The following is a 72,089-nucleotide window of genomic DNA, read 5'->3' as shown; positions in this document are numbered from 1 at the left end:
TCACAACAAACTTTGGAAAATTCTTCAAGAGATGGGAATACCAGACCACCTGATCTGCCTCCTGAGAAATGTGTATGCAGGTTAAGAAGCAACAGTTAGAACTGGACGTGGAACAGACTGGTTCCAAATCAGGAAAGGAGTACGTCAAGGCTGTGTATTGTCACCCTGCTTATTTAACTTATACCCAGAGTACACCATGGGAAATGCCGGGAAGGATGAAGCACAAGCTAGAATCAAGATTGCCAGGAGAAATATCAATAACCTCAGATATGCAGATGACACCACCCTTACGGCAGCAAGCGAAGAAGAACTAAAGAACCTCTTGATGAAAGTGAAAGAAGAGAGTGAAAAAATTGGCTTAAAGCTCAGCATTCAGAAAACTAAGATCATGGCATCCAGCCCCATCACTTCATGGCAAATAGATGGGGAAACAATGGAAACAGTCACAGACTTTATTTTCTTGGTGTCCAAAATCACTGCAGATGGTGACTTGCAGCCATGAAATTAAAAGACGCTTGCTCGTTGGAAGAAAAGTTATGACCAACTTTAGACAGCACATTAAAAAGCAGAGACATCACTTTGCTGACAAAGGTCTGTGTAGTCAAAGCTATGGTTTTTCCAGTAATCATGTATGGATGTGAAAGTTGGACTATAAAGAAAGCTGAGCCCCAAAGAATTAATGCTTTTGAACAGTGGTGTTAGAGAAGACTCTTGAGAGTCTCTTGGACTGGAAGGAGATCCAACCATTCCATCCAAAAGGAAATCAGTCCTGAATATTCACTGGAAGGACTGATACTAAAGCTGAAACTCCAATATTTTGACCACCTGATGCGCAGAACTGACTCATTGGAAAAGACGCTGATGCTTGGAAAGATTGAAGGCAGGAGGAGAAGGGGATGACAGAGGATGAGATGGTTGGATGGCATCACCGACTCAATGGACATGAGTTTGAGTAAGCTCTGGGAGTTGGTGATGGACAGGGAGGCCTGGCGTGCTACAGTCCATGGGGTTGCAAAGAGTCGGACATGACTGAGCTACTGGACTGAACTGAACTGAGGTCAGAGTTCCCAATCATCTTGAGTTTTTAGGACATGGTTCTTTAATACCAGAATTCTGTATGATGAGAACATTAGCAAACACAGGATAGAAAATTCGGGTAAAACTCCCTGATCATCTGTCAAAGTGCAGACAACATAACACACATGCTTAATTTCTCCTACTGCTAAGTCACTTCAGTCCTGTCCAACTCTGTGCAACCCCAGAGACGGCAGCCCACCAGGCTTCCCCATCCCTGGGATTCTCCAGGCAAGAACACTGGAGTGGGTTGCCATTTCCTTCTCCAGTGCGTGAAAGTGAAAAGTGAAAGTGAAATTGCTCAGTTGTGTCCTCCTCTTCGTGACCTCATGGACTACAGCCCACTAGGCTCCTCCATCCATGGGATTTTCCAGGCAAGAGTACTGGAGTGGGGTGCCATTGCCTTCTCCATAATTTCTCCTAAATCCCTTTTATAACTCAGGGAATGTGCACACGAGGCCAATTATCTCTGTCTGATTTATTTGGCCCATGCTTTACTGAGTGGTAAGCACAAGGCATTAGGGGATATTGGAGTTATTAAAAATGTAAAAAAATAGGAAATCAATAATTACAAATTTCAAAATGCAACTAAAGAATGAGGTGTAACATAGTAGTGTTTAAAAGGTCACAACTGTAATTTCCCAGATGCACCCACATTTCATTTTATTACCAAAAATAGAATAAAGTAAAAAGGATTATATTTAAGGCTTGATTTATTACAGCAGTGGTGACTAAGTGTCTGCCAAAAGTTTAGAACACACCGAAAATATGGCAGACTTAAATTTTCAGCATAATTAGATCCTTTTGGATCTCTCAGAAATAGCTTACACAAGAAGCACTTAGTTTTTTTGGAAGGCCAGGGACTAAAAACATGTATTAGTAATTAAGAGTTACTGGCAGAAGAAAGAGATGGGGTGTGTAGAGGAAGCATTTGTGGCTTTGTATTTTACACCAAGCCAGGAAAGAAAACCCTCTCTTTTAACCTCAAATACAAGTTTGCTTTTTAATTAACATAAATGATGTTATCTAAATTAGCTTCATATTAACACGCACAAACTCTGCAAAATTCCCAGGAACCTGATGACCTTCCCCATGACTTGAAGTGCTTTTTTGCCTCATTCAGAGAACTGGGATCTTCCACAGTACACTAATAGCCTAAGCAGATTTCTCAGTAGAGAGCACATTTCCAGGAAACAGTCAAACTTGGGTCCATGTTCCTGGAGTGGATATATATATTTATATACTCAATGAGTTTCAGAAACGCCAGGTTTCAGGCAGCAAAAGATATCTACTTTGTATTCAGAGAAAGGGAAGGATGTTTAAAAGAAAATCGATTTAGGAACTAATGTGATGCAAAATGTTATCGTGTGCAGACTTTGTTATAATCCAGGTCCCCACTTTATGGTGTGGGAACCATGGTCTGTATGTCTATAGACAGAGAGTCTATAAGATTGTGTAAGATCACTGTCTTACAGATTCAATGTCAGGACTTAATTAAAGAAGGGTGAACGTTAAAGGTTGAGAAGTTTAAATTCCCTGAAAATAGAAATGCTTTTTTACTGCTTCTCTGAACCCATGAAGAGTTTCACATAAGAACGTTTAACATTTTAAGAAAACTTACACATTGCATGCGTGCCTGTGTGCTCAGTCATGTCTCAGTGACTCCAGGGACTGTAGCCCACCAGGTTCCTCTGTCCATGGGATTTTCCAGGCAAGAATACTGGAGTGGGTTGCCATTTCTTACTCCAGGGGATCTTGCCAACCCAGGGATCGAACCTGTGTCTCCTACATTGGCAGGTGGATTCTTTACCACTAGAGCCACCTGGGAAGCCCAACTTATGCATTACTTGTTTTCTTGAAAGCTTCTAGATGCTAAGTTAACACCACCCCATTCATTTTAAGAATACTGTATATTAACGCATATGTGTGGCATCTGAAAAAAATTGGTATGGACGATCTTATTTGCAAAGCAGAAGTTGAGAGGCAGATGTGGAGAACGAACAATAAGCAAATGGACACCAAGGTGGGGGGGGAGTGGTGAGTGGGATGAATTGGGAGACTGGGACCGACATATGTATACATATATACACTATTGATAGTATGAATCAAATAGACAACTAACGAGAACCTGCTGTACAGCCAGGGAGCTCTCCTCAGCGCTCTGTGGTGACCTAAATGGGACGGAAATCCAAAACAGAGGCAGTACATGTGTATGTATAGCTGATTTACTTGGCTGTACGAGCAGAAACCACACATCACTGTAAAGCAATTATACTCTAATAATTTTTTTAAAGAGTATTTAGAAAAATATTAGACCAGGAGCAGCATATGGTTAAGTCGAAATTGTGGAGCAAAGCAAAGAACCCGATCAGTCTTAGCAAAGTGCTATGTCACCCCCAGGGGCATCGTCTTCACGAAGTTGTTCAAGGGAGCTGGAACCCTGGTGAGAAAATTGTTTGCAAGGCAACAGGAAGCGAAACGTGCAGGAGACCGCAAGGCAAATGCGCTGGCTTCTGGAGTCTTGTCAACATCCAGGAAAACCTATTCACTGGGTAAAGGCTGTGTCAAGATGTGCTGCCTGCAGTAGAAAGTGCCAACTCCCTGGCACGTGACGCTCAAGGCAGTTCAGAACCATCTCCCAAAGCTAACTGCAGAGTCTCAGTTCCCGCCTCCTCTCTGTAGAGGCACCGACTACCCAGTGCGGGTGTGGTGGGTACACAGGTCAGTTCGTACACCTGTGAGCCTGGCCCCAAGCTCCAGCTCTTCCTGAAACATCCTCTGGTGTTCCCGACAACTGCTCGTCACCCTTCCAGGCCCGGATCAAACTTCACCACCTTGATGGCACATCCCCTGAGATTTAGGCAACGCGAGTCACTTAGTTCTTTGTGCGTGATGTACTGTTCACTCTGCTTATATCTCCTCCTGACCTCTCACCAGACAGTGCAGAGGGCAAGGAAATTATAGTACTCATCTGTGAATGCTCCAAATTTAGCATAGTATTTATCAAAGTGCTCTTTAGGGTATCATTAGGTTATATATTAAAAAAAAACTCAAAATATGCTTGAAAAAATACTCCATTAAGCAAAATTAAGCAGGTTTATTTCCTACAGGACTTCTCAGAATTCCCAGTATGCTAATTTACACTGGTTTATATCTGATATTGCTAGGGAGCACGGGTGCACACTCGGCTTGCTGTCGTGTCCGGCTCTGTGCGGCCCCGTGGACTGTAGCCTACTGGGCTCCTCCGTCCATGGGATTTCCCAGACAAGCATAATTAACTGGGTTGCCACTTCCTCCGCAAGGTGGTTTTCCTGACCCAGGGATCGAACCCCCATCCCCTGAATTGGCAGGTGGATTCTCTACCACTGTGCCTCCTGGGAAGAGGAGGTTGTCACCACCTATCTATGATTTCTATTAATAAAAATACATGTAAGTAGGAAGATAGAATATTAATGATTACTCTTAGCATAATATCCTGGATTTTAGTCCTTGGGTTACAGAATCCTATTTAGAAGAAATCTTCCCTATAGAATATACTTTGCCAGTTGCCTTCTTAAGCATATATTAGATACTTTGAAAAGGTTTGTTAAATAAATAAGGAAATGGTTATTTTTTATACTGTAAACTATTTACTTTATCATAGAGTTTGGATTTCTCTGTGGAAATCCTGCTCAGTGGTTGACCTACTCACTTGGAAAATGACTATTTCTGCGTTTCCTGGGCAATGGAGTTTATGGCAAGTCATACAACTTGTCTGCGTCTCTATTTTCCTAGGTTTGGAGCAGGTAATAATCACCTCCATGGCCCCTGAGCATAGTTTTGAAGTGCTCTGTCCTGTTGAAGTGCAACTTGCAGTGAAGACATGTGATTATTGACTGAAGCCATTATATAAAAAAAAATAATAACCGCTTGCTCTGGTCTGGATAAAAAGACCTGGTCTGTGTCATTTTGCCTGAGATATAATCACTATTTTTGGCCATTGTGAATAAGCCTTTCATTTTGGTTTAGTGGGAGTTCTTACTGTGAGCAAACCATTTCCTTAAAAAAAATTAATAAATAAATAGTAAGTCTCCTTACCCTAAACTGTCTACCATAACTAATTCTTTCTAAGTCACTGGGAAAAAAATAGACATATTTTCTGACTTTGGTGTCTGGCTCAAGATCTTTCTAAGTTCCCTGAATATATTTAATTAAAACCCTCATATAAAAATCACATGAAACAGATTTTTGAAGCCCTATAATCTAGGCTATTTGTAAGAGCCATCACCTTACTATAGACAGACTTGGTGGAAAAATACTCTTAACCAACTGCCAACGAAGTGTCGCTTAGAAGCGTGTTGGGTTCAGTTTCTCCAGGCCTGGTTTTTCATTGCTTCTTATTTCACTGCGGGTATTTCTTAGGCTTTTAAGCTAGCCATTAACCCCATAATTAAAAGATCTTACGAATAAAGAAAAACAAACCATTTTATTGCATACTTTTCTATTTTTCACTCTACTACAAATTAAATGCACATTTCTTTCTGTTGTTAGTAAAAAATAAATAAATAAATAATAGTTCAGTTAGTTCTTCAGCGCATATTTCTAAGTAGATTGATTAGACCAGGTAGGGCCATTTCACACTAAGGGGGCTTGTTGGCAAGAATATCTGGTCCTGAGATATTTCAATTCCCCACCTGGAGGCTGAACTTCTAAACTGTTTATCTGCTGTCTTTGTTCTTTGTATTTCCTGGCAAGTGGTATCCATGGAGAATAATTACTGCAGTAAAACAATCAAATTCCATTGTAGTTGGTCAACTTTAAGGGAGGGCATGTGAAAAACCAACATAATTTCATTCATACTCGCTAAATGAAAATTATTAAGTTTGGATTCCATGACTCATCTGGTATTAACATTCACTGCAAACCTGCTGTGTGCCAGGCAGTGATCTAGGCACTAAAGACACAGCAATGAACTGAACTGACAATCTCTTCCCTAATCACACTTGCTCTTGCTCTGCAGCTCAGCAAAATATGCTTTTTCTTCTGTTTCTCTTGCTCTGGAATGAGAAAACTGATCATGTTAAGCTCCACAAAACTGAGCAGAGACTCAGGTTATAATTTATGGGGGAAAATGAAGTGATTTCACTCCAATTACAGTGGCTTGAAGTTCATTGGTACACCAAGTTAGCTCATCTACCTGACCATGCTCACTGAGTTAAACAGACTTTACACTAGTTTCCCAGCCACCCAGGCAGTTCTTCAGTAAAAGATGACCCTGTGCGACATTTTCACTCAACACTGTTTCTGATCCTTGCTCTGGTTACTCACGTATAAATATACACAATGTGTAAATCCCAATCTTCCAGTTTACTGACTTATATATACTGCTGCACATCAAATAAAAACTAATAAGAACCTACTGCACAGCACAGGGAACTCTACTCAGTATTCTTCAATGGCTGTATAGGAAAAGAATCTAAAAAAGAATGGATATGTCCGTGCACATATGGATATGGATATGGATATACACACAGTCACTCTTTTATACATATGTGTATATATACACATATACATCCATTCTTTTTAGATTCTTTTCCCATGTAGCCATTGCAGAGAATAGGTAGATAGATAGGTAATGGATTCACTTTGCTATACACCTGAAACTAACACAACATTGTAAATCGACTACACCCCCCCAAAAATTTTTATTTAAATACACAGGAGACTGGGGATTCGTAGAGTGTAATTTTGCCCCAAATAATTCCTCTAGAATTAGTCTGAACCTTGCTCCCTCATGATACATGCTGTATTAAGGGAGACCTTAAAATCTCATAGACCGATACTATGCAAAAACAGATAACTAATGAGAAAACCTTCTGTGTAGCACAGGGAACTCTGCTTAATGCTCTGTAATGACTGGAGTTGGAAGGAAGTCCAAAAGGGAGGGGATATATGTATATGAACAGCCGATTCATTCTGCTGAACAGTAGAAACTAACACAACATTCTAAGGCAACTGTTCTCCAGGAAAATACAACTTTAAAAGCCTCTGTATTTAGATCCAGCATCTCAGAGCCGCAGGTCTTGTCTCCTTTCTCAGTTCTTTGTCCACATGCCCAAGCTGCATGCTCTTTATTCCCAAGAGTCCTTCATCGACGGGGAGAACACTCAGCAGATATCCACGGCAGACTATCATTATGACAAACCACTAAATCACTTACGTTTGTAAAACTAGTGGTTTAAATGTATTTTTTTTTTTGTTTTTTAAAAAGTGAAAGTTTAATTCCACAGAAAGATAAAAAAGTTTCTTTTCCCCACCTCTGACAGCACTGGCTTCAATCCACTAAATAAGCTGTTCAGTTATTTAGAAATACATCTTCAGATGGATCTGAAGCCTCCGCTTTTCCCCTCTCCTTTAGTAACCTCTCTCTGTTCCTCCATGCTCTTCACCTGCTCAACTGGAAGGTCTAATTTGCCTTCTTTCGAAGTCTATTTCCCTATACTCCTCTCCTGCCCCAGAGAGTTGTCTAAGCAATTACGCCACTTCTCAGCTACTTGACAGTTATAAATAAACGCTTTAATCTATCTGCCTTTGTGTTTGCTAGGAAATGGATCACACTTCCTTCAGAAAGTATAATTAAAGTCTTGTTCTAGTCAAAATAAAATATTACATAAGAGTCAGGGAAACGAATGTACTGAACTTCCACAAGTGGTGGCCAGTAACAGAAGTGTGTGTGTGTGTGTGTGTGAGAATTTTAACACCCTAAGAGTCACTTGAACATTCTATTGGGATTGGCTGGAAAGCCAAATGGGTTTTGGAAGTCTTTAAATGGGCCACTTATTTCACTGATGACACTGCAAGTCATCTAAGGCTCATTACGAAGTACACAAAAGAAGCTGTGACAGAAGTTCCTGAATTTTGTGTTTTTAAACTTTTTGTTAAAATGTAGTTCATTTACAATGCTGTGTTAGTTTCAACTGTATACATGTATATATGTGCTTAGTCACTCAGTCGTGTCCAACTCTTTGCAACCCCATGGACTGCAGCCCACCAGGCTCCTCTGTCCACGGGAATTCTCCAGGCAAGAGTACTGGAGTGGGTTGCCATGACCTCCTCCAGGGGATCTTTCCAAACCAGGGATCAAACCCAGGTCTCCCATATTGCAGCCACCAGGGAAGCCCATAGCAAAGTGATTCCGACATATATGCACGTGTGTGTGTGTGTATGTATATATATATATTCTTTTTTAGATTCTTTTCCGTTGTAGGTTATTACAAGATACTGAGTATAGCTCTCTGTGCTATACCTTAGGTCCTTATTGGTTATCTATTTTACATAGAGTAGTGTGTGTATGTTAATCCCAAATGCCTAATTTATCCCTTCCCTTCTTTCCTCTTTAGGAACCATAAGTTTGTTTTCTAAGTCTGCGAGTTTATTTCTGTTTTGTAAATAGGTTCATTTGTATCATTTTTTTTTATTCCGTGTGTAAGTGGTATCATGTGACATTGTCTTCAACTTACTTCACTTAGAATGAGAATTTCTAGGTCCATCCATGGTGCTGCAGATGGCATTATTTCATTCCTTTTATGGCTGGGTAGTAACCTTAACTTGTGTTTCATGATTATGCTTCGGAATCCTCACTCACATCTTGTAGATGATTGAGTCTGATATTCGTTTGTCTCCACCAGCAAATCACCCAAAGAGGGGTCGTTAGGAGCTCAGGTTCTTGCATGCCCTGAGTACTCAGCTCATAGGCACATAGCTTTCCTTGTCACAGAAAGGATCAAATATTTTTAGGCTTTCTATTTTATATTGGGGTATTCCCTGGTGGCTCAGCTGGTTAATAATCTGCCTACAATGTGGGAGACCTGGATTCGATCCCTGGATTGGGAAGACCCCTTGAAGAAAGGAAAGGCTACCCATTCCAGTATTCTGGCCTGGAGAATTCCATGGACTGTGGAGTCTGTGGGGTTGCAAAGAGTCAGAACGACCAAGCGACTTTCACTGTAGCGGATTAACAATGTTATGATAGTTTCAGGTGGGCCGCAGAGCAACTCAGTCATACATTTACATGTATCCCTCCCCCCTCAACTGGCACTCCCATCCAGGCTGCCACATAACACTGAGCAGAGTTCCCTGCACTTTCGCTAGGTCTGTGTTGGTGACCCATTTTAAATAAAGTAGTCTGTACATGTCCATCCCAAGCTCCCTAACTATCCCTTCCCCCATCCTTCCCTCCTGGCAACCGTGAGTTCATTCTCTAAGTGTGAGATCAAATATATTCTAAATAACAGTAAATCAACTTGGGAACATAGGCCTTGTAAGAATAGCACCCCTCCATGATCTTTATTTTTTAAAATAAAAAGCCTTGCATTAACTTGTTATCTGTTTATTAGGGTCAAATATATCCTGATTCCAGCTTCATACCTGGACAGTGGATTGACTTCTATTGATTGTGTTTTTACGAACTCAAAGATTAAAATCTCATTGTACCAACAATGAGGCAAGGATATAAACAGGTGAAAAATTCACTAAATGAACAGCAACAAAAATAGCATTAAGGATCTAGAACATTCACCGTGTCCAGATATGGGTAAGATCAACATAGAGGCAGACAGAGAGAGAGTAAGATGGAGAGAGAGAGTGAAAAGGAGATAAATCATTGGAATAAACCGATCAGAACATTTTAAGAATTTAAAGGTGCAGATAAAATTTTGGTAGGTAAAGAGGGACGGCTAAAAAGGTAAACTGAGGCCCAAATCTGGAGGCTCTTCAATATGAGGTTTAAGAGCTTTGGATTTTATTCGATAAACTAGGAGACATTAAATGAGTCTAAGTAGGACTGCAATTATCAAAGTGATATAGTAGGAATGTTAGTTTGGTGACCATGTGGAGGATTGCTGAAAATGAGAGAAACAGGAAATTTAAGGCGGAGTGGAAGTGCCAGCCCGAGAGTAGCAAGTGATGGACGCACAGCTCCCTAAGGCGAGAACGGGGGGAAAGATACAGGCTTGCGAGTCTCATGGGTCCACCAACTTCTCTGAACATTAATCTTGTAAATGTGAATTACCGTTGCCTTAGATTAGCAAGGACAACCGGCAACATCTGGAGAGCCCTGGGGTTAGTTTCATCTGGGGCCAGTAGAGGCCAACTGGTGGGCAGAGACCAGTGCATAGCACCGCGTCTCCCAGCCCCCAGCAGAGAAGTCTCGGTCAAAATGTCAGCAGAGCAGAAGTGAAGACACTGCCTTAGAGTGAGATGGTCCGCATTGCTTCCTGTATTTCCTAGCTACATTTGTTTTGTTTTGTTTTCCCCAAGATGCTCATATTTCAGTAGAAGCATAAATCATCTTGCTAAATTGGTGGGTAAATATCTCATAATAAAGTCTAAAAGGAGGAGAGTGCCTTTAAAACCCTACTTATAGGGAATTACTGGGAGAGATGCAAGAAAACAATTTTTCTAGTCCTCATGCTTAGAATGGTCACTATATTAAAATATCTCAATGACACTACATGAGAAAAATGTATAAAAAGATAAATCTTGACTATGTCTGTTCTATGGGAACTGATTCATCCTCTTTTTTTACATAGCAAATCAGACGTCCGTCATATAGCTCCAACCTTGAGGTAACCCAAAAGTCATGACAGACAAGGAGAGGATAATGAGTGGCATTGCAGATTCTCTGGTCCTCCTGAGGCAAAACGATATCCGGACTAAAGGTTTGTTTCTTTTCTCAAGGTCAACCCGCATCATGGATGTCTCTTTTATCCTGTTATCTGCCCCCCAGCCCTCCTATAAAGATTACCCAGATAAAGTACAGAAAAGAAATCGACGAAGATCTGGAGCAGTAAAGGTGATGTTTCTCACATTTCAAGAAGGTGCTGGGTCATTTCCGTCTTCTGAAACCTCAGCTTCATTAATAAAACAAAATAAATAAAATAAAATAGGCAGTATTACCAAAAGAAACTGTGTTTTACTGTAATAATTTATAAAATTACTACTTTTGTCCAAATAATACAAATAATATTGTTCACAGAGATATTAGATTTATAAAACTATCAATTTATAGTCTATATCAGAGAGTATGCTTTTAAACTGTGATGTTGGAGAGACTCTGATGCTAAAACTGAAGCTCCAATACTTTGGCCACCAGATGCAAAGAGTCAACTCATTGGAAAAGACCCTGATGCTGGGAAAGATTGAGGGTAGGAGGAGAAGGGGGAGACAGAGAATAAGATGGTTGCATGGCATCACTGACTCAATGGACATGAGTTTGAGCAAGCTCAGGGAGATGGTGAAGGATAGGGAAGTCTGGTGTGCTATACTTCATGGAGTCGCAAAGAATTGGACACGACTGAGGAATTGAACTGGAGAAGGCAATGGCACCCCACTCCAGTACTGTTGCCTGGAAAATCCCATGGATGGAGGAGCCTGGTAGGCTGCAGTCCATGGGGTCGCTAAGAGTCAGACACGACTGAGCGACTTCACTTTCACTTTTCACTTTCATGCATTGGAGAAGGAAGTAGCAACCCACTCCAGTGTTCTTGCCTGGAGAATCCCAGGGACGGTGGAGCCTGATGGGTTGCCGTCTACGGGGCTGCACAGAGTCGGACACGACTGAAGCGACTTAGCAGCAGCAGCAGAGGAACTGAACACCTACAACAGAGTGTGATATGATAATGAGATGATGGGACCAGGTTTAAATTTGCATGATAAAAAAAAAAATGTCTTCTTTCAAACCTGAGTTCATCTCCAGAATGTATCTTGATCATCTCAAGATAGTATCGAAATATCTACACTTGTTAATTGAGTTAGTTATTAGTGAAAATGGAGACATTCCCTCCCACCTGAACCCTCCTCGGCTCTGAAGGAAGCAGGAAAGATGGAGAAGAGCACTTAGAAAGTGCTCTTTGCACGGGGGCAAAGGAGACCCCATGGTCCTCCTCCAGACTCACAGTGTGTGGTGTACACACAAGGCTGTGTTGAAAAGGGTGGCTGTCAAACACCACTGAAATCGATGCGGATGGTTTGTGTATGGAGGGGGGAACACCCGAAACTGGAAAAAAAATCTATTTGAAAATTAAAATAACACTTTTATTAACTTAAACATTTTAATTTTCTAAATTATTGCTTTAATTTTCTTGATTACTATGAACAGTGACTTCAGTACTATTAGAGATGTGTGAGCTTTCACAATTTCACTGTGTTTTTCTAGTTCTGGGAAGACCAACTCCCCACCCTAGGCCTCAAGATATGAGGTCTTTCATCCCGGGACACCCATGGCTGATGGAGGCTTCTCTTCAGAACACTCTCTCTTAGAAGCCCGGCTTCCCAGTCCTTCAGATGTAATCAGCGCTGATGTAAAAAGCTCTCAGTTCAGTTCAGTCGCTCAGTCGTGTCCGACTCTTTGCGACCCCATGAATCACAGCAAGTCCTCCTGCCCCCAGTCCATCCCAGCATCAGAGTCTTTTCCAATGAGTCAACTCTTCGCATGAGGTGGCCAAAGTACTGGAGTTTCAGCTTCAGCATCATTCCCTCCAAAGAAATCCCAGGGCTGATCTCCTTCAGAATGGACTGGTTGGATCTCCTTGCAGTCCAAGGGACTCTCAAGAGTCTTCTCCAAAAAGCTCTAGGTCCACCAAAAAGAGCTCCTGGGAAAACCCACAGAGCCTCTGCTATTGCTCTTGCCCAAGTTTTCAATAATTGATCGATCAATCGATCAACTGATTCATTCATTCACTTCTGAAGCAAGCATTCATCAAGTGCCAAATGTATGTGTCAAGCAATAAACTAATACAGCACACAAAGATAAATAAGTTACAAAAATAACGTATCAAAATATTTTCCTTTTTGAGTGCTGGCCTGAGTTATCACTAGTAATTATCAGGGTCCCAAGTCACCATCTTTGATCTAAGTAATTTATAAACTTCCAATGGACACAGTGAAAACTAGTGAGGTTTTCATAAGGTTTTAAATATATTAAATTTAAAAGATGACTTTTTGCTCTGAGAATATGTCCACTATTTCTCTTTGGGGATATTAAATTTATTTCTTCTTTTAGTAAATAATGATAACCAGAGAGGGTAGTACTTTTTCTTTGATTTCTTTGCTTTTTACAATTACCTATGGCTGATTCGTGTTGAGGTTTGACAGAAAACAACAAAATTCTGTAAAACAATTATCCTTCAAAAAAAGAAAAGAAAAAAATTTGTTATTGACAAAATAGAAGTTGACACTTTCAGTTGCACAGTTCTTCTTGTTTTTCAATCATGTGAACCATGGAATCTCAAAGTATGAGAATCACTGGTTTATACCTGAGGTCAGGCTTTAAGCTTCTGTAAATTCTGGGAAGTTGCCCCTTCGGTCCTGTTGGCACAGTGGACATTTAATATCCCCAGGCACTGCACACCGCATCCAGTCAGCAGGCATAATCACTCCTTTTGATTCTAAGTTTACAGAATGTAAGCACATATTTTTGTCTTTGCAATTTACATCTTATGGGTTTATGTCCAATTCTTGCAGCCAAGGACTATGATTAGAGTATATTTAGCCAACATTTTAATTAGGAAAATGGCTCACGAGATTTATTATGAGGTAAAGTATAATACAGGTTTCCCGGATGGCTCAGCAGTAAAAGAATGCCTGCCAATGCAGGAGACACAAGAGACGCAGGTTTGATCCCTGGGTTGGGAAGATCCCCTGGAGGAGGCAATGGCACCCCACTCCAGTATTCTTGCTGGGACAATCCTGTGGACAGAGGAGCCTGCTGGGCTACAGTCCGTGGGGTCGCAAAGAGTTGGACACGACTGAACAACTAACGCACACAAAGGAATGACCAGCATCCGTGGGTGGACCATGTCCGTTTAGAAAAGAACAGAAAGCTCCTCTTCAGCCTCTGAAACCCAGCATGTGGCCGGTTGTACACCTGCTGAGACTGGGGACAGCAGCTTGGAAATTCCACCATTCAGCTGGAGAACCTGCCCACCACACAGGGATCTGGGGTTGATTCCATCTGACATCTCTGTACCTGAGCAGCGAGCATCAAGGATCACATTTTCGATTGCTAGGGGTTCTGAGCACAGCTTATCTGGTTTTTCACTTAACAAATAAAGCCAACAGGATCCAGAGGGATGAAGGGACTGCCCCAAGGTCACACAGCTAAGAGGAACAGACAGGAGAGATCTGGAAGACCAACGTGCGGATGTTCTCTACAAGCATATTTAACAGGACACTCTGCTGAAACAGAAAATAAATGACCACCAGCTTGTCTTGCATCACACAGAACACAAACGTCTTTTAAAGTTTTGATTATGATTTCAATAATTAAAAATTTAAAGCAGTAAAAATGTCAATGAAGATCAAAGACTGTAACACTAAAAAAGATTCATTAAATACATTTGGGAAACTTGAGATTGTAACCTGAAGAGGAAGCATAGGACATGTACTGGACAAGAACAGGAAACCTCTGCCTGGTGACAAATGCCTCTCCTCCATCCTCCAGGGCGACAGCATCAGTGAGGACCCTGGTCGATGGCCGAGACCTCACGTGGCCTCTGAGCCCTTCTTAACGTTGTCCTTCAGGGCTCCACCAAGAAGTGAAGTGACGTGGCGTGCAAGATGCAATCTCTCTTTATCCTTGAAGTACCAGCGAGAGAAAATGGGCCAAAGAGACATCCACAGGGGACTGCATGGGCCGTTCGAGGAGAGTGAGGTGACCAGGGTTCCTGCATGCAGCTTCCAGACAGCAGTGTGCGAATGAGCTCGAGGAAGGCGCTGACCCAAAGCTCAGATGAACCCAAAGCTTAGATGAACCTCATTCTTTGTCACCTTCCAAGTCATCAGAATCTCATAAGACAGTTTTGAGAAACGTTTGAATTCCTAGACCATTGCCCCCTTGCCCCTAGGTGAAGACATGGCTTCCTCTTTCCCTCCCATGCTTTGAATGGGGCAGTTTGAAGGATTTGAACATGTGCTGAGTGATCAAGTGGCTCCTGGAACCACTTACAAATCGAGGCACTTGGATAATCTACATCAATCTATTCCTGTGTCCGCACATGCCCAGATGTCTGAACAAGTAAAGGGCTTTTTTTTTTTTTAAGAGCATTTTCACCAGCTTCAAATGTATATACATTATATATTACTGAAACCCTAATAACTTACAAATTGAAGCACTCTGGAAAATTTGAAGAGCTTGAATAATTTTAAATTGCTCTGTACATGGCTCAGAGCTTATATACTTCACCAGTTGGAGAACCCTCTCAATTTCGAAGCATTTTAATAATTCTGAATCAAAGGATGTGCCCCTAGGCATAATTTTGTATTTGAATTTTGACTTGTAGTCACCTAAAAAGTTGGCTTAAAGCTCAACATTCAGATAACTAAGATCATGGCATCTGGCCCCATCACTTCATGGGAAATTGACAGGGAAACAGTGGAAACAGTGTCAGACTTTATTTTGGGGGGCTCCAAAATCACTGCAGATGGTGATTGCAGCCATGAAATTAAAAGACGCTTACTCCTTGGAAGGAAAGTTATGACCAACCTAGATAGCATATTCAAAAACAGAGACATTACTTTGCCAACAAAGGTCCGTCTAGTCAAGTCTATACTTTTTCCAGTAGTCATGTATGGATGTGAGAATTAGACTGTGAAGAAAGCTGAGAGCCTAAGAATTGATGCTTTTGAACTGTGGTGTTGGAGAAGACTCTTGAGAGTCCCTTGGACTGCAAGGAGATCCAATCAGTCCATCCTAAAGGAGATCAGTCCTGGGTGTTCTTTGGAAGGACTGATGCTAAAGCTGAAGCTCCAATACTTTGGCCACCTCATGCGAAGAGTTGACTCATTGGAAAAGACTCTGATGCTGGGAGGGATTGGGGGCAGGAGGAGAAAGGGACAACAGAAGATGAGATGGCTGGATGGCATCACTGACTCGATGGACGTGAGTTTGAATGAACTCCGGGAGTTGGTGATGGACAGGGAGGCCTGGCGTGCTGCGATTCATGGGGTCGCAGAGAATCAGACACGACTGAGCAACTGAACTGACTGACTGACACTGGCCAACTGGGAAACAGAGGCAGCCTTCGTTCTGAGACATTTTTCATCATTCACTTTCATCTTCAAGCTTTAGTTAGGTTTCTCTCTTCTGTTTGTGATTAAATCAACATGGCCAAACTATCTCAGGCTGAAGAGGTATGTTTGCTCCACAAACAACTTAACCTTGACTGTGTCTGCTACACTTGAACTGGAACGTGTCAGTACAACAATGTGCTTTGCTCAGAAAATTAAAGCCATGCTCCACTAAGGCTGACATTTGGCTGCTGCACTAAATATCACAATTGTCGAGATTTGACAGCTGCAATAAAACTTTCTTAAGCTGAACTAGTGATGATCACGGCAGATGGGGAAGAGGGGAATTCAGGCACCAAAGAGTTTTTATTTTTAAAGGTACATGATCGAATTTAGGGTCAAAAGAAGCCCCTGAGGTTATGTATCAAGTCTACAGAGTTATACCACATGCCTAAATGAGAGAATAAAAGCTCTGTACATTATAATTTGGGATGCATTGGATTAGCTAAACTCCCCCACCCCCGATTCCCCTAAAAAGGAAAGATGTATAGTAGAAGAGTCTGCCGTTGAGTCTCACAGAGTAACTCCACAGGGATTCTCCCCATGAGCGATAACAGGATATGACCAGGACAATACATCACCCTGCTGCTGCTGCTGCTGCTAAGTCGCTTCAGTCGTGTCCAACTCTGTGCGACCCCATAGACGGTGGCCCACCAGGCTCCGCTGTCCCCGGGATTCTCCAGGCCAGAACACTGGAGTGGGTGCCATTTCCTTCTCCAATACATGAAAGTGGAAAGTGAAAATTGAAAGTGGAGTTGCTCAGTTGTGTCTGACTCTTAGTGACCCCATGGACTGCAGCCCACCAGGCTCCTCTGTCCATGGGATTTTCCAGGTAAGAGTACTGGAGTGGGTGCCATTTCTTCTCCAATGCATGAAAGTGAAGAGTGAAAGTGAAGTTGCTCAGTTGTGTCCGACTCTTAGCGACCCCATGGACTGCAGCCTACCAGTCTCCTCCGTCCATGGGATTTTCCAGGCAAGAGTACTGGAGTGGGGTGCTATTGCCTTCTCCAATATATCACCCTACACAGTCATAAATTAAATTTACTGTAACAAACATACAAACAGAGAAAAAGGAACCACGGAGTCACATAATCAAAGCAAGGGTAAAATTGAGGGTATTGATCACTTCCTCTGAAGCACGAGCACACCACCATAAAGTGACCAATAGTATTACTATTAGCTGAGTTCACCCAGCCTCCTATGCGCCCAGCAAAAAACTGGCAGTGCTTTCAAGGTTCCACCAACTGTCTTCCAACTGTCTTCCACCAACTGTCTTTTTAATATGTCTTCCAAACGTTTTGTCTCATCAGAAATCAATTTTAATTCAATCTAAGGATTTGAGAGTTTAAGTTTCATGTTCAGTGGCGAGAAAGCCCACACTTGATCTAATTCTGGACTTTTGGGGGGAGGGTTGCTTTCTTCCTATATGGAATTCGTAGACAGCATAGTGGAGTTTTGTTTTTGTTTTCATTTTCCTAAGTAAACATGAGTAAATCAAACCCAGACTCCATTCCCCAAAGTGAGAAGACTGGAAAGTGTCCTTTCCCACCCCAAGTTCTCAGATGAATAGCCATGGGTACGCCTTAGCAGCTGGGACAAGGGGGAAAAAAGATACATGGAAAGTATACCTCTGTTTTTAAATAAAAGTAAAGACTTGATTTTAAGTAGAGGTGAGGGTCAGGCCAGGTCAGACATTCGATTCCCGGGTCAGACCTCTTCAGCCTGTGACCCACCAGGACAGGCATCATGTTCTCACTCTTCTCTGACAAAAGCAGCGAAAACAAAGCATTTTAATACAATCTGAACTAATTAGGCTTCCAAGTTAGAATAAAGGGATGCTTGGGGGAAAAAAAGGCATGGAGCTTTTCTTATTTTATGGCAATTAAAAGTGCCCTGTGATCAAAGAATGGCCTCTGCGGAAAGTGGCGTGAAGCAAATTGTCCTGTTTTCCAAATTTCAGGAAAATCATTTTCCCAAACTAATAGGATTACCCATCACAAAGAATGTTTGAAACTCTGCTGTTTTATATGCCAACAAATCCAACCATGGAAAAAAGGAAACAGAATGAACAGTCTGAAGAAGACGCAAGTGGAAGAGGCTCATGGGGGGCTGTATTTGGCCCATTATTTACAAGCGAAAAATTCCTTTGTTAGCTGTATGTCTTGAGCAGACTTTATGGCAAAACCTGACAGACCGGTCTCTGACCGAACAAAACCCCTCGTATTTGCAGGAATTTGACTGGTGTACACTTAAGAGGTCTTAGTCTCAGGTCCCATTATTCACAGGAAAAGAGTTCTTGTGTATATTATAAATAAAAATTATGCATACTTGATTCCATAATGAACATTCCAGCATTAAATGCATGCCACCTCTTTGTGAAATCTGAGACTTTTCTGCCACAGGATTTCTGTTGTGCCTTTGAGGTGTATTTAATACTTTCGAGGTTCAAAAACTGTTTTGTCTCTTTACTCTGAAATTCCTATTATGCTAACTTTAATTTTCTGTAAATGAAGTTAGTCATATTAATCATCCAGTAAAATAATATTGAGCAAATAAACACTTTAGAAAATACTGAAAATAAAAATGTTGAAGGAATAACTTACATCCTATTACCATAGGCAACTTTGTAAATAATGACGCTGTAGATATTTTCAAGAACAGACGGAAAAATTTTAAAGTTTCTTTTTCTGATTTCATTATTTCTTTTCATGTCCAAGCTCTGGGTACATAATTAAAATAAACTGTCTATTTTATTTCTCTATTTGCCTGAGCTGAACAATAATTTTAGTCAAACCTCCCCAAACAATAAAATCTCACTAACTATGTGATCATCTCCAACAAACTAGCTGGAGAGGGGCGGGGGGAGAGAGTAGCTATCATGTTCCCTCATCACACGGTTCAGTTAACAATACAGAAAGAATTCACAACTCGATGAGCTGACATAGACTCTGATTTTTCACGCATTTCAGAGTTGTTTGTAAATACACTTGACACAGTAGAATGCAGACAGTGGTAGTAATGACTCCCCTTTCTGTAAAACGCACACTGGTTCTTATATTTATGTGCTAGGCATAGATAAGGACAGTGTAAGTGACCCTAAGGAGGGAAAACGAAGGCTAAAGGACCATTTGGAAGGCAAAAATACAGGTCTCTGTGATGGAGTGAACACCCACAAGAAATAAATGGAGAAATCAACATTTAATCAAAAAACTTTGGGAAAAGAATATTTTAAAAAGAATGTATAGCTAACTGAATCCCTTTGCTGTATGGCAGACATCAACACAACACTGTAAGTCAACTGCACTCCAATAAAAGAAGTAACAGAAGTGGAAAAAAATATCACGGCTGGAAGGTTGATGTTAAAACAAAGGAATGAACTACAAGTGTAGCCTGAGGAAGAAGCAGCATCTGTGAAATGTTCCGGATGTGTGTGCACTTCTATTTCACTTCCTTCTCAGGCGGAGAGTCTAAGATGCATTTGAAAACCAAGACACAAGTCCGTGGAGAGACAGAAGGGGCACCGTAAGACCAGCCAGAAAACCAGAGAGCATTTCTTGGATGTTCACAAATCACAGTGGTTACACCACAAGCCCAGAGAAAGAGTTTTTGGAACAGGCAGCATGCAGACCTCTACTTCCCTTTTAGTTGCTGAGCCAAAGAGTTTCCAAGAACAGGTGGGAGAATTAGCACCTTTTTGGAGATTCTGAAACTCCTTGGATTGTCCATGGGACCTAATATTTGTGAGACACAAATTACTCAGCTTATGTATTCCCGCTTTGGGAAATCACATATACATTAGACTCTGGTCTAAGTAAAAAGCAGACATTCTATTACCATGGTACAGATATACTTAGCAGGTCAGGTGGGAACCTCATGCTCTGTTGCAGAGATGACTATAAGTAACATAAAAATTCTTGAGTCTCTTCTTTCTGTATTAAGAGAAAAACCACTTCCAATTTAGATAGCATTGGTTGAGTGGTTTAGTGGAAGTTCACAAGTTAGCCTAATTACTTTTGACAATCAGATTACCATTCAGTTCAGTTCAGTTGCTCAGTCATGTCCAACTGTTTGCAACCCCATGGACTGCAGCACACCAGGCTTCCTGGTCCATCACCAACTCCCGAGGTTTACTCAAACTCATGTCCATTGAGTCGGTGATGCCATCCAACCATCTCATCCTCTGTCGTCCCCTTCTCCTCCTGCCTTCAATCTTTCCCAGCATCAGGATCTTTTCCAATGAGTCAGTTCTTTGCTTTAGGTGGTCAAAGTATTGGAGTTTCAGCTTCAGCATCAGTCCTTCCAATGAATATTCAGAACTGATTTCCTTTAGGATGGATTGGTTGGATCTCCTTGCAGTCCAAGGAACTCTCAAGAGTCTTCTCCAACACCATAGCCCAAAAGCATCAATTCTTTGGCGCTCAGCTTTCTTCACAGTCCAACTCTCACGTCCATACGTGACTACTGGAAAAACCATGGCTTTGACTAGATGGACATTTGCTGGCAAAGTAATGTCTCTGCTTTTCAATAGGCTGTCTAGGTTGGTCATCACTTTCCTTTCAAGGATCAAGCGTCCGACTACCACACTCGTTTCATTGTGTCTCACAGTGTCTGTGGATCAGGAACTTGGAAAGAACTTGAAGGTGTGGTTTTGGCTCAGGGCGTCTCATGGGCTTAGTCAGCCAGCAGCTGGAACGACAGCTGGAGGGAGGCTGGGGCTGGAGGAGCATTTCCCTCTGCATGTGGTCTCAGAAACTCTCCAAGTGACCCTCAGGTTCAACTATTTGAATTTCCTAGCCTGGGAACCTAGGGCAGTCAGACCGTTGATGTGTACACGAAGGTTTAAGGGCCAGTCCTCCAGTAAATAAATGAAGTTGAAGAGCGCGAGACGACACAGCTGCAGAAAGCACGAGCCATCAACAGACGAATGGGTAAGCAGGGTGTGGCGCTTCTGTGCAATGGGGTGTCACTCAGCCATCGAGAGGTGCAAAACTGTGTCATTTGCAGAGACGTGGATAGATCTAGAGACTGTCATACAGAGCGAAATAAGTCGGAAAGAGAAAAACAAACATATATTTGTGCATACATGTGAAACCTAGAAAAATGGCGTAGATGGTCCAATTTACAAAGCAGAAGGAGAGACACAGATGTATAGAATGAACTGCTGGATCATTCAGGGGGAGAGAGGGTGGGATGAATTGGGACATTGGGATTGACGCATGTACATTATTAATTTTATGTATAACACAGATGACTAACAAGAGCATACTGTAAAGGCCCTCTACTCAGTGCCGTGTGCTCTGTGGTGACCTAAATGGGAAGGAAATCCAAAAAGGAGGGGGTGTGTGTGCAACTGTGACGTTCACTTTGCTGTATAGCAGAAACAGACAACACTGTGAAGCAACTGTCCTCCAGTTTAAAAAACAAAACATATTTCATAAAATAAGCCACAGAAGTCTCCTCGTCGGGAGGAGAGCCAAAGTCAGGTTGGAAGAAAAGTGTGAGCGATAGGAGATGCCATTGCCACCACCTTGGGAAAACACAGTCAGCCCCAGCAGGGGCCCAGCTCTGGACAACACCTCCAGCTGACATCATCCATGGCACAGTCATCCTGATAGTCAGCATAACTACTCCTGTGTGTGCCAGCAGAAGCAAGTGATTTGCAGCTCACTAAATCTCCAGGAAGGGATACTCACTAGAATCATGAAAGATAGAAAGAATAGTATCTATACAATCAGCAAGTAAAAGTTCACATTTTTTTGAGAATTCACTATACGTCAAACACTACTAAATGGTTTCAATACATTAGCTCATTTAATTCCACATAATAATCTGCAATAAACATACATATAAGGAATTTGAGATGAGAGAAAAGCATTTTGCTCACATTTCTACAGAGCATGACTAAATCTCCCATGGTCTTTCGCAGCTGAGGAGAGAGACTGGACAACTCTAAACTCATCGTCCTAACGCGTCTAATCTCAGAAATAGGGACAAATCATAAACTGACTACTATCTGAAGCCTCTGTGATTATAACAATGTCTTTTCTCGAATAAAAAGTTACAAGACATGAGACGATTCATAAATGGAGAATACCCAAAGTGAGCACAGAGAAAAAAAGGAGGAGGAGACTGGTGCTAACTATTTGAGGAGACAATGGCTCCAAGTTTTCCTAAAGTAATGAAAACATATTGACCCACAGATTAGGGTCGCTCAGAAAAGCCCATAATGAAAACTGGAAAACAAAATACTTAAGCCCCTCAAAATTCAAATGCTGAAAACCAGAACCAAAGACAAAACCTTAAAAGCAGATGGAGATAGATGACACATGACTTTTTAAAAAAATGTGACTTTTTATCTGATGACTAATTTTTGAAGATAAGCAACAAATATAGAAGAAGGGCAATAAAACTACGTCTGCTAAGCGCCTAAAGGGGTGAAAGTCTGCAACTTCATGATTCTAATCCCTCAATACAGATTCTTCAAAAACTGAGGCAATACAAACTCATGTTCAGATACCCCACCCCCCAAAAAAGAGCTAAAAATTATGTGCCGGTTGACTTGCACATAAGAATTACCAGTGGAGTTCCTTTAGGCTGAAATTATAATAGACAGGAAAAGAAAGTCCCAAAAGAAAGGGGGAGGACTAGAAAAGGTAAACTCGTGGAGAAATACAAGTAACTCTGACTTCCAAAGCAAGACTGATAACTCTGCCTTGTGAGCTTGTAACATAAGAGGAAATAAAACGTTTGTCAATAATATCCAAAAGTGTCAGTGGGTGAGGGGAGTATGGTAAATCTAATACTTTTACTATTTTTAAATCATTCAAAAAGTGGTAAATATTCTAATTGAAGGGAGATTGTAAGAAGTCAAGGATACATATTTTAAGCCACAAAAATAAAATTTTAATTTAAACAACAGAAGAGAGAAAACTAGTAAAAGGTCACTAAGAATATAGACTATTTAAACAACCTTACTACACAAGTGGACTTAACTGATATTTACAGAGCCTCACAAGAGTTGAAGAGTAGATATTGTTTGATGGTACATCATGGAACATTCAAAATAATAGATCAGATTAGTGCTAGGACATAAATATGAATACATTTTGAAATACTACGTAGATACAGAATAAATAGATACACTGCCCTCACTCATCATCAAACTAAAGCAAATAAAGTATGTTATGATAACAGAAATTAAATTAGAAATCAACAAAATCTTTTAAAAAGACATAAACATTGAATGAAACTATAAGTAGAAAATTCCCACATGACAATATTAAGCTGCACATCTCTAAATAACAATGAGTAATGAAAATATCAAAATAAAACTTAGAAAATGAATGATCAAGAACACAAGCAGATCAGTTTGTGGGATGCAGTTTAAACAGTGCTTAGAAGGCAATTTACAGACACATATGCATATATAGAAAGGAAGACTGAAATCAATCACCAAGACAGCATTTCAAAAAACTGGAAAAAAAACATCAAAGAAAGCTAAAGGAAGGAAACAGCAATGATAAGATTGAAAATTAGTAAAATTTAAAACTCTATACACAGGTAAACAGCATATACACAAGCTTAAAATTAAAACTACGTACACAAGTATACAGCATATACACAAGTTTAAGTTTAAACCTACATACACAAGTATACAGCATATACACAAGTTTCTGTGGCTTCCCAGGTTCTACTGGTGGTAAGGAACCCGTCTGCAAATAGAGAATGCATACGAGACACAGGGTCGATCCCTGGGTTGGGAAGATCCCCTGGAGGAGGAAATGGCAACCCCCTCCAGTATTCTTCCCTGGAGAATTCCACAGAGAGAGGAGCCTTGTGGGCTACAGTCCCTGAGGTCTCAAAGAGTCAGCCACGACTGAAGTGACTTAGCATTCATGTATATACTTTTTGACTAAATACCAAAAAATATCACTGAGAAAAATGTAAGAAAAACTAAATAGGTACACTATGCTTGTCGATCATAAAACTTAATACAGTTGAAATGTCAAGTTTTCCTAAATTGGATACAAATAACGTGATCTCAGTTAAAATCCTATACTCCTTTCTATGGCTGTGGTAACAAAGAACACCGGAGTGGGTGGCTTGAAATAGAATTGTATATTTCACACACATCCGAGGCTGGAAGCCTGAAACCCACCTGGCAGTGTGGCAAGCCTCCCTCCAGAGGCTCGGAGGACGACCTGCTTCTCTTCTCTTCCAGCTTCTGTGATGCCAGCATCTCCTGGCATTCTTTGGCTTGTGGCTGCCTCACTCCAACCTCTGACTACGTCTTCACATGGCCTTCTTCCCTGCGTGTGTCTCCAATCACCCCTTCCCACCTCTTAGAAGGATATTTTTTTAAGCTTTCTCTTTATTGATTTATTTGGCTGCACTGCAGAAGTGGGATCTTAACTCCCCCACCAGAGAGCGAATCCTTGCCCCCTGCATTGGAAGATGGAGTCTTAACCACTGGACCTCCAGAGAAGTCCCCTAGAAGGATATTTACGATTAGATTCAGGCCACTGTCATAATCCAGGACAATCTTCTTATCGAAGATCCTTAATCACACGTGCAAAGATCCTTTCTCCAAATAACACTTGCAGATTACAAGAATTTGAAGGTGGACATGTGTTTTCAGGCCACCACTCAGCCCACTACAAACCTCAGTAGGACTTTTTTCTTGGAAATTAATAAGCTGATTCTAAAATTATACAGACTTGCCTGGAATAGTCAAGACAATTTTGAAGAAGATGGATGAACCCAGAGTCCTTCCACTATTTGCTAGGAAGACTTACTATAAAGCAACCGTCATTAAGACAGAATATGCATAAAAATAGATAAACTCATGAAACAACAGAGAACTCCAAAATGGTTTATGGTTTATAACAAAATTCCATGACAATTAAGCGGGAAAAAATAATCTTTCAACTAAATGACGTTGCAGCAAGTAGATACCGATGCAAAAACAAAGAAAGAAAAAAAAAAATAAATGGCTTCTTGTCTTAGATCAGGCAGCAATAACAGAACAACAGAAATGTCTCACTCACGGTTCTGGAGGCTGATGTTCACCGTCAGGGTGGCAGCAGGCCAGCTTCTGGTGAGGGATCGCTTCCTGGTTGCAGACAGCCCAACGTGCCCTTGTAACTTCAGGTGTGGGGAAGACAGTAAGAGGGCTCCCTGAGGTCTTGTTCATAAGTGCACAGATCCGGTTTTTGAGGGGTTTTAAAGCTCTTTTTGTGCAAAAGAGAGCAACACTATGACAAAACGATTATTTTGCATTGGATAGAACAGGAAAAACTGCAGAATCTACCCAATTTTCAGCTTTCTGGGATTACCGCATGCCTCGTGTTTTTCAAACTGAAAAATGTAGCATTTTTGCTTCACAGGCAAAGCTGGAAATCAGCTATCTGCTCTAACGCCTAAAACAGTGGATTTAATCCAAGTTCTCCTAGGGATCCTGTTTTATTCACTGCCCTGAGCTTATGTTGGGCTTCCCTGGTACCTCAGCTGGTAAAGAACCCGTCTGCAATGCAGGAGACCCTGGTTTGATTCCTGGGTCAGGAAGAGTGCCTGGAGAAGGAATGGGGTACCCACTCCAGTGTTCTTGGACTTCCCTGGTGGCTCAGATGGTAAAGAATCCACCCGCAATATGGACGACCCGAGTTCTATCCCAGGGTTAGGAAGACTCCCTGGAGGAGGGAATGGTAACCCACTCCAGTTTTATTACTTGGAGAATCCCCATGGACACAGGAGCCTGGCAGGCTACAGGCCATGCGGTTGCAAAGAGTTGAACACGACTTAGCAACTAAGCAAGCTTATGCTGGCTCTGAATGCAAGGTGACAAATTCACATATGTTAATTTCAATCATTAAAAGTATAATAACAATAATCTTCAAAGCAAATGCATGAGAAAACTTTCATTTCTTAAGTCAGCACTCAAAACAAGCAAGGGAAAAAAAATAGAGGGACATTTAAACTACATGTACCATGTCAGGCACTGTTAATAGGTATGAATTATGTCTACTGTGTTTCATAATGTTATGGATAAACATGGTGACCTGCTAAAAAGGGCAAGACAGATGTTAGACTTTCCTCTCCACTAAGCTATGTTACTCCAAGCTACTCACTGAAATTGCTGTGCAACTTAGTTATTTCTTAGAAAAGGCCTCAATATACAACTGTATTACCAAATTTTCGTGATGTGGGCAACCAACATGCAAACACTCCCTGTGTTGATAGGGATCTTCAAACGGGGCTGAGGCAGGGTCCTAACTCCCACCCCAGGAGCCAAACAGAAGGAGACGATTCTATTTATTCTCTGTCAATTGAAGGACAGGTTTGGGGAGGAGGCTCTAGATCTTAAGGAAGGGCTGTACAGATGAAGAGTCAGGTGGATGTTCTCATGGGACAATTAGGAGTAATAGGTGGCGCTAGTGGTAAAGAACCCACAGGAGACCCAAGAGACACAGATTCAATCCGTGAGTTCGGAAGATTCCCTGGAGGAGGGCATGGCAACCCACGTCAATACTCTTGCCTTGAGAATCCCGTGGATACAGGATCCTGGTGGGCTACTGAGCAACTTCACTTTCGCTTTTCACTTTCCTGCATTGGAGAAGGAAATGGCAACCCATTCCAGTGTTCCTGCCTGGAGAATCCCAGGGACGGGGGAGCCTGGTTGGCTGCCGTCTATGGGGTCGCACAGAGTCGGACACGACTGAAGCGACTCAGCAGCAGCAGCAGCAGCAGCAGCATAGTCTCATAGCGTTGCACAGTCAAACACAACGGAAACAGCTTAGCGTGCACACACAAGGCAGCGAGAGGCCAGCTGTAACCCCTGCTGAGTTCTCGGCTGCCTTGACTCAGGTATTTGTACTACAGTTTTCTATAATGCGTTCTCTTGCCTGCCCATCGGTGCTGTGAGTGACTCTAAATCAGGTCAATGTTTCCCCCTTTACCACTTCCCATAAACGGCACTCGCTTCTTCCGTTTGCAGCCAAGAACCTTGGCGTGGAATATGAAACATTTGTCACATTCAACTCAGAAAAGTGAAAGCGAAGCTGCTCAATTGTGTCTGACTCTCTGCCACCCCATGGACTGTAACCCACCAGGCTCCTCTGTCCATGGGATTCTCCAGACAAGAATACTGGAGTGGGTTGCCATTTCCTTCTTCAGGGGATCTTCCCCACCCAGGGATGGAACTCGGGTCTCCCGCATTGCAGGCAGATTCTTTACTGTCTGAACCACCAGAGAACCAACTCAGAAATGAAGTTCATTAAACCATTTAAATAAATAGTTACAATCTATAAAGAGTTTAATAACTAATAAATTGAGATAACTTGTAATCATTTGCATTTAACAGTAATATATTATCAAGTGACTATTTTATCAAATATTTCCACATAATTAGTATAAACTTGTGAGCTATGAAGGAAAATAGATCTTAGTACTTATGTGTGGCTTACTAACTTTCAAAGAAAATTAAAAAAAATAAAACTCTTTATTCAGACACAACGTTCTCATTTCTCAAATAAAAATTCTACCATTTAGAATATTGTGATCTTGGAAAAATGACCTACCATCTCTAAACTTAATTTTCCTCTTCTTCAGAGGGGAAGTACTACAATTTAATATTGGCCATGCTAATAGCTGTTATAAATAGCAAATATATTATGAATGTGAAAATCAAGCAAAGTCTAGAATACAGAAAAGTCACTAAAAACAGTGATGAGTTTCCAGCGTAGTTGCAACTTAGTCCTCTTTTTATTACACTAACAATGAACTCACAGAACCCGACTTTGAAATTAATAGCTGAGTGAAGTAAGTCAGAAAGAGAAAAACAAATATCATGTATTAATGCATATATATGGAATCTAGAAATATGGTACAATTTAATATTGGCCATGATGAACCTATTTTCAGGGCATCAGTAGAGACGCAGGCACAGAGGACAGACTGGACACAGTACGGGAAGGAGACGGAGGGACGAATGAGCAAGTAGCATGGAAACTTATACTCTACCATATGGAAAACAGATGCCAGTGGGGATTTGCTGTGTGACTCAGGGAGCTCAACCCTCATTCTCTGTGACACCTAGAGGGGTGGGATGGGGTGGGAGGTGGGAGGGAGGTTCAAGAGGGAAGGGACATATGTACACTTATGGCTGAATCATGTAGATATATGGCAGAAACACAATACTGTTGCAATCAAAAATAAAAGGAAAAGAAAAAAATTAATAGCTAAGAAAGGCCTCTTTTCATTTATCATGACAAAACTCCCTGACAGATATCCTGTCCGCACCAATCTGCATTTTTCCCCAGAAAATAAAACACTTGGTTTTATTTTTTGCTTGCAACACCCTTAAAGATCAGTCCCACCTTCCCTTATGGAGAAGCAGACATGAGTTCAATCTCTGAGTCAAGAAGATCCCCTGGAAAAGGAAATGGCAACCCACTCCAGTACTCTTGCCTCGGAAATTCCACAGGCAGAGAAGCCTGGTGGACTACAGTCCATGTGGTTGAAAAGAGTTGGAGGTGACTGAGTGATTGATACAGGTCCTCCTCCAGAACTTCAGTTCAGTTCAGTTCAGTCACTTAGTTGTGTCCAAATCTTTGCAACCCCAGGGACTGCAGCACGCCAGGCTTCCCTGTCCATCACCAACTCTCAGAGTTTACTCAAACTCATGTCCATTGAGTCCATGATGCCATCTAACCATCTCATCCTCTGCCATCCCCTTCTCCTCCTGCCTTCAATCTCTCCCAGAATCAGGGTCTTTTCAAATGAGTCAGTTCTTCACATCAGGTGGCCAAAGTATTGGAGTTTTAGCTTCAGCATCAGTCCTTCCAATGAACACCCAGGACTGATCTCCTATAGGATGGACTGGATGAATCTCCTTGCAGTCCAAGGGACTCTCAAGAGTTTTCTCCAACACCACAGTTCATAAGCATCAATTCTTCGGTGCTCAGCTTTCTTTATAGTCCAACTCTGACATCCATGTATGAATACTGGAAAAACCATAGCTTTGAATAGATGGACTTTTGTTGGCAAAGTAATGTCTCTGTTTACATCCGCTGGATCATTGAAAAAGCAAGAGAGCTCCAGAAAAACATCTACTTCTGCTTTATTGACTATGCCTAAGCCTTTGACTGTGTGGATCACAATAAACTGTGGAAAATTCTGAAAGAGATGGGAATACCAGACCACCTGACCTGCCTCTAGAGATACCTATATGCAGGTCAGGAAGCAACAGTTAGAACTGGACATGGAACAACAGACTGGTTCCAAATAGGAAAAGAATAACGTCAAAGCTGTATATTGTCACCTTGCTTATTTAACTTATATGCAGAGTACATCATGAGAAATGCTGGGCTGGAAGAAGCACAAGCTGGAATCAAGATTGCCGGGAGAAATATCAATAACCTCAGATATGCAGATGACACCACCCTTATGGCAGAAAGTGAAGAGGAACTAAAAAGCCTCTTGATGAAAGTGAGAGAGGAGAGTGAAAAAGTTGGCTTAAAGCTCAACATTCAGAAGACAAAGATCATGGCATCTAGTCCCATCACTTCATGGGAAATAGATGGGGAAACAGTGTCAGACTTTATTTTGGGGGGCTCCAAAATCACTGCAGATGGTGACTGCAGCCATGAAATTAAAAGACGCTTACTCCTTGGAAGGAAAGTTATGACTAACCTAGATAGCATATTCAAAAGCAGAGACATTACTTTGCCAACAAAGGTCCATCTAGTCAAGGCTATGGTTTTTCCAGTGGTCATGTATGGATGTGAGAGTTGGACTGTGAAGAAAGCTGAGCACTGAAGAATTGATGCTTTTGAACTGTGGTGTTGGAAAAGACTCTTGAGAGTCCCTTGGACTGCAAGGAAATCCAACCAGTCCATTCTAAAGGAGATCAGTCCTGGGTGTTCATTGGAAGGACTGATGCTAAAGCTGAAACTCCAATACTTTGGCCACCTCATGCAAAGAGCTGACTCATTGGAAAAGACTCTGATGCTGGGAGGGATTGGGGGCAGGAGGAGAAGGGGATGACAGAGGATGAGATGGCTGGATGGCATCACCAACTCCAGGAGTTGGTGATGGACAGGGAGGCCTGGCGTGCTGCAATTCATAGAGTCGCAAAGAGTTGGGCATGACTGAGCAACTGAACTGAACTGAATTGAACTGATAGGTTGGTCATAACTTTTCTTCCAAGGAGTAAGCCTCTTTTAATTTCATGGCTGCAGTCACCATATTCAGTAATTTGGAGCCCAAGGAAATAAAGTCTGCCACTGTTTCCACTGTTTCCCCATCTATTTGCCATGAAGTGATGGGACCAGATGCCATGATCTTCGTTCTGAATGTTGAGTTTTAAGCCAACTTTTTCACTCTCCTCTTTCACTTTCATCAAGAAGCTCTTTAGTTCTGCTTCGTTTTCTGCCATAAGGGTGGTGTCATCTGCATATCTGAGGTTGTTGATATTTCTCCCAGCAATCTTGATTCCAGTTTGTGGTTTATCCAGTCCAGTGTTTCTCATGATGTACTCTGCATATAAGTTAAATAAGCAGGGTGACAGTATACAGCCTTGACATACTCCTTTCCTGATTTGGAACCAGTGTCTTTTTCTGTGTCCAGTTCTAACTGTTGCTTCCTGACCTGCATAGAGATTTCTCAGAAGGCAGGTGAGGTGGTCTGCTCTTCCCATCTCTTTAAGAATTTTCCACAGTTTGTTGTGATTCATACAGTGAAAGGCTTTGGTGTAGTCAATAAAGCAGAAGAGATGTTTTTCTGGAACTCTCTTGCTTTTTCGATGATCCAAAGGATGTTGGCAATTTGATCTCTGGTTTCTCTGCCTTTTCTTAATCTAGCTTGAGCATCTGGAAGTTCTTGGTTCATGTACTATTGAAGCCTGGCTTGGAGAATTTTGAGCATTACTTTGCTAGCATGTGAGATGAGTGCAATTGTGCGGTCGTTTGAGCATTCTTTGGCATTGCCTTTCTTTGGGATTGGAATGGAAACTGACCTTTTCCAGTCCTATGGCTACTGCTGAGTTTTCCAAATTTGCTGGCAAATTGAGCACAGAATTTTCACAGCATCATCTTTTAGGATTTGAAAAAGCTCAACTGGAATTCCATCACCTCCACTAGCTTTGTTCGTAGTGATGCTTCCTAAGGCCCACTTGACTTCACACTCCAGGATGTCTGGCTCTAGGTGGGTGAACACACCATCGAGATTATCTGGGTTGTGAAGATCTTTTTTGTATAGTTCTTCTGTGTATTCTTGCCACCTCTTCTTATTATCTTCTGCTTCTGTTAGGTCCGTACCAGTTCTGTCCTTTATTGTGCCCATCTTTGTATGAAAGTTCTGATTTTCTCCCAGAGTGAGAAGGAACAGCTAGCTCCCAAAGTGGCCATCCTCCATGCTGCCCCTTCCCCACCTGCCTGTGTATTCACCTGCCCTGTGAGCCTGATCACCTTTTAGCTCTTTCCCCAAAAGCTAATTGCCCAAGGCCATTTGGCTTCCTGCTTTGGTGATAATCTGTGAGTCCCATTCTGAGACACACCATTCCTTGCACAGAGCAGCAGCCAGCACACCTCTTCTAATTTGCAATATTTCTGCCAGCTTCCTATCCCTCCTTGTCTACTCTATCCCATGGGTCTCTCTAAGCCCCATCAAGAACAACTGGCAAGAAACCACCGACTGGACGTTCAGAACAGGCTTCCCAGCTCTACCCTGCTCCGTGAATCCCCTGGTGGCCTCCATTCCACAGCTGTTATTTAAGGGGTGCTGACTAGGATCAAACATCCCATGATTCTGGGTTCTGAAAAAGGCGGAGGGACCAAATTCAGAAATGGGCAGGAGAGGAAACTAGGATGAAACCAGAGAGAGAAGAGAGGGTGGAAGTGAAGAGAAGAGAAGAGAAGAGAAGAGAAGAGAAGAGAGGGGCAACAAAGCCGGAGGGGAGATGTGATTTGGATGAAGTAAAAGGAAGCGGTGATGGAGTGACCACTAGCAACTGGCGAGGCAGACCTGGAGACCAGCTCCGCCTACAAGCCCCGCCCCTGCCCATCTAGCCAGGCTTGTCCTCTGCTCCAAGCCTCCTACACCTAATGAGCATGTCTGGAGCTCCAGCCCCAAGACTGGCCTCTCCCCCCGCTCCTGGTCTCTTGACTCCAGTCCCTGGCTCTCGCCCTCTGCTGCTTCCTCTGCTGTGCACTTCTGAGCCCCTGGTTCATTCTGGTCACTCCTTTTCCTTGTGGCCCCTTCGTGCTGGAGGTAGGATTGCGGGGGGTGGGGTTGCAGAAAAGAGGGCTGGGGTGGAGGAGGAGGTGCTGCCTGCTGGGGATGGGGGCACTTACCCCACATCTCCTGCCCTGCTCTCTCTGTCTCTCCAGGTGGCCCCCAAGCTGAGCATTCCCCAGGGCAGGGTACGAGGTTGACCCAAGGTAGGAGGCTGCAAGGGTTTGTAGGGCAGGTCGGAGAGATGAGGCAAGGAGTGGGCACCAAGGAAGACATCTTGCTCTGTTCCAGCAACTTCTTAAGGAAGGCCCTGGCTTCCAGGTCCTGTGGAGCCCCTGGGATGGGAAGCCGGGTACCAGGCAGGGCTCCGTGGGGGCGGGGCTCCGTGGGGGTGGAGCTCCATGGAAGCTGGGATCCAGTTGATGGGGTTCCATGGGGCGGGGCTTCCAGGACGGGCTTCCAGTTGGCTGGGCTCCAGAGGGGCAGGGGCTCCACAGGAGCAGGGGACAGGACCCGCCTGGCTGGTCTGTGGAGGTACCGGGCTCGAGCACACGCTGCTCTGCTGTGCAGTCCAGGAAGAACAGCCAGCCAGGTGGTCAGGGTTTCCCTCACCCACCCTAGGGCCCTCCCAGGACCTCTTAGGGGCCCAGGGTGCTTCTCCAATATGATGGTGGCACAGCCTGCTCCATGGCCCGCTGCAGCCCGAGGGTCCCCAGAGAAGCCAGAGAATGGCTGCCACCCAGCCACTGGCCCAGGTGGTCCTGGAGGGATGGACTGCATACCTGGAGGAAGCCAGGTAAGGGCCGCCCGAGATGGTGGCAGGGGTGTAAAGTGCAGGCATAGAGAATGGGGGCGGGGTAACGTGGGCTGGAGTCCAGGCTGCCGGACCTTGGTCTGTGTGCCCAAAATCCTGACCTGAGAGGGGAGGGTCACCTGCGCTTGGCATCCCTGAATTCTGCCTCCTCCCAGCAGTCCGCTAATCTGCAAAGAGCCGGCTGGCTGTGTCCAGCTCCCTGTTAAGTATTCCAACAAATCCTTTGTCCCGGCTTCCGCTCCTGGTACCACTCTTTCCCCCGGACATTACCACAAAAGCTACTTAGTTTTCCTCTCCACCCTCCACCTCTCCTTGGTATAATCAGGTGTCAAGTTGTGCAGATTGTCCATCACAATCCATCCCAAATTCATTTTGTTCACAAATTATTTTGAATACCACTAAGCAGAGATATTACTTGGCCAACAAAGGTCTGTCTAGTCAAGGCTATGGTTTTCCCAGTGGTCATGTGTGGATGTGAGAGTTGGACTATAAAGAAAGCTGAGCGCCCAAGAATTGATGCTTTTGAACTGTGGTGTTGGAGAAGCCTCTTGAGAGTCCCTTGGACTGCAAGGAGATCCAACCAGTCCATCCTAAAGGAAATCAGTACTGAATATTCAATGGAAGGACTGATGCTAAAGCTGAAACTCTGAAACTTTGGCCACCTGATGCAAAGAACTGACTCATTTGAAAACACCCCGATTCTGGAAATGATTGAAGGTGAGAGGAGAAGGGGACAACAGAGGATTAGATGGTTGGATGGCTCACCGACTCAATGGACATGAGTCTGAGTAAGCTCTGGGAGTTGGTGATGAACAGGGAGGCCTGGCATGCTGCAGTCCTTGGGGTCGCGACTAAACTGAACCATAATGTAAGGGCTTCCCTTGTGGCTCAGGCAGTAAAGAACCTGCCCGCAATGCAGGAGACTTGGGTTCAATGGCTGTTTCAGGAAGATCCCCTGGAGAAGGGAATGGCTACTCACTCCAGTATTCTTGCCTGGAAAACGCCAGAGGAGCCTAGCAGGCTATATAAGTCCATGGGATTGCAAAGACTTGGACATGCTGAGCAACTGACACACTCACTTTTCGCCATAATCTAAAATTAATACTGTAGAACTTATTTGGACCAAAGGCCAGCATATATGACTATGACCTAAAATAGACGTAAAATATCAACATAGAACCTAGAGTTCCATAGTGTGTCTCTCCATGCCTAGGAACTAGAGGAAAATGTGGTCACCTCCGGCAGAGAGGGGTACCAGGGGAGGGCAAGAAGAGGAGTTATTGAGTCCAGAGATGGGTCTTGCCATAGCTCTGCATTGCCACTTTCCCTCTCTCCCAGTCAACTTCCAATCTGCCACCTGCTCAGTCTTTGCAAAATATTGCTTTAATTTTGCAGATTAAGCAAAAGGGACAGATTACTGTTTCCTAGAAGCTAAGTTAGGCATTTTAATTTTTATTTGGAAAAATGAAGAATCATTGTAAGAAATAGCACAGGAGCTAGTAACGTGGAGTGAGAGTGTTGGCCTAGAAATTGAAAGGTTTGTTTCCATAAATTGTATAACTCAAGTTTTCTGAAAAGAATGAAGAAAAAATTATATATAAATATATACTCATGCTCTCTAGGAAACTTTGATTATGGATATATAACCTAAAATATAAATAATATATATGCATTTTGAATGATTTTAGATGACTAAGTGACAAATGGTTGCAATAATGTCTAGTAATCTGGACTTTCTAATATGAGGCCAGTTTTGGACAAAACAGTGAGTTAATGCATTTTATCTTCAGTGCCTTGAACTTCATTATTTGTTGCCACTTGAGGTGTTGCTTTCTCAACTCAACCACCCAAACCTTCATATCCTTCTATAACCTCCTTTCAAATCCTGTTCTTAAGTACTTTTGGTCATAGTAGGGCACCAATTACAGATATCAGCTCAGATTGAACATCTTCCCTCTAGAATTTATAGGTGAATACATATAAAATCCTCTACTGGTACTACCTTTGTGTTTTTTGCAAAGTCCTTGGCTTTCCTTGACTGGGCAAATAAACATTAATACAGGAATAAATGAAAAATAAATGATTGGATGGAGGCATAGAGAAAAAGGAAACAACAAAGATGACTAGGAAGGTGAACTAGAGTGGAAAATGAAGGGAAAACCAGCATTGCGTTTCCGGTGTTCACCACTGGATAAGGAAAGTCCTGGGGGTAGATACTGGCGTCTTCCAATATTCAGTGACATGACACCATACACGATTGTGCTGATGGTTAAGTCAGCACGTGAATAATGACCACTTTCTAATGAAGGATGCAATGAGTAGTCCCGTGTTTTCTTGTTCTTTAATATTTTTGTGTCAGGCAGCTATCTGTGAGGTATTGTAAAACAAGTTTTCACCTAAAATTATGTGTACTTATCACTAATGCCGTTACATATATGTGCATTCACCAATTATGTTTATACATACATACAAATTGAAGCATGTGGCTTAATTTAATAAAAAAAAAAAAAAAACTAGACATTTTTGCAGCAGTTACAAGTCCTCATTTTAAGTCAATAGAATTTTAGGGGAGAAAATTTCCTTTACTTAATTCCATCATTAGGGGAAAAATTCTGAATGTGGAAGCATCTTCTGAAACTGAATGCGTGCTATCATTGATAATCATATTGGAATAAAAGAGCATCCTTTATCCACCTTATAGTGCATGTGATTAAGTAACAAAGCGAACTATACAGTATGGAAAATTTTCTTCTGCTTTCTGACATAAATTCATCTAATGATTTGCCTGGCCTGGAAAGATATTTTTTTTTCCCTAAGCTTTCCTCCTCATGTCTTATTCAGCATACATTTTGAGGACAGCTGGAGAAGTCTATAATGAGTTACATTAATAACTGAAGATGGAGAATGATGGGCATTCTTGAAGGGAGGGGGAGATAAAAACTGAGAATATGCAGATGTTTGGGCACAGCGAGGAGTGAATTAGTAATGAGTGTGGCATAACTAAGATCAGAGATGAAGACACAGTCAAAAGGCTGCCAGGCGATGTGACTTAGCACCATAGCAACATCTGACATCCTGGAATGCCACTGCCTTGAAGCCACACAGCACATCAATTCAATTACCCCACCTGGAGAAGAATGGGAAGAAAAATTCACTCAAACTGACTCTTGTGTTTTACCTCTAGGAGAATTGTGGTCGATGGGAAGCTGTTTTTATTTAAAAAGTCAGGCAATCTAGAAGAAGCCAGCATTTCATTATATAAGAGGGTAGGCCAGAAGGTAAAAGAATTTGAAAGGAAAATTAATTTTCCACAGAAATCGGGATGGGGGTGGTGCATAGAGTAAGAATTTCACTTAGGTTTTCTGTCACAGTTAATATTTAATGAGCAAATGATGATCTCTTGTTAAATGATACAAAAACTTAAGCAAAAGTTAGACTTTCATAAAATTATTTTTTAAAAGATTTTCAAGCAGTAAACTTTGATGATCAGTCGTGTCCGACTCTTTGCAACCCCCTGGACTATACAGTCCATGGAATTTTCCAGGCCAGAATACTGGAGTGGGTAGCCTTTCCCTTCTCCAGGGGATCTTCACAACCCAGGTATTGAACCCAGGTCTCCCACATTGCAGGCAGATTCTTCACCAGCTGAGCCATAAGGGAAGTCCAGGAATACTGGAGTGGGTAGCCTATCCCTTCTCAAGTGGCTCTTCCTGACCCAGGAATTCTACCAGGATCTCCGGCATTGCAGGTGGATTCTTTACCAACTGAGCTATCAGGGAAGCCCAAACTTTGATAAGGCATGCTATATTCTATGCATTTTTATATTTGCTTTTAATATTTCTGTTTTCTATAATGTATCTGTACCCTCAACTGCAGTATTATCTGTCTTAATCTTATCTATTCTACTTAAAATTATATTCCTTGTCAGTGCTATGGGGTTTTTTGTTTGTTTGTTTTTTTAATCACTGGTATTTCTTAATTCCATAAGATATCACCTATGATAAGGCAAAGATCTCTTCATGCTCATTTAAATCTCATAAAACTACTAGGCCAGAGGTGAGAGAGTCAGAAGCAGATAAATATTGATTTAAGTGTAACTCTTTGTCTGTAGAAACAGATGACCATGTAGATTTTACCAAAATCGATTTTCAATTGTACTTTTAGGCCTTTTGCAGAGGGAATGGGGGGTAGGGAGTGTTGTGTGAAGCACAAGTGGGTGTGTGTCCAGGAAGAGCCCTTACTGAGTGTGTAGTGGAGGGCAGAGGGATGCCAGGTCTGTGCCCCTACCTGGATTCATCACTAACTGTATCCACTGCAGATGCAGACGAGTGCATTTGTAATGGAAAAGCTCAGGCTGACATTCCTCTGTTCTGGTTCATTAAGGAGGGTAAGTAATGCTCTGAGGCCAAATGAAAAAATAACCCAAAAGGAAACTCAGAAAGAAAAATGTTCTGAGGGACTGAAGAAAATGTGAAAGAACATGACTCAGCACAGAAAGTGGATATAAAATAGATTGGAAACTCCTATGAATGAGGATTTGGGGCTTTCTGAAGTAGCATCATCTTGCCTTCAAGGCAGCCAGTTCTTTATCTGTTCCAGCACAACATGTCCAGTTACTCTCAAGTGCATCTCCTAAAGAGTCCCTGATCTTGAGCAAACACAGCACGTGACGGACACTTCACCTGTTGTTGCTGTTTAATTGCTAAGTCTGTCCAACTCTTTGCAACCCTGTGGACTGCAACAGGCCAGGCTTCCCTGTCCTTCAACATCTCCCAGAGTTTGCTCAAACTCATGTCCATTGAGTCACTGATGCCATCCAACTATCTCATCTTCTGCAATCCCCTTCTCCTGCCTTCAGTCTTTCCCAACATCAGGATCTTTTCTAATGGGTTGGCTCTTTGAATCAGGTGGCCAAAGTATTGGAGCTTCAGCTTCAGCATCAAGCCTTCCAATGAATATTCAGGACTGATTTCCTTTAGGATGGGACTGGTTGGATCTCCTTGCAGTTCAAGGGACTCTTAGGAGTCTTCTCCAACACCACAGTTTTAAAGCATTAATTCTTTGTCACTCAGCCTTCTTTATGGTCCAACTCTCACATCCACATATGACTACTGAGAAGATCATAGCTTTGACTCTACAGATCTTTGTAAGCAAAGTAATGTCTCTGCTTTTTACTATGCTGTCTAGGTTTGGTATAGCTTTTCTTCCAAGGAGTAGGCATCTTTTAATGTAATGGCTGTAGTCACCATTTGCAGTCATTTTGGAGCCCAAGAAAATAAAGTTTGTCACTGCTTCCACTGTTTCCCCATCTATTTGCCATGAAGTGATGCGACCAGATGCCAGGATCTTCATTTTTATATGGTAAGTTTTAATTCAGCTTTTTCACTCTCCTCTTTCACTTTCATCAAGAGGCTCTTTAGTTCTTCTTTGCTTTCTGCCATAAGGGTTGTGTCATCTGGTATCTGAGGTTATTGATATTTCTCCCAGCAATCTTGATTTCAGCTTGTGCTTCATCCAGCCCAGCATTTCGCATGATGTACTCCGTTAAATAAACAGGGTGATAATATACAGCCTTGACGTACTCCATTGCCGATTTTGAACCAGTCCATTGTTCTATGTCGGATTCTGACTGTTGCTTCTTGACCCACATACAGGTTTCTCTGGAGGCAGGAAAGGTGGTTTGATATTCCCATCTCTTTACGAATTTTCCATAGTTTGTTGTGATCCACACAGTCCAAGGATTTAGCATGGTCAGTGAAGCAGAAGTACTTGTTTTCTGGAATTCTCTTGCTTTTTCTATGACCCAGCAGATGTTGCCAATTTGATCTCTAGTTACTCTGCCTTTTTAAAATCCAGCTTATACACCTGGAGGGGCTTCCCTGATGGCTCAGATGGTAAAGAATCTGCCTGCAGTACAGGAGACCTGCATTCAATCCCTGGGTTGGGAAGATCCTCTGGAGAAGGGAATGGCAACCCATTCCAGCATTCTTGCCTGGAGAATCCCATGGACAGAGGATCCTGGTGGGCTACAGTCCATGGGGTTGCAAAAAGTCAGACATGACTGACTAACAGCTGCAGCTGTACATCTAGAAGTTCTTGATTCACATACTGTTAAAGCCTAGTTTAGAGAATTTTGAGCTTGACCTTGCTAGCATGTGAAATGACGCAGAAATTGGGCAGTAGTTTGAACATACTTTGGCATTGCCCTTCTTTGGGATTGGAATGAAAACTGACCTATTCCAGTCCTGTGGCCACTGCTGAGTTTTCCATATTTGCTGGCATATTGAGTGCAGCCGCATCATCTTTTAGGACTTGAAATAGCTCAACTGGAATTGTATCACCTCCACTAACTTTGTTTGTAGTCATGCTTCATAAGGTCCACTTGACCTCACAGTCCAGGATGTCTGGCTGTAGGTGAGTGATCACATCACCATGGTTATCTGAGTCACAAAGATCTTTTTTGCATAGTTTTTCTGTGTATTCTTGCCACTTCTTCTTAATATCTTCTGCTTCTGTTATGTCCCTACCACTTCTGTCTTTTATTGTGCCCATCTTGGCATGAAATGCTCCTTTGGTATCTCTAGTTTTCTCAAAGAGATCTCTAGTCTTTCCCATTCTATTGTTTTCCTTTATTTCTTTGCATAATATAGCCTAATCTCAGGAGTGAGAAGACCTTTGCCATATTCTATTAGAAAAAAGTCAAAGTTCTACAGTAGGTGAGCATGGAGACCACCTTAGGAGTAGCCTGTCATAGGTCTGTGACCCCAGTTCTTCATAACACTCCTGTAGGCTAAATACATTCACCACTCAAGATCCACGAGTCTCTTCTCTTGTGCATAAAATCCAAAATCACATCTTCTAAATCAGGCTCAGGTGGAAGGTAACCCCTGGTTTTAATCCATTAGCACAGCTCTTAGGCACAATTCCTCTCTATCTCTGGGCCTGTAAAACTAAGGAGATGAGACCTCTGCCCCAACACACCCAATATAAATTAGCAGGACAGGCACAGGGTGACATCTTCAGATACCCCAGTTCCCAAGAGGGAGAAATGGGAGGGGAGGCAGCTCTGAAATGCAGCTGGTTCAGGTCCAGCCAGGGTACCTCAATCAAGGCTGGGACAGTCCTCCGTGGCTCTCAACTCTGCTTGGATCCTTCATTCCAGCCTTTGGTCATCCTTCCCTTTCTCACATTTTCATTGAGAATTCATCAGCCTGACTCCAGGGCTTCCCTGGTGGCTCAGATGGTAAAGAATCTATCTGCAATGTAGGAGACCTGGGTTCAGTCCCTGAGTTGGGAAGATCCTCTGGAGAAGAGAATGGCTACCCACTCCAGTATTCTTACCTGGAGAATTCCATTGACACAGGAGCCTGGTGGGCTACAGTCCATGGGGTCACAAAGAGTCAGACACGACTGAGCGACTAATGTACTGACTCCAGGCAGTGAAAAGTGGGAGGCTCCATGGCCTCTTTTCCTTTCTTCCTCTCTGACTTCTTCAGTCCAAGCTTGGCACTGTTTCTGTTGAAATAATTTTCTAAACAACTTTGTACCATTCAAGTCATTAGGCAAGAGTCACATGCACAGTTCTCTTTAAGATAAACCTTTCTGTAGGGTGACCTCCTTCTGTAAATGGCTGAGGAGCAATTCCCTTCAACTTTCTTGAGGCTCTCTGGTTTGATCGAAGGCCTGTGAAGCACACCGTTTGTCTCAGGATTGAGGACTCTGACCTTTTGATCTTTTGAGGTTTTACCAAAAGTTTGTATCATGGCATTCTTGGCCTTTTTCCTAATGCATGCCTTCCTGCCAGGAAAAAAAAAAAAAAAATCTTACCTTTAGCATCTTTTGGCATCTGGAAAGGCTAGGAACTTTTAAATCATCAAGCACTGGTTCCTTTTTGTTTGACAGTTCTCCACTTAATTTACTTTACTCCCTTCACATCTTACCGTCAGCAGTGAGAAGAAACCAAGTAACATTCCCATCGCTTTGCTTGGAAATCTCTTTAGCTGTGCATCCAGCTTTACCACCCACAGCTTCTGCCTTCTGTGCAGCTGCAAGAGGCAATCTCATCAGATGCTCTGCCGCTACATAACAAGGATCCCCATCCCTCTGGTCTCCAGTAACGTGTTCCTCCCTTCCTCAAGCATTCTTAAAATCTAGATTTCTATCAACAGTTTATTCAAGGAAAATCAGACTCTCTGCCGTGCTCCTCAGAGTTCTCCCAGCCTCTGCTCACTGTCCAGTTCTAAAACCAACCTCATGTTTTAGGTGTTTGTTACAGCAGCAGCCAGCTTTCAGAAGCCCAAACCTATATTTGCTTTTTTCTTGCTGTGTAACTAATTACAACAAATTTAATGCTTCAAACACACACACACACACACATTTATTATCTCACCATGTCCATGGGTCAGAAGTCTGGGCAAGACTTATCGGGTGCCCTGCTCAGGTCTCGGGTGGCGATGAAGGTGTCACCTGGGCCTCATTCTCACCTGGAGACTCCCCTGGAAGAGACTCTCCTTCCCAGCTCACTTGGGCTGTGGGCAGAATCCAGTTCTCAGCCGGCCTCTGGTGGAGATGGGCCTTCGGCAGACTGTCAGCTGCAGACTGCCGTTAGGTCCCAGAGGCCGTCCTCTTGTCCCGGGTCTGCCTGCAGTTCCTTGCAGAGCGAGCTTTATCAACCTGGCTACTTTCTCCATCAACTGAACAAGAAGAATCTCCCACTGCCGTTGGCTGAGACAGAATCTCCTATAACATAATGTCATCACAGGAATGCTAGCTCGTCACCACCGTCTGATTCTGTTGATTTGAAGCAAGTCACAGGTCCCTTCCACACGCAAGGGGAGGGAGTCACCCGGCGCATGGACACAGGGTCCCTCCCAGGGCCTGTTGGCCACACACGGCCTCTTCCGCATTCCTTTGCTGACATCATTTGTGCTGTATTGTTAGAAAACAAGTGCTTTGACGTGGAAGGTGTCAGAGTCCACTTGACCTGCTATAACCATGTACTGTAAACAGGGTGGATCCTAAACAAAATAAAGTTATTTCCCACATTTCTTAGGAGATGGGGGCACCAGTGTGATTGGGTTCTGGTGAGAGCTGGGTTCCTTGCTGTGCTCTCACCTGGTGGAAGAGGCAAGGTCACACTCTGGGGTCTCTTTCCTGAGGCCACTCATCCTATTCATAAGGGCTCCACCCTCAAGATGGAATCACCTCCCAAGGGCCCCACCTTGGGGCTGAAAATTGCAACCTGTGAATCATAGGGAGACATAAACATCCAGTCCACTGGAGAAGATGTAACAAGGGCAACTGAAATCTGACTCTCCTTTTTCTCCTTTTTCTTCTTGCAACCTCTACCGAGAAAGCTGAAACTATGGGAAATGTCTGTTTATTTTCAAAAGTTCAGCTGTTTGTGTAGTTCCTGGACCCCGTGACCACAGGCCACCGAGGCGACTACCCTCAGTTTTAAGTTTATTCACTTACATCACGGGCAGTACATGCTGTGAGTTACACCCTTCAGGGAATCATTAGGACACTGTGACCACCCTCTGTAAGGAAGAGAGAGCTTTATTGGCTGAGAATTTCAGTTTTGAATATTCGTCATAAGCATTATGTGGATAGAAGCAGCTGGATTGTTAAAGCACGGCTATTGATTATAGAAAATTAAATAATTTGGGCGTCAAATTGTGTTCCTAAAGTGTACTACCCGAAATTAAATGTCCTTTAGAGGAAGATTGGGATTAACACATACACACTACTACGCATGTGGAGCGGCTGAGCCGATGCACCACGTGTACCGAGCCATGTGCTGCAACCACTGAAGTCCGTGTGCCTAGATCTGTGCTCCACAACAAGAGACTCATTGCAGGAGGAGCCCCCTCTCACCACAACTGGAGAAAGCCCTCAAAAAGCAATGAAGGCCCAGCAGAGCCAAAACGTTTAAAACTGTTTTTAAAAGTAGATACCCAACATGGACCTACTGTACAGCACAGAACAGTGCTGTATGCTCAATATCCTGCCACGGCCTATGTGGGAAAGGGTCTAAACAAGAGCCGATGTATGTATACGTACAACTGGGTCACTTTGCTGTACAGCAGAAAGCAGCACGACTTTGTAAATCAACAATATTCCAAGACAAACAAAAAACAAAAATGCTCTTTAGAGACCAAGAAATTGGATTTCAGTCCTTCAGTCATTGATGATGATTTAGAAGTTATCTTAATCTTTAGTATATTTTTTAAAAAGCCCAAGGCCGGGCCTGTTTCAGCACTGTTCTTTGCTTTTTGAAGATAAAGTGTAAAAGATCAAGAACAGAACAGAAGAGGCTTGCAGGACAGGCTCTGGGCTGAGGTCACAGGGTTTCACTTCCTGCCTGGGTCCTGCTAGGGCCAGGTGCTGGGGGCCGGAGCCTGCAGGCACGCCCCTCCCCGCTCCCCTCCCTCTCTGCATTCACCCAGCCTGCGTCGGGCACCTTTGATTCCTGGTGGCACCTGGTGAACAGTGTAACACATGGAGTTGGTATCCTCAGGCGTCCCCCTGGGAGACTTTGTATGGTAGTTTCTGTGCTGTTTTTTTAGCAGAAAAGTTTCAAATCACAAAAAAACTTCTCTTTAGCATTTTATTGTTTTGAGATCTGGTTACCAAGTGGCTCTTGGAAGAAAGAAACACCCGCCATTCCAGCTCTCAAGTGGGACTTTTGAAATCAAGGTTAAAAGTTCTCAGATATCACTGCTGATTGCTTGACCATATTCACATATCTGGCTTAAGTTCAGAATATTTTGTTTGCCAGGAAATTTTTTTTAAATTAGTGCTATTTACGTCAATAGCAGTATTGTGACATGAACACTGCTATTTCTTGCTCCATAGTTTTGTTTCTCTAACAGGACTGTCAACTCTCTGTGTTGGTTCGGGTATGTCTTATGAGAGCTATGCCGAGCACACAGTAGGCCCTTTATAACAAACACATCCAAAGATAGAATGAATCTCTAATATTCTAATACCACTTACTTTTCCCACTCTTGATTATAGGACTAAATCCAGGCTAACATTGGAAACTATGAATTTTATGATGTATTTTTCCTTTGACAAGGTGATCACTTTAATGATTCAAACTAGAATAATAAAGTACAGTACAAATCTCCTAATCCAACTTAGAAACTACAGCATTTCACACAGTATTAACACTATCACTAGAACATCATCAGGCCATAATGACTAATAAGGAAGGCATTTCCTGGCAGCTAATGACCAGCACAGGGGAGCTGGCTCTTGACACAGGGCCAGCAGCCCACGGCCCAGCTGGCTACTCCCAAAACCGGACATGCTGAGCCTCCCTCAGAGGTTACAGTGTGTTTATTTATAAACTGTTAGTATAGTAACAAGGAGAGGAAAATGAAGTCATGCTTAGGTGCTGTTCAGTTGGAAGTATCTGCAGGTGTGTTATGGCACTTAGCCGTTGTAATTGGATGCCCCAGATTTTTCTTCTTCTGTCTGGGTGACAGCTAGTCAACACTGAAAACTTTGAACATGAAATGAAGTCTGCTTTTGGAAGTGCACAAGCTGTATAAAGGTGAGAACAACAATATGGCTGGCACTTCGTGAGCATTGACAGGGTGCCAAGGTCCACGCACTAGAACCCTCCTGCCAATGCAGGAGCTGTAAGAGACGCAGGTTCGATCTCTGGATTGGGAAGATCCCCTGGAATAGGAAATGGCAACCCACTCCAGTATTCTTGCCTGGAGAATCCCATGCAGAGGAGCCTGGCAGGCTATATAGTCCGTGGAGTCGCAAAAAGTCGGACACCATTGAGCATGCGTGCACTGAATGTCAATGACGAGCACTCTGAACTGGTGGATGGATGAGGCAGAGTGGCTCTAAACCACAGGAAGGAACGCAGCACGGGTGGGCGGAAGCAGCTTGCCCCGAATTCGTAAGTAGTCCGCAGCGGAGCTTGGATTTAAGGCAGTGAAGTCCACCTCCAAATGCCTTAAGGGGAACCGCTATTCTGCATTATCCCATCTCCAAAACAGGACAAACGATTAACAAAGGATGAAAACCCAAAAATCTCGCATGCCCTACACCATATTATGTATATATAAGATCGCGTCAAATTTTTCAATAGAAAATATTTGCAAGTTATAAAAATGTTCTTCACTTATGTAACACCCAACATGTGAGACAAAATAAACACTTTTTTTAATTTAAAAAGCACATCATTGATGAGGCTGTTTACACAATCTATGACAATTCTGCAAGGTGTTTTCATCTCACCGTGATAACTTTTCCAGAAACTTACAGTAAGAATTTAAAAGTAGGGATAACGAGGAGAGAGGCATAGGGGACACAGGGAAGTTTCCTTTCCAGAAAGATCTCCCTTGCTGTCTGAAAACTTGACTCTTCTTCTAGCAGTGCCATCCACTTATTGGCAATTCGCTTAACAAATTCCCATTACTGAAATAAAAGCGCCCCTAGAGAGGCAGGACTGTCTCCTGCAGTGCCTTGCATCAAGTTAAAAGTGATTCCAGTGAGCTTTCTTTCAGTATCTAGCTAGTTGTTAAGATATTGCCTTGGGCTTGTGTAGCTGTAAATGATGGTTGAGACAGGAGTGGGGGCTGAGCTGTTTTGGAACATGAGAAGCTGCGTGGTCTTAGCTGTTGTGCAACCTGACCACAGCGGGCCTCCCTGACTGGAAAGTGTTGGGGGCCAAGAAAGGAGAGGGGGGAGATTCTCTCAGGTGGGCAGCACCGTGGCCTCCAGGCTTTTTTTTTTTTTTTTTTTTTTTGAGATTTAACGTATGCAGACCCTGCTCTACTCTTTTATATAGTTGAAGTATTTTTTTATTGTTTTACAATATTGTGTTAGTTTCAGGCGTACAACACAGTGATTCATTTATATATACGTATACACACACCAACCTAGACAGCATATTAAAAAGCAGAGATAGTACTTTGCCAACAAAGATCCACTTAGTCAAAGCTATAGTTTTTCCAGTAGTCATGTATGGATGTGAGAGTTGGACTATAAAGAAAGCTGAGCCCCGAAGAACTGATGCTTTTGAACTATGATGTTGGAAAAAACTCTTGAGAGTCCCTTGGACTGTAAGGAGATCTAACCAGTCCATCCTAAAGGAGATCAGTCCTGAATATTCATTGGGAGGACTGATGCTGAAGCTGAAACTCCAATCCTTTGGCTACCTGATGCAAAGACCTAACTCATTGGAAAAGACCCTGATGCTGGGAAAGATTGAAGGCGGGAGGAGAAGGGGATGACAGAGAATGAGATGGTTGGATGGCATCTCTGACTCAAAAGACATGAGTTTGAATAAACTCTGGGAGTTGGTGATGGACAGGGAGGCCTGGTGTGCTGCTGTCCATGGGGTCGCAAAGAGTTGGACACGACTGAGCAACTGAACTGTACTGAACACACAAATATGCATATATATTCATATGAGCCTATGTATAAATACATATAGATACTACGCATAGGTATATACTACATATAGTATATGTGTGTTAGTCATTCAGCCATGCCAGCTCTTCACGACCCCAGGGACTGCAGCCCTCCAGGTTTCTCTTGTCCATGGGATTCTCCAGCTAAGAATACTGAAATGGGTTGCCATTTCCTTCTCCAGGGGATCTTTCCAACTCAGGGAACAGACTCAGGTCTCCTGCACTGCAGGCAGACTCTTTACCATCCGAGCCACCAGGGAAGCCGCACACAGTGTGTGCCTATGAGTATATGTAGTGTGTATCCACGTGCATTTTTATTGTTGTTCAGTTACACAGTCATTCCCGCCTCTTTGCAACCCCTCGGACTGCAGCACACCAGGCCTCCCTGTCCCTGACCATCTCCAGAACTTTGCCTAAGTTCACGTCCATTGTATCAGTGATGCCATCCAGCCATCTCCTCCTCTGACGCCCTCTTTTCCTTCTGCCCTCAGTCTTTCACAGCATCAGGGTCTTTTCCAGTGAGTTGGCTCTTCTCATCAGGTGGCCAAAATACTGGAGCTTCAGCTTCAGCATCAGTCCTTCCAGTAAGTATACAGGTTCGATTTCCTTTAGGATTGACTGGTTGGATCTCCTTGCAGTCCAGTGGATTCTGAGGAGTCTTCTCCAGAACCACAGTTTGAAGGCATCAATTCTTTGGTGCTGTGCTTTCTTTACAGTCCAGCTCTCACAACCATATGTGACCACTGGTAAGACCATAGCCTTGACTAAACAGACCTTTGTCAGCAGAGTAATGTCTCTGCTTTTCAACACACTGTCCAGGCTTGTAATGGCTTTCCTGTGGAGAAGCAATTGTCTTCTGATTTCATGGCTACAGTCACCATCCACAGAGATCTTAGAGCCCAAGAAGAGGAAATCTGTCACTACTTCAACCTTTTCCCCTTCTATTTGCCATTAAATAATGGGGCCAGATGTCATGTTCTTAGTTTTTTTCATATTTAGTTTTAAGTTGGCTCTTTCACTCTCCTCCTTCACCCTCATCAAGAGGCTCTTTCGTTCCTTTTCACTTTCTGCCATTAGAGTGGTATCAGCTGCATATCTGAGGTTGTTGATGTTTCTCCTCCCCTCTTTATTTAACCTATATGCTGAGTGCATCCTGAGAAGTATCAGGCTGTATGAGGCACAGGCTAGAATCAAGATAGGTGGGAGAAACATCAACAACCTCAGATATGTGGATGTATTTCTATAGTATATAGTATATATCAGTTCAGTTCAGTAGCTCAGTGGTGTCTGACTCTTTGTGACCCCAGGGACTACAGCAGGCCAGGCTTCCCAACTGCCAGAGTTTATTCAAACTCATGTGCATCGAGTCAGTGATGCCATCCAACCATCTCATCCTCTGTTGTCCCCTTCTCCACCTGCCTTCAGTCTTTCCCATCATCAGGGTTTTTTATTCCAATGAGTCAGTTCTTTGCATCAGGAGGCCAAAGTATTGGAGCTTCAGCTTCAGCATCAGTCCTTCCAATGAATATTCAGGACTGATTTCTTTTAGGATTGACTGGTTGGATCTCCTTGCAGTCCAAGGGACTCTCAAGAGTCTTCTCCATCACCAGAAGGCATCAATTGAAAGCATCAATTCTTCAGCACTCAGCTTTCTTTATGGTCCAACTCTCACATCCATATATGACTACTGGAAAAACCATAGCTTTGACTAGATGGACATTAGTCTACAAAGTAATATCTCTGCTTTTTAATATTTTGTCTAGGTTGGTCATGTTTTTTCTTCCAAGGAGCAAGCGTCTTTTAATTTCATGGCTGCAGTCACCATCTGCAGTGATTTTGGAGCCAAAAAAAATAAAGTCTGACACTGTTTCCGTTGTTTCTTCATCTATTTGCCATGAAGTGATGGGACCGGATGCCATGATCTTCGTTTTCTGAATGTTGCGTTTTAAGCCAACTTTTTCACTCTCCACCTTCACTTTCATCAAGAGGCTGTTTAGTTCCTCTTCACTTTCTGCCATAAGGGTGGTGTCATCTGCATATCTGAGGTTATTGGTATTTCTCCTGGCAGTCTTGATTCCAGCTTGTGCTTCATCCAGCCTGACATTTCTCATGATGTACTCTGTATAGAAGTTAAATAAGCAGGGTGACAATATACAGCCTTGACGTTCTCCTTTCCCAATTTTGAACCAGTCTGTTGTTCCATGTCCAGTTCTGACTGCTGCTTCTTGACCTGAACACAGATATATGTATGTAGTATATATCTATGTATAGTATATGTGTGTATTTATATATGATATCTATGAACAGTGACTAAAGAAGAAAATATATGTATATATATATATATATATATTCTCTTTCATCTTGTTCCCTTATGAGTTAATAGTTCCCTGTGCCATACAGTAGATGCTTACAGATTATCTATTTTATATATAGTCATGTGTATATGTTAATTCCAAAGTCCTAATTTATTCCTCCCTCCAGATACATTTAAAAGCAGGATTGATGTCTCCTCCAGACTCTGCGCCCTAGAAGCAGGTGGCAGCAGGGCCGCTGGGCTGGACGGTCTCCTCTAGCCTGGCCTGGTGGGATGGAGCCAGAGCCAGGCGCCCCGATGAGTCCTGTGCCACCTGCCATCTGCTCTGGCCCGTCAGGTGTTCTCAGCCACGCTGCTCTCAGGTGCAGAATTGCTGCCAGCTGGGCTCCATACCTGAGGAGCTGTGTTGCCCTTTCTCTGTGTCTGGGGCTTATTTTATTGCATTTAAAGCTTTCCTAACAACTCAGAGCTGTCTACAATTACGGCACCGTTTTCTGTTTGTTTTTTTTTTTTATCCTAAATGGGGCATAAGGCTTATATGGGTCTTTGTATTTTCTGGTGAATTCGAGCACAGAGAAGGACCTGACTTAACAACGCCTTAGCTGTGGGGCTGCTACTCATTGGTTCCTCACCTCTACTCTGCCGTCACCTGCCTGGTGGATGAAGGTCACAGGCACATTCCTGCCCCATAGATGCCCTGGATTGAGAAACAAACATTAGAGGTGAGTCACAATGCCGGCAGCAGCTGTGGGGACAGTGGCGTTGGTCACTGTGGTGTCAGAGCAGACAGAGGCCATGACCTGCAGGCAACTCTCAGTGGCGTGATTGTAACACCATTATTTTCTTTAAAGAAATGCATTCACTTCTTGTGAGTGGGTTACAGGATCATCTTCAAACCCACCCTTATTTTCCATTTTTTTACATGACTAGAGAAACATTTTTAAAATATGCTACTTATTTAAATACCATATGAGGTAGGGACAGGTTAAAACAAGTTACTTTCCACACTTCTTGCAGAAGATAGTCAGTGAAGGCGTGCTATGACTCACCGTTCGAAATCACTGTGTTAACAAGCTCAGAGGCCAATACCAAACCTGCTGTGCCACTTCCCTACCTGAGACAGTGTAACTGAGTCCAGAAGTGTTCAGTTCAGGGGTGGTCATTGCTCAGACTGAGCGGCGTCCCCCTCACAAAATACATGCTGAACCCCCAGGACCTCAGCATGTGGCTGTGCTTGGAAAAGTGAAGGTGTTGCTCACTCAGTCTCGACCCCGTGGACTGTAGCCCACCAGACTCCTCTGTCCATGGGATTCTCCAGGCAAGACTACTGGATGGGCAGCCATGCCCTTCTCTAGGGCATCTTCCCAACCCAGGGATCAAACGCAGGTTTCCTGCATTGCAGGTAGAGCGCTGTCTGAGCCACCAGGGAAGCCTTATTCGAAAGGCCTTGTTTGCTTGGCAGTGAGGACTTTAAAGGGGTGTTTAGGATAAAGTAGAGCCTATGCAGAGGCCCGAATCTAATGGGCCTGGTGTCTTTAGCAGAAGAGGGTGTGGGGACATGGGCACACGCAGAGGAGAGGTCCTGTGAGGACACAGCGGGAGATGACCATCTCCGAGGCAGGGAGAGAAGCCTCTGAGGAGACCAGCCCTGCAGACAGCTCGACCTTGCAGCTCTAGCCTCCGGAACTGTGAAAGCACACCGCTGCAGCTTCAGCTGCCTAATCTGTGGTGCTCTGCTATGAAAGCTCTAACAAACTATACAGCCATTGAATCTAAGTGATTCAACTTTCCTATTGTCAGATTTCTGTTCTAGATTGATCATAATTTACTGAAAAAAGTGTCTGGATTGAGACTCAAACTATGCATGTTTTATTCATAGTTTCCTTGTTGATTTCTTTTGTAAACAAAAACCTTCTCTGAACCTAAATCCCCTCTCCTGTAAAATCAGAGATTTGACTCTGTTTGTCTCCCTTTCCTGCTTTGACCAGAACAACTCCACTTTTATTAATATTTTATATTGTGGTCTTATATAAGATTTCATTTGAAAAAGATGACAGATGACTTAAGACATTTTTGAAAACCGCTGAGCTAAAGGCTCTTGAAGACCACAGCCAAGTTCTACAAGTCATCGTGCCAACCATTGACTCTAATTTCATTGTCACATGTTGAGTGTCAGTGATTTATTCTGAAATGTATAAAATGTGCTTTGTGAGTCTGTAATAGGACAAATAGTACTTCAGTGACTTGAGCCCCTTATATCCATGGAGGACTTTACTTTGGAGTTGGTAAATAGGTATTTTATAATTAGCAAATAAATGGAAATTAGGTTCTATAAAAGTCCTTCTTTCCTTCATGACTAATTCAAGATAAATCCATAAGGCTGGATCTCATTCATTACGTGCTTTCCTGTTTAAAAAATCCTGTGGGCAAGGCAGGTCTTATAGGGACAGTTTACATTTGTGAAAGTTATTTACTCTGTGACCTTCTGAATTTAGTGGCCTTAAAGCAAAATGCAAATGTCTGTCCCTGTAGCTAGTTTTCTTACTATTTCCTGAAGCTGTGAAGAGTCATAAAATCTAATTTTCTAGGGGCCTCTTGATTCTCATTCAGTATGTTTAGGTGTGGCTAGGGTTGCTTTGCCAACAAAGGTCCGTCTAGTCAAGGCTATGGTTTTTCCTGTGGTCATGTATGGATGTGAGAGTTGGACTGTGAAGAAGGCTGAGCACCAAAGAATTGAAGCTTTTGAACTGTGGTGTTGGAGAAGACTCTTGAGAGTCCCTTGGACTGCAAGGAGATCCAACCAGTCCATTCTGAAGGAGATCAGCCCTGGGATTCCTTTGGAGGGAATGATGCTGAAGCTGAAACTCCAGTACTTTGGCCACCTCATGCGAAGAGTTGACTCATTGGAAAAGACTCTGATGCTGGGAGGGATTGGGGGCAGGAGGTGAGGGGGACGACAGAGGATGAGATGGCTGGATGGCACCACTGACTCGATGGACGTGAGTCTGAGTGAACTCCGGGAGTTTGTGATGGACAGGGAGGCCTGGCGTGCTGCGATTCATGGGGTCTCAAAGAGTCGGACACGACTGAGCGACTGAACTGAACTGAACTGAGGGTTGCTTCATATTTTAAGCACTTGTACCAAGTGGTCCTGCTATGGTATGAGGTTGGTTCTGAGGGATCTGTTAAGTGTTAGTTGCTCAGTTGTGTCCATCTCTTTGCAACCCCATAGACTGTAGCCCTCCAGGCTCCTCTGTCCATGGAATTCTCCAGGGAAGAATACTAGAGTGGGTAGCCATTCTCTTCTCCAGGGGATCTTCCTGATCCAGAGATCGAACCCAGGTCTCCTGCATTACAGGGAAGCCTGAGGAATCTGTGCATTTACATAAAGCTGGTCATGGGGTGGGATGGGGTAGGGAGGGGAGAGACAATCAGAAAAACTTTCTCCTGGGGTTGGAGGGAGCAGTGAGGTACAGAAAGGGAAGTGAGGAGGAAAGAAAATAACATTGTGATCAGTAAGTCCCCTATATGTGAACGAGTTCTGTTCCAAGAGCACGTTGGTAGGTCCAATTTGTGTGTAAGTCCACAAAGTTAGTCTAGGTACCCGCTAACCCAGTTGGCTATATAATTCTGTATTGTAATAGGTCTATAATACTTTTCACACATGTAATACATAAAAAGCAAACATACACACAAAAAATAGACATTCTTAATGTCACAGTGTGGCGCCCTGAGAAGCACTGTAGCACAGAACAACAGCTGGCACAGCGGCTGGCACTGAGTGAACGGGCAGGACGAGTCACTGACTGGAGGGCGGGTAGGAGATGGTAGAGCTGCAGGGTCATCAGCAATGGGAGATGGAGGGCGAGCTGCAACGTCACTTATGCGCGATGTTGATGGAACACACACTCCCACCTTTGAAAACTGGAAACTTGAAGGTTCATATGTAGGAGATGTACTGTAGAAGCAAACCCAAGATTATCCAAAATTCTGACCTGATTTATTTTATTTATTAATATCACTCTGTGCTGAATTCTCCAAAGAATACTGAGCACTGAGGTTCAAGTGAAGATTCCATGGAGTGATTCCTCCTCAAACAACTCTTCCTTGAAACATGTTCCTCCAAAGGAGAGCTGATGTGTAGAGGTTTCCAAGTTGCTGTTTGGGGCTCTGGTTCTAGCCATTGAGTTGTTGACATGCAGGTGCAGACCGTCCTATCAGACACTCAAGAGATGTTTTCAGTAATTAATGTATACCTGTATTCCTTTTTAATTGTTTAACTCGTTCAAAATTCTAGACATCTAACAATCATGGAATGAGTCAAAACTCCCTTTGGGGAGGAAGCATTATGTGCTGATTGAGTTTGAGTTAAAGCTGACCCCCCTCGCATATAGAAAGGTGGGTGACAGGGTTACCTCTTTGGTGGCATGGTGAACACCACCCTCAGCCCAGAGCAGCACAGTTGCTATTTACCATTCACGACCAGCATCTATCATATGGGGTGCAAGCAAGAAGTGCAAGGGAGGAGTAAAGAATCTGTATGCTTGAAACTAATATAAGGTAGTATTGTAATCATAGCTAAAGGTATGGTAATAATAGCTAAAGGTATAGTAATCATAACTCAGTACAAAATAATTTAATTCAGACAGATATTTTTTAAAAAAAATCTCGCCTCCTCTCCACCAGGCATTCAAATCCAGATTTCCTGTCAATTATAAACATTTCCATTTCTCCTCTTAGCTCTGTTCTCTTCCTTAGCAATTTTTTGCCCACATTTTTCTCATCCATAAGCATGTGTGTGCTGTACTAAGTCACTTCAGTCGTGTCTGACTCTGTGACCCCATGGACTGTAGCCCGCCAGGCTCCTCTGTCTATGAGGTTCTCCAGGCAAGAATACTGCAGTGGGCGGCCATGTCCTCCCCCTGGGGATCTTCCCCACCCAGGGACTGAACCTGCGTCTCCTGTGGCTCCTGTATCTTTCCTGCTGAGCCACTGGGGAAGCCCATCCCTAAGGCCATTCTTTCATTATTTGGTCCAGAAAGCCCCATCCTGTCAACAGAGCTGCTTCTGGGCGAGGCTCTGCTTTTGGAGAAGCTCCTTCCTTGGCCTCAGGAGTTGTGTCATTTACCTGTAGATAGTCCCCCACAGCTGACCCCTGTGACTCAGGAGAAGGCTGAGGGGCTCTGCTCCCCCAACCCCATCCCTGCCTCCTGGCTGTGTCTTGCCCACAGTTTCTGGGTTGTTATCTGTCAGTAAGTCTCTGGGAAAGAAGGGCCCAGCATTCTGTGCTCCAGGCTTCAGCAATACATGAACCGTGAACTTCCAGATGTTCAAGCTGGTTTTAGAAAAGGCAGAGGAACCAGAGATCAAATTGCCAACATCCACTGGATCATCGAAAAAGCAAGAGAAATCCACAAAAACATTTGTTTCTGCTTTATTGACTATGCCAAAGCCTTTGACTGTGTGGATCACAATAAACTGTGGAAAATTCTGAAAGAGATGGGAATACCAGACCACCTGATCTGCCTCTTGAGAAATCTGTATGCAGGTCAGGAAGCAACAGTTAGAACTGGACATGGAACAACAGACTGGTTCCAAATAGGAAAAGGAGTACGTCAAGGCTGTATATCGTCACCCTGCTTATTTAACTTCTATGCAGAGTACATCATGAGAAACGCTGGGCTGGAAGAAGCACAAGCTGGAATCAAGATTGCCGGGAGAAATATCAGTAAACTCAGATATGCAGATGACACCACCCTTATGGCAGAAAGTGAAGAGGAATTAAAGAGCCTCTTGAAGAAAGTGAAAGAGGAGAGTGAGAAAGTTGGCTTAAAGCTCAACATTCAGAAAATGAAGATCATGGCATCCAGTCCCATCACTTCATGGGAAATAGATGGGGAAACAGTGGAAACAGTGTCAGACTTTATTTTTGTGGGCTCCAAAATCACTGCAGATGGTGACTGCAGCCATGGAATTAAAAGACACTCCTTGGAAGGAAAGTTATGACCAACCTAGATAGCATATTCAAAAGCAGAGACATTACTTTGCCAACAAAAGTCCATCTAGTCAAGGCTATGGTTTTTCCAGTGGTCATGTATGGATGTGAGAGTTGGACTATGAAGAAAGCTGAGTGCTGAAGAATTGATGCTTTTGAACTGTGGTGTTGGAGAAGAGTCTTGAGAGTCCCTTGGACTGCAAGGAGATCCAATCGGTCCATTCTAAAGGAGATCAGTCCTGAGTGTTCTTTGGAAGGAATGATGCTCAAACTGAAACTCCAATACTTTGGTCACCTCATGCGAAGAGCTGACTCATTGGAAAAGACCCTGATGCTGGGAGGGATTGGAGGCAGGAGGAGAAGGGGACGACAGAGGATGAGATGGCTGGATGGCATCACCGACTCAATGGACATAAATTTGAGTGAACTCCAGGAGTTGGTGATGGACAGGGAGGCCTGGTGTGCTGCGATTCATGGGGTTGCAAAGAGTCAGACATGACTGAGCGACTGAACTGAACTGAACTGAACTGTCACACTAAGGATCAAAAAAACAGAGTAACTGACAATAAATATTACAGTATCAATGCCTCAAGAAAACAATGATTATTTTCCTATTATGCAAAAGCTGTTATTGTGTGAGATTTAAAAAATTTTTTAGCCAAGTGATTTTACTTTACAGACCAGTGCTCTGATGGGTGAACATACTATGTTCTAATCCATCCAAATTTCACTGATGTCTTTATGTATTTAAAGTTTTTTCTTAAGTTCCCACTTTGCCATAATTTAATGGTGCTTTTCCCAGACTCTAAAGAATTTTAATTACCTTAGGCTGGAACCAGTAGAGCTGTAAATGGGTTGAAATTCATTATTTTCTAGTCATCAGGTTTCCTATTTCTTCTAGGTCAGACTCCAAATATCTGTGTGCTCTTTTTGATTCCATGTTTAGTCTAGTACTCTTCTTAATCACGAGTTGTTGGCAGGCACATTGGGGGGTGGGGAGGAAATAGTGGATCGTATTATATCTTAGGCTATTTGGAGAAATAGAAGAGATCGCCTCCCCTTAGACTACATCAGCCGTGTGCTGCTTGATAAAATTCTATAATTACTTAATCCCCATTTCAAAACAGTGTGAGCTTAGCTTCTCAATTTGCAAAATGAGAGCCTCTGCAGTTCAATTAGAAATTGAACCAACAATTCATTATATTTATTTACTGGCATGTTTTAATCTCAAAGGAATCTAGACTCCACTATTTTTAAGTTGATTGTTAGAATGACAATTTAAAAGTTACAGGAGAGTATAATTTAGGAAGATGTGTCGTTTACCTCTGAATAGAAAATACCTTGTGAAACCCTAGGTAGCCCTATGATCTATATATGTCTATGTGTGCCCTTGTCAATTATGAAAATTATTCAAGACACAATGACTATACCTGGGTTTTTTCATGTATTAAGAAAGGTATCATCAACTCGGAATTCTAATGTTAAAACTCAGTATCGATTGTCACACCAGATAAAATTTGAAGTATCTTTTCAAAATTTAATTGTAGAAACCACAGCATATAATTTAAAGCAATGTTTGCAATCAAAGAGTAAATATTTCCTAAATGTCATTCTCATGATTTGTATTGCTTCTTGAAAATTTGAAGAAACTTTACATAATATGGATCTGAGAAACGTGTTTTAATAACTGATTTCAGTTAGTGCACATTTTGTAGTTTCAGATCGATAATCCTGGAAATAGTAAAATGCATTTCATTAAATATATTCTCTTATCTAAATTTAATCCCACAGTCCACTGTCAATCTGAAAAATCAATGTGATTTTATGATAGTTATACGCCAAAAGACATTCACTTTTGTAAGGTAAGAGGATTTTAGATGTAGAATTTTGTTTTAAACTTCCAAAACTATCATGTGGTCCTTGTGCTCCATCTTTTTATTGTTACCAAAAGTGAGGTCTGCTTGCTGGAAAGCCAATACTTGAGAGGTAAGGCTGGCATAAAGAAGAGTCTGCTTTACTCCAGAGGCCCTCAACTGGGAGAAGAAGGCAGATATGTGTCCAAATGCCGACTCCCTTATTGACGATCAGTGGGCAAGAGCTTTTAAGGGGAGCTTAAGTGCTGGCAGCTTAAGTCTTGGCTACAGTTTGCTCATCATGTAGTTAACTTCTCCACCTGGTGGGAGTTTCAGCATCTATAAGACAGCTACTACGAGATGGCTCAGAATACTATCTATAGCCCTTGAGGAGAACTAAAGATCCTTGACTGTGTTAAATGACTGAACTATGGACAGGGAGGCCTGGCATGCTGCGATTCATGGGGTCACAAAGAGTCAGACACGACTGAGCGACTGATCTGATCTGATTATTTTTTGTCCATTTGACTGCTTTCCTTTGCTTCTGCATCTTCTCACTTCTCTAATTAAACTTATTCTTCAACTACAGTTTTTCTGCAGAAAAAATGTCAGGTGGGGGACATGGGGGATAGGGTCCTGTTCTGTTTCACTATCCGTTTATCCATTCAACTAGTATTTACTGAGTTTCCATGTAGAGATGACTCTGCTCATTTCTGAAGGTATACACATAAAGTAAATGGACACAGATCTTGCTCAACGTTCTTATCATTTGGTAGATAAGATGTCCATACTTCACCTTAATAGTTAGTTAGAAAATGATGACTGCCAATAAAGTTGTGTGTGAATTTAGATAAGTTTTAAAGATAGGATCCAGGGAGTAAATGGAGAGAAGCTAGGTGGAGGAGGTGGTATCTGAAGCGAGTCTTCCAGTCTACACAAGCAGAAGTGGAGATAAGAGAACGGCTCAGGAAATACATTAGCAAAGTCAGGAAGAGAGGCAAGGTTGTGCCATGTGGAGGAAATGATTAGTAACTCTGTGGTCATGAAGAAGAGTCAAGGTGGGCATACCTGGGATGTTTAAAGCAGCAGGTGCAGGTCCCCCTGCCGGCCCAGGGTACCTGGACCTATGATGACTGTGTGGCCCGTGGGATGAGACCCAAACTTCCCACTTGGGCTTCCAGTGCCTGCAAGGCTTGGTCTTGACCAACTTTCCCAATAAAGCCTGTAGTTGCTCAGTTAAGTCTGTTGATTTGCACTGAGAGTGACCCTCTAACTGTGAGCCTGTGTTCTCTCCAGTCCCCATGGACTGCCCCAAGTTTCCTGTATACAGCCTGAGATCTCTGGCTCCTAGCCCTCACTCACAGTTGATATCATTTCCTATCCATTTACTTATTAAAATACTCTGTTATTCATCATTTTTGGTTCATCCCTGATCCCCCAACTATAAATAAATATCTGTGTTCTCTTTCATTTTCCCTAACACACCTGTGATATCCTGCAATAGAGTAACTTGAATATATTTTTAACTTTTCTATAGAAAAAGTCAGAGGAGGAAGTTTGCAATACTGTCATTGAATTTCAGTGAAATTATGCTAACATGTATCAGTTGAATAACTGAGAAGATGAAAAGAACTCAGCTGTAGCTAATATGGATCGAACAGCACAGAGATTCCCAATGTCAGGATAGAGAACAGATGACTCTAACTCTCAAAGATCGATCAGACTCAATACACGTACAGGCAAAGTGCTGTGTTATGTCTTCAACTTTCTAGAGAAATTGAAGTCTTCACTATGGATACATAAGAATTCTCTAAAAGCATCCCCAAACTATTACCTGGCTCCTCCTTTCCAGTAAAGCAAAGAAAATCAAAGAAAGTCTACAGTTCTGCAGCTTGCACTCATCCAGACACGGTGAAGGCAGAGTTACTTGCAAGACTGCTCTATGAACTCCATCTTTCCTGAGATAGGTTTTCATTGCCCCTGCCAGGAAACTGGGAAATTGTTTAACTTACTAAAACTGATTGATCCAACAGTGTGGCAAGGGTCCTGCTCTCCAGAAATGCCAGGTGAAATAGCAGACTGCCAGGTTCGCACAGCTGGGTGTGTTCCGCCTCTCTGGGCCGTCCAAGTTTACCACACGTCAGTTCAGCAGTTTGGGGTGGATTGGAGACGATCCAGTAGGAAGACAGGGAAAGCTGTGTGGGTTGCAGCCTGCAGGCTTTCTCCTCCTCGTGTTCTTAATTCCTGTCTTTCTCAGATGTTTGTGATTTGTTTGTCTTTTCAGCTGTGGCAGTGGTGAATAGTGTTGATGGTAAAATAATTTGTCCAACCTGGGCAGGCCTTTAAAAGTTGCAAGTTTACTGAATGTTAATCTGCAGGTGCCCAAATATTAGCTATTTGAAGATCTATGTTACCATTGCATAAACGCTTAAGATTTGCATCCATCAATGAGATTTGCCAGTTTTTTTTTTTTTTTTAATCCTTTACTACCCACTCAGAGTGGCTAAATTTAGATTTGTTCCACTGTCTGTTCAACTCATTTAAATAACTACCATCTCAAGTTAACCTACAAAATAAAGACCCAGAATACGATGCTTATTTAGATCAAGCAACCTTTAATGTGTATAAGAACGTGTTCTAAGGGTCCTTAACAAGATAAGGGCTAGGCTGAATTTGGAGGACAAAGGGAACCACGCAATCTGCTACTTCCCCAGGCCAGGATGGTTCTACTTGTTTATAATTCCTTCGCTGTTATATTGATGTATTTCACCAGATGTTTCATACCGTCCTCTAACTGAAACTAACCATCATTTTTGTTCCATTACTTTTCTCACCATGTACCCCTTATCAGCTCAAAAATACATATTAATATATATTAATACTGACTTTTTCTATTCTCTCCATCAGAGTCGTAAGTAGCAATGCTTGTATTTGGTTGTGTAGCTGAAGCTTAGAGCAGTAGCTTATTTGCTCTTCCGACATAAGGGATATAAAATTAGGGCATCTGGCTTAAGAAGGGCATTGCTGTCTCTCTATGAGCCCATTGTACAAACCTGGGCAGACATTCCACCTGTGCAGGTTAAAGAACTCTCAAATCTGGCATTTTCCCTGACAGAAGATCTAGAAAGTTGCAGTCCTCTTCTGCTTCTGAAGTTTTCCATATACAAAAAGTGCAGATAGGTCCAAAGAGTTATGAAAATTACAATACAGGTGAATGCTCATACTTAAACAAATCTAACACCCATACACTTGGTATATATTCATTTGGAAGTGATACAAAAGTTCAAAAAACATAGGTTTTTGTGACTGTGAGGCATGGGAAAACGGCTATTGCCTTTGTCCATCAGTTTGAGCTCCACATTCGGTTCGCCCATTTGTCTTACCAGTCAGGGTTACTGGTTTGTAATGGTACTCCCTGCTTCTACTCTGGTCTCCAAGTGACGTCTGCCCTTCATGCTGAGCCAGGCATCCTAATAAAAAATGTGTTTGACATTCCCCATTATTCATCTGGGACTTCCCAGGTGGCTCAATGATAAAGAATCCACCTGCCAATGCAGATGTAGGTTCCATCCCTGGGTTGGGAAGGTCTCCTGGAGAAGAGAATGGCTAACCACTCCAGTATTCTTGCCTGAAAAATTCCATGGACAAAGGTGCCTGGCAGGCTACAATCCATGGGGTCGCAAAAGCCAGACACAGCTGAGTAACGCTTTCACTTTCAAGGATGTGCTTGACTCTCTCCTACCACCCCCAAACGCCTTTGAGATAAAGTGAGAGATTTGGAAGATCTGTAGCATAGGACATAGTTATGAAATAAATACTTGATTTCAGTTTTCTTCTCAGTCTTACCTCTGGCCAGCCACCTTTTAAAAAACAATTTCTTTTTTGGGGGGTTCACACCTTACCGCATAAGAAATTGTCTCATTTGTGTTTCATCATGGACATTCTATTTCAGTCTTTTCTGAGAAGAAATAGAAGCTCTCCAAAGCCTGACATTGCACAGCTCAGGTGATATTAAGTGATTTTGATTAGTTACAGGTATCTTATGTTCCAGAATAGAATGCCTTTGATTAATCTACAGCCAAATAGCAATCTAATCAAATATATATGAAAAAGCATTTGGAATTTCAGTGATCTAATTGTTCCTGTTTTACCATATTTAAATCACAATGTGCCTTTCACTGTTGGTATTCATTAAATGATTTGGAGGCTGGGGAGAAAAAATCAAATTAGAGAAAGGAATAGGGTGAAACAGGTGATTATTCATAAATTCATGTGTCAACAAAAGCCTTGCTGAGCCATCTTACATCTCCAGACCTGACTCATGGACAAGGCTTCAGGGAAGCTCAGTGCCATCGGGCCCGCCCACACCCGAGGCTGACACTTACCGAGGATCAGAAATTCACCCAAGGGGCGAGTCAATCAATGATGACAATGTAAACTAAACCTTTAGATCCTTCACAAGAGCATCTCGGGCTTCCCTGGTGACTCAGATGGTGAAGAATCCGTCTGATGCTGGAGACCCAGGTTCGATCCCTGGGTTGGGACGATCCCCTGGAGAAGGGAATGGCTACCCACTCTGATACTCTTGCCTGGAGAATTCTGTGGACAGAGGAGCCTGGCAGACTACAACCCATGGGGTCACAAAGAGTCAGACACGACTGAACAACTAACACTTTCACTTTTAAGAGTAAATTCACAGTTCAATAGGGCTCAAAGTCTTAAGGTAAACTTAGGAATCCAGGAGCAGCATCAGGTAGCATTTTAAGCATCAGGGAATCAAGAGGGAAAGGCGTGTAATGTGTGTGCACTCACACCGTTCTCACCAGTCTATAACGATTTCAGTAAACTTTACAACTTTGCCTATGTGTAATGTCTGATACCTGGAGTAGAAAATGGCAACCCACTCCAGTATTCTTGCCTGGAAAAGTCCATGGACAGAGGGACCTGGAGAGCTACAGTCCATGGGATTGCAGAGTCAGACACGGCCGAGCACGCATGCAAAATGTCCGAAATGTAAGGATTCTCTTTGGCAAAATCTAACTTGAATCTATTTGAGGACCTGGACCAGGTTGTCTAATTTTCTAGATTCTCCAGTGTTTCTTGGTACATAAACATTTGATAAAATTATCAGATGAGCTAATTGATTTTTAGATGAGCTAAAATTATCAGATGAGCTTACCGCAACAATGGTCAAGAAGGAAGTTTTTTTCTAATACTTGAAAAGTTGTCTTCCCAGCAACTTTAATGTCCATAAACAGATGAGTGGACAAAGGAGATGTGGGGTGTATATGCAGTGGAATATTGCTCAGCCGCAGAAAAAGAATGAAACAATGCCCTTTGCAGCAACATGGATGGCCCTAGAGATGATCGTACTAAGTGAAGTCAGAGAGAGACAGGCAACAAATGATTGCACTTACATGTGGAATCTTGAAAAATGGTATAAATGAAGTTATTTACAATATAGAAATAGAGTCACAGACATAGAAAAAAACAAAAAACAAACAAAAAAAAAACCTGTGGTTGCCAAAGGGAAAAGAATGTTTAAATTAGGAGTTTGGGGTTAATATACACAGGCTACTCTGTATAAAGTAAATAACCAACAAAGACCTACTGTTTAGCATAGAAACATATATATGGACTATAGCCTGCCAGGCAGGCACCTCTGTCCAAGAGTACTGGAGTGGCTTGCCATGCCCTCCTCTGGGGGATCTTCCCAATCCAGGGATTGGACCGGTGACTCTTAGGTCTCCTGTATTGGCAGGCGGGCTCTTTACCACTTGTGCCACCTGGGAAGCCATTAATATACATGGAAGCCATACATATTCCTTCTCCAGGGGATCTTCCCGGCCCAGGGATCAAACCCAGGTCTCCCGCATTGTAGACAGGCACTTTACCATCTGAGCCACCAGGGAAGTCCATATATATGTGTGTATATATATATATATATATATATGATACAACATTATAAATCAACTGTATTTCAAGCAATCAATCCGAAAAATATAACCTTCAAAAAAAGTTGTTTCCCTGAGTTATAAGCCCCATTTTTAAATTCTTTTTTACTCTCACTGAGGGAAGACTCAGAGGCTAGAGACGGGACCGAGTGAATTTTCACGGTTTCTTTTAGCTTTCAATCACCCAGTCTGTGACTAGTCTACAACCCCCAGCAGCAGCTCCTCTCAGGACCCTCACAAGAGTGGCTGATTTGCTGGGCTCAGGATCTAGATCAAGTACCTTCAAAGCCCCCTCAGTCAAATGCAAATAGGACTGACTGCCTTAAAGCTCCAGCTTTTGATTTCAAGAGCCGAGAAATTATTTCTGGCTCCACTTTCAAAGAAAACCAGAAAAGTTAAAAAGAGAGGGAGATAGAATATAAATATTGTTTAAAAACATTTATAAGATATAACACTGCCTTTTGGCAGGGCTGACATTTCTTTTACAATAATAGACGATGTTTTGTCGCCTTCCAAGTTGGCTCCGAGACAGAGATCTCGTGTTTGTGAGTCGTTGGGGAATTTGGAGCTGATGTTTCCCACGTTGGTTCTCATGTCATTTCCCCGTGCTTTCACACCTGCAACATAGTCTAATATGCACAAGGAAACAGCCGCAGGAACGAAAGTTTCAGATACAATGACCCAAAAGAAAATGCCTCCCTCTCCTTGAGAGAAAGCAGCAGCGGCCTGACACTTCTCTAGAAGGGCTCTCTGGCCGTGAGCGCCGAGCAGCCGATGGTGTGCAAAGAACTTGAGAGCAGGAGGTAAACGCCAGGAAAAACACAGGCGCAGGACACCACTTTGTACTTTATGGAGTCATAAAAGCTTTGTTCTGGAAAGTTCAAAGCCCCTGACAGACCTTTCATTCGTCCTCCCCGTCTCCTTTGAAGGCGGCAAGTGTAATCATTGTCATTTTTATGAATGGGAAACAGGGAGGCACGGGAGGTTAAGGAACGCTTTCAAAGCCACGTAAAATCACCAACGTGGAGGACGCCACCAGCCCCCCGACGCTTGCTTCAGTGCCTCGTGACCTTTTTCACTGCTTTGGGCTTGTATTATGCTTTTCCTCAAAGACGCTGCCTTAAAAGACCTCTTTCTACTCAAGCGCTGTTTCTAAAGTTTAAAAAAAAAGTGCGGATTGAGAGAGCAAAACAACCCCAAGGTCTTGGCATGTCTCCAACAGCCAAATCATTCCTTCAGTGCTACTGATATTCCTCCTCATCCATCAAATTTATTAGCCGTCTAACAGAACTCACATTTGGCGTCTTGTGCCAATACTCCATCCAAAAGCTTCCTTCAAACCGCGTTGCTCAGTCACATGCTCAGATTCTAAAGTCTGTATGTTTGGATGAACTCATCACGGCACTGCTGAGCATCTGAGAAAAGACGAGAGTCATCGGACCGGCGGCGAAGACCAAGAGAACGTGCTCCCTGGCTTCTGGATGAGCCGCAGGCACCACCAAGTGGGCAGCTGGAAGGCCACCCTGGCGTCCACCTCCATGACCTGAAAAGACGTCTTTGCTTGGCAGCTCTTCCAGTTGAAACGTAAGAAAAATAAACAGTAATAGCAACCAAATGGAAAAAGCTGGAAGTTACTAGAGAAGAGGAAAGTTTTAACTTCTAAGAAGATATTAGAAAGTGGAAACTTTACAAAAATCCCTTAGCCAATGAGGTTGTCCAAAAATCAACCAAATACATTGTGGAATAATAATAACCAACACTGTACATGAATCCATGATGATGTAAAACTATATGATATAAACATTTCTAAAGATTTGTTTCTATTTAATTTACCTTCAAAGTAAGGTTTTAGAATAAGGCTCTGCCCTGCATGTCACTTGACTTGGTTATATTACCTCAGATCTGAATCTAATATAGTTTGATGTGTTATGATGAGACTGAAATGAAACATGCATTATTTTTATGCCTTTTTCCTATAAGCACACAGTGAAATAAATAACCAATTTAAATGTGGGAAGTGTCCAATTTGAGTTTTAAAGATATCTTTTAGGAGATGATTTTTATCTACTAGTTAGGACAAATATTATGTACCCAACTGAAAGTGTTAGTTGCTCAGTTGTCTGACTCCTGGCACACCCCTATGGACTGTAGCCCGCCAGGCTGCTATGTCCATGGGATTCTTCAGGCAAGAATACTGGAGTAGGTTGCCATTCCGTTCTTCAGGGGATCTCCCCAGCCCAGGTCTCCTGCACTGCAGGCAGATTCTGAGCCACCAGGGAAGCCCTTACTATGTAGCCAAATCCTGGCTCTGTTACTCCTAAAATATCAGAGTTGAAAACAAAGTATTTGGTTACTTCATGAGGATAATTTAATGAAATTTACACTGCCTAGTAATTCCCCAAATGAGGCTTCAACACTATGTGAACTGTGAACTTCCAGATGTTCAAGCTTGATTTAGAAAAGGCAGGGGAACCAGAGATCAAATTGCCAACATCCCTTGGATCATAGAAAAAGCAAGAGAGTTCCAGAAAAACATCTACTTCTGCTTTATTGACTATGCTAAACCTTTGACTGTGTGGATCACGATAAACTGTGGAAAATTCTTCAAGAGATGGGAATACCAGACCACCTGACCTGCCTCCTGAGAAATCTGTATGCAGGTCAAGAAGCACCAGTTAGAACTGGACATGGAAAAACAGACTGGTTCCAAATTGGGAAAGGAGTACATCAAGGCTGCATATTGTCACCCTGTTTATTTAACTTATATGCAGAGTACATCATGCAAAATGTCGGGCTGAATGAAGCACAAGCTGGAATCAAGATTGCTGGGAGAAATATTAATAACCTCAGATATGCAGACTACACCACCCTTATGGCAGAAAGAGAAGAAGAACTAAAGAGCCTCTTGAGGAAAGTGAAAGAGGAGAGTGAAAAATCTGGCTTAAAACTCAATATATAGAAAACTAAGATCATGGCATCTGGTCCCATCACTTCATGGCAAATAGATGGACAAACAGTGGAAACAGTGACAGACTTTATTTTTCAGGGCTCCATAATCACTGCAGATAGTGTCTGCAGCCATGAAATTAAAAGACACTTGCTCCTTGGAAGAAAAGCTATGACCAACCTAGACAGCATATTAAAAAGCAGAGACATTACTTTGCTGACAAAGATCTGGTCAAAGTTCCAGTAGTCATGTATGGATGTGAGAGTTGGACTCTGAAGAAAGCTGAGCACCAAAGAATTGATGCTTTTGAACTATGGTGTTGGAGAAGACAGTTGAGAGTCCCATGGACTGCAAGGAGATCCATCCAGTCAATCCTAAAGGAAATCAGTCCTGAATACTCTTCGGAAGCACTGATGCTGAAGCTGAAGCTCCAATACTTTGGCCACCTGATGCGAAGAATTGGCTCATTGGAATAGATATAGATGTTGGAAAAGATTGAAGGCAGGAGGAGAAGGGAATGACAGAGGATGAGATGGTTGGATGGACATGATGGACATGAGTTTGAGCAGACTCCAGGAGTTGGTAATGGACAGGGAAGCCTGGTGTGCTGCAGTCCATGGGGCCGCAAAGAATAGGACATGACTGAACAAATGAACTGAACTGAGACAAAAAGAAAATTGGTTTAGCTTTATCTGATAGATTATTAATGACTCTCACATCAGTATATGAATGTATTTATATGTATAAATACCATGTTTCCCCCTTTGTCTTTTGATATACTAAAATAAATACAGGCTTCTTAAAACTGACACTGAAGCTGCTGCTAAGTCGCTTCAGTCGTGTCCAACTCTGTGCGACCCATAGGCGGCAGGCCACCAGGCTCCGCCGTCCCTGGGATTCTCCAGGCAAGAACACTGGAGTGGGTTGCCATGTCCTTCTCCAATGCATGAAAGTGAAAAGTGAAAGTGAAGTCGCTCAGTCGTGTCCGACTCTAGTGACCCCATGGACTGCAGCCCACCAGGCTCCTCTGTCCATGGGATTTTCCAGGCAAGAGTATTGGAGTGGGGTGCCATTGCCTTCTCCATGAAGCTAGTCATAGACTACTTAAATAGCTGTCAAATGTGATATTGATTTATTAATACTCCCATATGGTCAAGAGCAATCCTTTCTAGATCTTTAACGTCTTCCAATTGCTGCAGCTGACTGTTGTGTTGAAAGAATTTCCTTCATCATTCTTACCTAACTCCTCCATATGAGATTATATGTACCTATTTTACGTCTGTAAATTCACGTTGCTTTGGCGCTCATTTCCTTTCTGAAAGTAAATACTTTATTCATGGGAGAGGAGCACAGTACTTACATATAATGCAGCTGTGAAACAAATGTAATATTGTATGCTCTATTGTACAGACACCTTCCAAAATCTAATTTCCTAGGATGATACTAAATGGTATCTATTTCTATGCTTAACAGTCTTTCAAAATACTTTCATTTTCCTAACAGCAGTGTCTGTCAGTATTTGCTGCTGCTGCTGCTGCTGCTGCTAAGTCACTTCAGTCGTGTCCAACTCTGTGCGACCCCATAGACGGCAGCCCACCAGGCTCCCCCGTCCCTGGGATTCTCCAGGCAAGAACACTGGAGTGGGTTGCCATTTCCTTCTCCAATGCATGAAAGTGAAAAGTGAAAGTGAAGTCGCTCAGTCGTGTCTGACTCTAGTGACCCCATGGACTGCAGCCTACCAGGCTCCTCTGTCCATGGGATTTTCCAGGCAAGAGTACTGGAGTGGGGTGCCATTGCCTTCTCCGGTCAGCATTGGCACATGTTGCGAAGCACTTAGTGTATTAGAAGTTTCCAGTACACGAGTTATAGTAGAAGTAAAGCTTGGTGTGTTTTGTTACTACCAAAACTCCTACTACAATTTATAATTAAAATTTGATTTCATGAATGGCACAACTTGGAAATTTAACTTAAGATGGCTGACAGATGGAAGCCCTTAGCCATTTTAAGCTCATCCTCCACACTGTGAAGATAACATTTTGATTTTTCTCCTGTACCTTTTTATCTTTTATATTCCTAAATATACAGCCTTGGCAGCTAGGCTTCCCCAGGGTCTCCCTGAGCATCTCTCTTTGCCTGTGATATGTTAAAGCACACGCCCACTCTCAATGTATTCTGCAACATGTTGCTTCCTCCGGCTTGTCCATATCCTCCTCTTCCCAGGTTATTGCCCCACAAAGACACTTTTTATCCTCGTCTTCCATCTCCTTGACATCATTGTCTAAATTCCTGCATCGATTTTCTACTGCTCATCCTACGTTCATTCCTCATGCACTTTTTTTTTTCTTTAATAGAAAATTATTTAATTAGTATACATGTGTTCCCCATCCTGAACCCTCCTCCCTCCTCCCTCCCCACACCATCCCTCTGGGTCGTCCCAGTGCACCAGCCCCAAGCATCCAGCATCGTGCATTGAACCTGGACTGGCAACTCGTTTCATACATGACGTTTCACATGTTTCAATGCCATTCTCCCAAATCTTCCCACCCTCTCCCTCTCCCACAGAGTCCATAAGACTGTTCTATACATCAGTGTCTCTTTTGCTGTCTCGTACACAGGGTTATTGTTACCATCTTTCTAAATTCCATATATATGCGTTAGTATACTGTATTGGTGTTTGTCCTTCTGGCTTACTTCACTCTGTATAATAGGCTCCAGTTTCATCCACCTCATTAGAACTGATTCAAATGTATTCTTTTTAATGGCTGAGTAATACTCCATTGTGTATATGTACCACAGCTTTCTTATCCATTCATCTGCTGATGGGCATCTAGGTTGCTTCCATGTCCTGGCTATTATAAACAGTGCTGCGATGAACATTGGGGTACACGTGTCTCTTTCCCTTCTGGTTTCCTCAGTGTGTATGCCCAGCAGTGGGATTGCTGGATCATAAGGCAGTTCTATTTCCAGTTTTTTAAGGAATCTCCACACTGTTCTCCATAGTGGCTGTACTAGTTTGCATTCCCACCAACAGTGTAAGAGGGTTCCCTTTTCTCCACACCCTCTCCAGCATTTATTATTTGTAGACTTTTGGATCGCAGCCATTCTGACTGGTGTGAAATGGTACCTCATAGTGGTTTTGATTTGCATTTCTCTGATAATGAGTGATGTTGAGCACTTTTTATATAATGTTTCTAATGTGAAAAGTTAGGCAGTGAACAAAAAAACTATTGTAAAATTAACGGGATTTTGAGCCCTAGCATGGAAGAAGATACATTTCATTTATCTTGGTAACATAGTATCCTATGTACTACCTGTCATGTCATCGGTTCCTAAGAATAATAACAATAATGGTAGTAATGTCTAACACTTAAAATACTACATGCCACTACCATGATAACCAGGCTTTCCGGGTGGCACTAGAGGTAAAGAACCCACCTGCCAATGCAGGTGGATGTAACAGATGTGGGTTCGATCACTGGGTTGGGAAGATCCCCTGGAGGAGGCAACCCACTCCAGTATTCTTGCCTGGAGAATCCCATGGACAAAGGAGCCTCGTAAGGATGCAGGATCCATAAGAATGGGACACAACTGAAGCAACTTAGCACACATGCACCATGACAATCATATAATCATGACAGTAGTACTATCTAACACGTAAAGTGCCTACTATGTGCCAGCACTATTATTAATAATAAGGAACACCTGAAGTCCTTAGCCTGTGTTTACATTTTGCTACATGCTTTCTTTTTTTTTTCCTTATGGAACCTTAGAGTAGTACATATTATGGAGTAAATATTATTATTCCCACATTTTGGATGTGGAAACTGGATTCAGAGCACAGAAGGAGTTTACCATGGCGGCAGAGCTTGGTCATGAGTCATCCATTCTGATCCTGTGTTCTAATCAGCTAAGTTTTGGTAAGAGATGATGTTTAATTGCTCACCATACTTGAGTCCCATCCCCCCCACCACATGTTTGCTTTGTGCATTAATTCTCAAGGTCAGCTTTTATCCAGAAATAAATACAGATTTATTTTAATTTTCTTGATAACTGTCCTTTATGGCAAAAGACCCATTTAAAACTTTATTTAGAAGAATTGCAAGGTTATGTAGAATGTCTGAGGTAAAGACACTGTAACAGCCAACATTTTGTCTCCCAAATCAAGATGTATCTTTGTTTCTTGGTTTAAAAAAAAAAATTCCCAGGTGTCCATCATTCAGGGAAGCTGGACACTGACACATGCTGAATTCCGGCCAAATTTATCTGCCAAGATAAAGCTATGATACATTAATATCTCTACTCAACAGGTAAGGTAAATATATTTGTCTAAGGTAAAATTTACAGCTACAGACGAGCCATGGGAAAATAGGTTGACTACCTTGTTTCTACGTAAAGAAATACTAAGATAACATTTTAATTCAGTTTCTAACCTGTAAGTTTCCATGGGCATATAAAGTTTTGTGCTTGATAATAAATATGTGAAACATCAGTACAGATATTGAATGTGGATATTTTCTAATATAAATATTGATAATAATCTGGTTTACTGAGAGATAACTTAAAACCTAAAACATAACAACTGTGATGTTGAAAGTATATTAAAGATGAATTTTCCTCTGATTTAGGATGTACTTCATGCCATCTGGTCATCCTATGAACACTGATTATAAAACGTGGTCCTGACAAAACTATTATTTGAAAAGATACGCACACCCCAATGTTTCGTAGCAACACTGTTCACAGTAATCAAGATGAGGAAACAACCGAAATGTTCAACAGGCGAATGAATAAAGAGAGCGCAGTCCATTATACAATGAGATGTCACTCAGCCATAAACAAGAAGAAGGTAGTCCTCTTTGCAGCACATGGATGTCACACTAAGTGCATGATTCAGACAAAGACAAATCCCATATGATGTCACTTACATGTGGAACCTAAAACACGACACCGATGAACTCATCTACGTAACAGAAGCAGACTCAGAGAGAACAGATTTGTGGTTGGCAAGGGGGAAGGGGGACAGACTGAGATTACGGATCAGCAGATGCAAACTAGTACATACAGAATGGATGCGCACCATGTCCTACTGTGTAGCACTGGGAATTGTGTTCAGTATCTTGTGATAAACCATAAGTGAAAAGCATATGAAAAATAATATATACATGTATAACTGAATTACTTTGCCATACAGCAGAAATGAGCACAATTTCGTAAATCAACTATCCTTAGATTAAAGTTAAATAAAATAAAGTCCTGAAGTTGAATTGAGGCAGTTTGCATGGTGGCAGAGCTGGAGCCATGTTTCCTGGGTTGGTCTGTTTGCTCTACCATTTTTATTAGCTCTGTGCCTCAGTTTCCTCATCAGAAAAATGGAGAGAAAAACAGTATTACCTACAGTTCTTCAAACACCATCTAGCACATTAGCAAGTACTCTATAAGATTAATTGTCATTGTTAAAAAGTAGAAAGTTGATCCAAATTACTTTTGTAACTGGAAGACAGACACTGAAGTTCTGTGTGTGTGTGTGCGCTGGTGTGTGTGTGCATACATATGTATTTTATTTTGGCAAATCCATATTTTGCCAATTTTCTTATCATGTTTCTCTCGAGACTAAAAGAACATTTTTTCCATGCACTCTAGATATTTGCAGTTCCTGATATGTGAGCTGCTAAGATAAGATGGTGTTTTACTGTTTAGTTTACCATGTTATGGACTGAATGTCCTTGTTCCCTTAGAAACTGTGTGTTGAAACTCTGCCCTCCAGTGTGGTAGGAGGTGGGGCCTTTGGGGAACACTTAGGATTAGGATGAGATCGTGAGGCTGGAGCCCTGCTGGATGGGATTTGTGTCATCATATGAGTGATATGCTCATATGCTCATATTAGCTGAGCTTGCTCCCTGTGTCTGCTCCCTGCCATGGGAAGATGCAACAAGAAGCCGGCTGTCTGCAGCATGGACGCGGACCCTCACCGGCAGCCGGCCATGTGGCACTCTGATTTCAGACTTACAGCCTCCAGAACTGTGGAAGATGGCATTTATAAGCCATTCAGTCCATGGTATTATGTTATAATAGCTCTAACTAAGATACCATCGGAGAAGGCAATGGCACCCCCCTCCAGTACTCTTGCTTGGAAAATCCCATGGACGGAGGAGCCTGTTAGGCTGCAATCCATGGGGTCGCTAAGAGTCGGACACAACTGAGTGACTTCACTTTCACTTTTCACTTTTATGCATTGGAGAAGGAAATGGCAACCCACTCCAGTGTTCTTGCCTGGAGAATCCCAGGGACAGGGGAGCCTGGTGGGCTGCCATCTATGGGGTTGCACAGAGTCGGACACGACTGAAGCGACTTAGCAAGCAAGCAA

The 72,089-nt window shown here is 42.6% G+C and overlaps 1 protein-coding gene and 2 long non-coding RNA genes across 9 annotated transcripts; 1 reads left to right on the top strand and 2 right to left on the bottom strand.

Annotated features, from left to right (window-relative positions):
* Positions 1-30,126: 30,126 nt before the first annotated feature.
* LOC147356046 (uncharacterized) lies at positions 30,127-42,042 on the bottom strand. Of its 2 annotated transcripts, none has more exons than XM_086342174.1 (2): positions 41,613-42,042; positions 30,127-41,020 (listed from the first exon to the last, which is right to left on the bottom strand). In XM_086342174.1, exon 2 carries the CDS (start codon positions 33,187-33,189, stop codon positions 32,179-32,181), a length of 1,011 nt encoding a protein of 336 aa, XP_086198300.1. In that variant the 5' UTR covers positions 33,190-41,020; positions 41,613-42,042; the 3' UTR covers positions 30,127-32,178. The 2 variants fall into 2 exon arrangements, with proteins under 2 accessions (XP_086198300.1, XP_086198301.1); XM_086342175.1 differs by lacking the exon at positions 41,613-42,042 and adding an exon at positions 41,164-41,396.
* A 7,329-nt stretch (positions 42,043-49,371) lies between these two features.
* LOC147356044 (uncharacterized) lies at positions 49,372-70,989 on the top strand. Of its 2 annotated transcripts, XR_015143002.1 has the most exons (4): positions 49,372-49,698; positions 69,496-69,642; positions 69,931-70,032; positions 70,351-70,989. It is a non-coding gene; the product is annotated as an uncharacterized LOC147356044 (long non-coding RNA). The 2 variants fall into 2 exon arrangements; XR_015143001.1 differs by lacking the exon at positions 69,931-70,032 and having other exon boundaries at positions 49,400-49,698.
* On the bottom strand, positions 51,561-59,079 carry LOC147356045 (uncharacterized). 5 transcript variants are annotated; one of them, XR_015142570.1, is made up of 3 exons: positions 58,837-59,077; positions 55,795-55,929; positions 51,561-52,934 (listed from the first exon to the last, which is right to left on the bottom strand). It is a non-coding gene; the product is annotated as an uncharacterized LOC147356045 (long non-coding RNA). The 5 variants fall into 5 exon arrangements; XR_015142572.1 differs by lacking the exon at positions 51,561-52,934 and adding an exon at positions 52,965-53,200 and having other exon boundaries at positions 55,795-55,926; positions 58,837-59,079; XR_015142569.1 differs by lacking the exon at positions 51,561-52,934 and adding an exon at positions 52,965-53,200.
* Positions 70,990-72,089: the final 1,100 nt, after the last annotated feature.

This window comes from Bos grunniens, chromosome 16 (assembly GCF_055505025.1).
Source record: "Bos grunniens cultivar Pamir isolate PY7600 chromosome 16, Bosgru_T2T1.0, whole genome shotgun sequence".
Lineage (NCBI taxonomy): Eukaryota > Metazoa > Chordata > Mammalia > Artiodactyla > Bovidae > Bos > Bos grunniens.
Note: the sequence above shows the minus strand (reverse complement) of the source record. Positions and strands in the feature narration are given on the sequence as shown.

Bases quoted from the DNA above. Each gene is read 5' to 3' on its own strand.
- LOC147356046 (XM_086342174.1), bottom strand. From the start codon at position 33,189: ATGCAGTCCATCCCTCCAGGACCACCTGGGCCAGTGGCTGGGTGGCAG.